This window comes from Cololabis saira, chromosome 21 (genome assembly GCF_033807715.1).
Source record: "Cololabis saira isolate AMF1-May2022 chromosome 21, fColSai1.1, whole genome shotgun sequence".
Taxonomy (NCBI): Eukaryota; Metazoa; Chordata; class Actinopteri; order Beloniformes; family Belonidae; genus Cololabis; species Cololabis saira.
Genome location: NC_084607.1, coordinates 1,929,346 through 2,001,434, shown reverse-complemented (window position 1 = coordinate 2,001,434; position 72,089 = coordinate 1,929,346). Strand labels below are relative to the sequence as shown.

Here is a 72,089-nt window from a genome sequence, read left to right as displayed (position 1 = left end):
CATCTTGATGTGCGCTCGGGCACGGCGCAGGGGGATCGGTGTCACGGCTGCCACACCGACGCCTTGCTCAGTCCGGTGCCATCCCCCACCACCAGGAAGCTGCCCACTGTCCCCCACCACCTCCAGGAAGCTGCCCACTGTCCCCCACCACCTCCAGGAAGCTCCCCACTGCGTAAAAACGCAGTGCAGGAACCAGTGTTGTGCATTAACGAGTTCAAATAAACGCGTTCATTGAACACGTTCATTTCTGTGAGAACGTTGAACTGAACGCAACATATTTACAAATAAAGAACTTAAACGTGAACTTGTTCATTCTGCAGATCATGAACTGGAATTTGAACTGTTCAGATTATGTGAGTTTCAGCTTCACTGTTTAGGTCCAATTATTACGGAATAATCTTTTTCATTTCACCAGCGGGCGGCGCGCACATTTAAAATACTCGACGAGCCCGTTGCAGCCTAACGAATGATGCCTGATTTATGGTTCTGCGTTAAATCGACGCAGTAGCCTACGCCGTAGGGTCTGCGTTGGTGTAACGCGGAACCATTAATCAGCCTTGACTGGTGAAGAGAGACGTTGCAGACGCAGCGTTAGCGAGCCGTCAGATGATCCGTTTATCATTATCTGCGGCAATTTTACACATCGTCTCCCAAGGAGTCCGACGGTAGAAAATTAACCTTTCTGTGCAAATTATGTCCACCTGCGCTGAGAAAACAAGTCTGAACATCTGCTTCGTCAACTTCAAATTTGAAACGTCATGTGGAGTTAAAGCATCCGTCCAGTGTGAGAAAATATCTGCAAGTCCTTAACAATCAAAAAAGTTCCCAGAAAGACCAAGAGGACCCAGCAGCCCCGAACGACCCCAGTCCCACTGCTGCTCCTTCAGGGGCCTGATTTCCCAGCAATAGGGAGACACATTGATAATGGACTACATTGTTGGAGATTTACAGCCTCTGAGTAAAGTTGAAAAGCCACTAGGACAATACATGATTGTTTACAGCAGGGTCTCCTACCCTGTCTTGCATGTTTTAGATGTTTCCTTGCATCGTCACACCTGATTCTAATTAATGTCCGTCATCAGCTTGTCATCCAGATCTGCAGGAGTCTGTTAATGACAGTCATTTTTATCAGGGTTCTGAGGGGAAATACGTATCTAAAACATGCAGGACAGGGGGTCCTGAGGACCAGGGCTGAAGACCACTTTGATGTGCCCTGAAGCATTTTTGAGTGTGGTACATTATCTCATATGTGCACGCAGATGTGGGATGTGTGCAGACAAATTATGATAAATGATAGTTATGATGATCGTTTTATTTGTGCGTAATGCATAAAGCATATACAGGAACACACTTGTTATTCCTTATTTTTCTTTTTTTTTCCCCCTTTGCTGTCACCAATGAATGCTAAACAATATAAATCTAAAGTATAAAATAGTTAAAAATTTGTGCGGGGTGCATTGTTTTAATATCTCATTGCTTGGTGTGATATTGATTTGCCTGACGCGCCTGGATCTGTGAGTCTTTGTTCACTAAGATGGTTGTAAAGACTGGGTCAGCAGCATCTTTCATTTCCTTCTTAATGAAAGAGATTATTAAGCTAAGAGCAACTCTGGGAAACGCGTTTTTCTTTCACAGGCTCCTTAAGAAGGTTTGAAAGAAGTCTTTTGCTGTTAAGAGCTACTTAACTGATCTGGGAAACCGGGCCAATAACTTTACACCTAGCTCATCAGTAGTAGTAACAATGAACATATTATTTTAAATGAACATGAAAACACCTTAAATTGGCTTCAAATCAGATAAAACCAAATAAACTTCACCTCAATAAATGAAACTTCAAAATGTACAAAATATCCATGCTGGGTTCACTGAGTTAGTCCACAAGCCCTGAACAAAGGATGCAACACTTAAAGGGGACCTATTATGAAAAACACGTTTTTTCTTGTTTTAACATATATAAAGTGGTCTCCCCTCACCCTGCCAGCACAGGGGAGACAAAATACCATGAAATTCTGCAAGCTCTCTGACCCCCGCCGGCCAGAGTCCCCCAGTGTCACGTGACCTTTTTTTGAGCCATTCTGAATCTGCGCCTAGGGTGACGTCACCATAGGCGCTCATCTCCATAGGTTCAGCCTCCGCTGCTGAAACCACGTCCACAACCAGCTCTCTGGCTCTGGCTGGAGCGGCGCTTCCTTCAGCCAGTCGGACGCGGCGCCGCGGATCCAGGTTAAATCATCCAGGTTCCCGGTTGGTTTGGGAGCTGGGTCCTCGGGGGTCTGTCCCAGGCTGGACCAGCTTCATTCTCCCACATTTCCAGCCAAATCTGTCGGTTCGATCCCCCGTAACGGGCGATGCGCAGCGGCTGCGCTCCGGAGCCGATCTGTGCGCCCGCCGTGGCGTTGCGGCGCCCGTCGCGCAGCATCCGCCGGGCAGATCCGGCTGAAATTCCGCTGGTCGATCCCCGAGAGTCCCTGCTACCAGTCCAGGCGGGTTCCTGCGGTCCCGGCCGGTCGGAACCGGTCAAATTCCCCGGTTAAAGCCGCGGTGATGCGCGCGGCTCCAGCCTACTTCCTGGTTCCCAAAGCGGGGTTTCCGACTAAATTGTCCAGGTTCCCGGCCGCTTTGGGAGCAGGGATTTCTGGGGTACGTCCCAGGCTGGACCAGCTTCACCCTCCGAGATTTTCAGAGAAATCTGTCGGTTTGATCCCCGGTAACGGGCGATGCGCCCCGGAGCCATGCTGGGCGCCCGGCATGGCTCCGGGGCCAGCGTTCAGCATCCGCCGGGCAGATCCGGCTGAAATAGTGCATAAATGTTATTTATATACAACTCATATTTTATTTTTTTAACAATAAAGTTGCCATTTGTGAAAATTCAGTGTTGTGATAATTTACAGGCTCGGGCTGCTCTGGCGGAGCGAGGTTTATCCTCCTCCCCTGCTACACGTCATTCAGGGAGCCAATCAGCACAGAGCCTCATTATCATACCCCCCCCCTTCCCTTAGAATGGAAAAAGGGGTTAGAAGCGGTAAAACTAGTGACAGGGCCCACAGGCTGGATTTATGATTTATGTAGAAAAAACAAGCTTTAGATTGTTTTTAAGACATTCAAGGCCTGTTTAAAATATACATTAAATGCCATAATAGGTCTCCTTTAAGACAGCCCAGTTTTCAGGCCGTGTCCTTGTGGTGCTGCAGTGGTTCCCAAACTTTTTTGCCAGGTCTTTTGTACATAACAGAATTTTCGAGCACACACACACACACACACACACACACACACACACACACACACACACACATCTGCAATTTACTTCATTTATTGAACATATGTGCTAAAAAATTGCCCATCTCTGTAAAAATAGATTTTCAACCTCTTTTGAGGATTCAGTATTGAGTGTGGATGGTTTTAGGTTATTTAGGAAGGATAGGGATAGATATGGTGGAGGTGTGGCTATCTATGTACAGAGTCATATCCCTGTTAAAGTAAGAAGCGATTTGATGTTGAATGAAATTGAGGCACTATGGATACAGGTTCATCTTCCACAGACTAAACCAATACTTGTTGGTTGCTGCTATAGGCCGCCTAGTGCGGATGTAAGATACTTAGACTCAATATGTGAAATGATAGACAAATCAAGTGATGAAAACAGAGATTTACTTTACAGGCGATAACAATATCGATTGGTTATGCATGAAAAGAAGCTCATTACTGTAACTAATGCATGTAACCTAACACAGACCATTACCCTACCAACTAGGTATAAGAATGGGTTAAAGTCATCTAAATGTATTGATCACCTATTCACAAATGTTCCTGAAAAATGTACCAAAACAGTATCAATAGCTCTTGGCTTCACAGATCACAATTTAATTGCAATTAAAAGAAAAACCAAGGTCCCAAAAGCACCTTGTTTGGTTCTACATAAAAGGTCATATAAACATTTTAATCAAGAAATGTTTATTGATGAAGTGAAAAATGTTAACTGGTCAACTGTGTGTCTTGAGGAGGATCCAGAAGTGGCTTTGAGTATGTTTATGAAATCATTCTTACAGATTGTAGACAAACATGCTCCTGTCAGAAAAACGACTGTCAGGGCTAACGGCGCCCCCTGGATTGACATTGATCTCAAATCAATGATGAGGCAACGTGACCAAGCTAAAAAGTTGTCTGATGCATCTGGGTTAATGTCTCACAGAATGTTATACTGTAACTTAAGAAATCATGTAACTAAAATAAATAGAGGCAAAAAGAAAGAATATTATAAGAATAAGTTACATGACGCCAAAAATAATGGAAAGCAATTATGGAAAATTTTAAATCAAATAATGGGAAGATCTTCTTATCAGACTAATTCATTTATAGAAGCCAATGGCGAATTTCTTACTAAACCAGCAGAAATTGCCACATACTTTAACAACTACTTCACAAACAAGGTTGAAACTCTTAGAGAAAATATGTCACCCTCTGATGTCTCTTCCTCATGCAAATTAATTGAAAATCATATTATGAATGGTAAAAACTGTCAGTTTGATTTCAAGAATGTAAGTTGCTTGGACATTGAGAACCTGCTGTCATCACTGCCATGTGACAAACCTGCTGGTACTGACATGTTAGACAGTAAACTGTTAAGAATTTCCTCATCATATATAGCCAACCCAATTAGTCAAATTTTTAATAAGTGTTTAACCTATGGAGTTTGCCCTAAGGCGTGGAAGGAGGCAAAGATCATTCCTTTACCTAAGGACAAAAAAAAAGAATTTACAGGCCCAAACAGTCGACCAATAAGTATACTTCCTGCCTTGAGTAAATTAATGGAAAAAGTAGTTTTTAAGCAAATTCAAGAATATTTTATCAATAATAAATTATTCACTAGTTCCCAGCATGCTTATAGGAAAGGTCATTCTACGTCAACCGCTTTAGCTCAATTGACTGATGAATGGCTGACTGAAATGGACATCAAGAAGATGGTTGGCACTGTCTTGCTTGATTTTAGTGCTGCATTTGATGTCATAGACCATGAAATATTGATATCCAAATTAAGAAAATATGGACTTAGTAGTATGGCACTTGATTGGATGGTGAACTACTTGTCAGATAGGTCACAGAGAGTGTTTTTTAATGGTAGCCTATCTCAAAGTAACTATAACCAATGTGGGGTTCCTCAAGGAAGCTGTTTAGGTCCCTTTCTTTTTATTATTTTTACTAATGATCTTCCTTATGCTACTATGAATACAAACATGGTAATGTATGCTGATGACACAACTCTGTATAGTACTGCCCCTTCATTAAATGAGTTAGTAACTACTTTAAATCTGGACCTAGAGAGGGTGTCCAACTGGGTGAATAATAACAAACTAGCACTGAATGTGGCCAAAACAAAAAGTTTTGTATTCGGCACCAGACATATGCTTATTGGTGAACCTCAGCTGCATCTATCAATGTCAGGTATACCTATAGAACAGGTTAAGAAAACTAAGCTGCTTGGTGTCCTATTGGACAGTGAATTGTCATGGTCGGACCATATTGATGGCATTGTAACTAAAATTGGCAGAGGCATAGCCATGGTCAGGAAGTGCTCCTCCTACTTGACATCCTCAAGCATGGGTCAAGTGATACAGTCCTTAGTTTTCTGTCACCTTTATTACTGTCCTGTAGTATGGTCAGCAACGACGCAAGGAGACCTGAACAAACTTCAGCTTGTTCAGAACAGAGCTGCCAGACTGGCACTTAACTGTTCTCTTTGCACAAACATAGAATATATGCATGCATGCCTGTCTTGGTTAACAGTTAAAAACAAACTTGAAATCAGTGTCCTCATGTTTGCCAGAAACATTATTTCAAATCAAGCACCGGAGTACTTTTTCAAACAGTTATTAAAGTCAAGTGACAGACATAATCATAACACCAGAATTGCCAGCCTTGGGCATCTGACACTCCCTGCTCCAAAAACAAACCTCCTCAAAAAAACAGCTATGTATCGATCAATAACTTATTGGAACAGGTTACCACCCCACATTAATATAGTACAAAGAGTGGATTATGATCATGTGTTCTTTGTAATTTAATACTGTATACCTTTGTATATTGTGTATTGTATATTGTATATTATGTATTGTATTTTCTTTTTATGTGTATGGACCCCAGGAAGAATAGCTGCTACTTAGGTAGTAGCTAATGGGGATCCTAATAAACAAATAAACAAACAACCTGACCTGACTGAGTTTGTTCCGAGGGTGGGTAGCTTTACCCCTTCACACTTTTTTTTGACATATTGAGATGTTTTATCTGAATGTTTCTGGCTGTCAAGAGCCATTGATAACAGAACATAACAGACAACACAGGATTTGTAAGGTCAACCAACAACAGGATCTAACTCTTTTTCTCTTTCCTTACAGAAACATAAAGCCAAAGAGAGAAAAAATAGGAGGGATAAAGTCCTCACCACTTCACCAGGTCTGAACGTCCGAAAGAGGATTCATACTGAAGAGAAGCCGTACACCTGTGATCAGTGTGGGGCATCATTTACCCGACAAGGTCATCTAAGGAGTCATCAGCATATTCACACTGGAGAAAAGCCGTACAAATGTGATCAGTGTGGGGCAGCTTTTACCCAAAAAGGTAATCTAAGGAGTCATCAGCGTATTCACACTGAAGAAAAGCCGTACAAATGTGATCAGTGTGGGGCAGCTTTTACCCAACAAGGTGGTCTAAGGAGTCATCAGCGTATTCACACTGGAGAAAAGCCTTACAGATGTGATCAGTGTGGGGCAGCTTTTACCATGTCAGGTAGTCTAAGGACTCATCAGCGTATTCACACTGGGGATAAGCCTTACAGATGTGATCAGTGTGGGGCAGCTTTTACCGAACAAGGTAGTCTAAGGAGTCATCAGCGTATTCATACTGGGGATAAGCCTTACAGATGTGATCAGTGTGGGGCGGCTTTTACCCTGTCAGGTCATCTAAGGCGTCATCAGCGTATTCACACTGGGGATAAGCCTTACAGATGTGATCAGTGTGGGGCAGCTTTTACCCGACAAGGTAATCTAAGGAGTCATCAGCGTATTCACACTGGATTTAAGCCTTACAGATGTGATCAGTGCGGGGCAGCTTTTACCATGTCAGGTAGTCTAAAGTGTCATCAGCGTATTCACACTAGATAAAAAATTATGTCTGTGATCAGTGTGGGGCAGCTTTTACTTGGAGAGCTCAGTTAAACCAATTTAGTACCAATTTAGACATGTTATGTTGTTCTGAAAAAAAGAACTTGAGTTTTGTTTTTGAGTTTCAACGAAAAATGTGTTTAAATTTGATAATTCACCAGTTATGTTCCATTGTTCCATCATTTAAATAAAAAAAAGTTTGTTTGCCTGCTTGATTTCAGCTTCCTGCTCACTGCAAACTCACAACAAGACATCAGTGCCAGAATATTAGAAAAGGGTCACACAGTAGTGCGTTTGTCATGTGGTTTTTATCACCATGTACTATTCATGCTGGATTTAAATTGCCTCTGGACTGCAATAATTCTAAAATGACCATGACATCTGTATTTTGTTCAGCTGATTCACACTAGATAAGTGAAGTCTGTGTTGTACTGCCCTCATTCTGTTGAACAATTCCCTTTATTTAACACTACATTTTAATATTGAGTCAAAAGCAACTGAGCAGACACTTAAGCATTAGATTTCAGTGACTACCATGTCACATTCTGAAAAGGGACCAAATTAAGAAAAAAGCGTTATTGGCATACAGTATGTTTTAAGTTGCTATGCTAACGTTAAACTTAATGGTAAATGTAATCAGAGCTTCCGATGAAGCCCTTTATGTTTTGCGCTGTTTTGACTTTGAAGAAAGATTTAAGAAAAGCTGTTTTTTTGTGGGGGTTTTTTTTACTGCATGATGCGGCCACATGTGTCCTCTCGTTATTCTGCTGATCTGGATTTCTTCAAAGACCCCGTGTGAAGCTTGATGTTGGTTAATTTCTGTATGATTATCATCTAAAAATACCAGATCACTACACTATATGGGGTGCATATAGACTAATGTGGTGTTCATCTGACATGTACATAACATGTAGATATGAAGATATGTGAATGATGTATGCACAATTTAAATGTAGCATGAGATATGAGTATGCGGGCATGACTGGTGTGACAGAATCATTTAATAAGGTCACTCGCATATCAGAAAATATATTTTTACTTATTCCATTCCACCCTTTCGATCATTATACTATCGCTCAAAAGAATAGACTAATCACACTGCAGCAATCACACCAGAATATCTGCAAATGGAAAATCATCAGTCTTCTCCACGGGGGGTTCAACAGGTAACTTCTTATGGTAAACTTTAGTCAGGGACATTTCAATCAAGCAGTGGAAGACAGGAATAGTGACATCATGTATGTTTTCCAATGTCCAAACCAAAAAAATCAACTTAAGGCAAGTTTATTTATACAGCATATTTTAGCATCAAAGCAGTTCAAGGTGCTTTACAGAATAAAAATATGAAAACATAGTGGCAGAATAAAGAAAAGACTTAAACAATAGTTACAATTTAGGACCAACATGAACATTGTTTAAAGATAAATGAAGTATAGTTTACAAAGGCAGTTGTAAATAAATTAGTTTTTACCATTGGATTTAAAGGAATTTAGGATTTCAGCGTTGCTACAGTTTTCTGGAAGTTTGTTCCAGATCTGTGGAGAATAGAAGCTGAGTGCTGCTTCTCTATGTTCAGTTCTGGTTCTGGGGACACAGAGCAGACCTGAACCAGAAGCCCTGAGAGGTGTGGATGGTTGATATGGCAGCAACAAGTATTTTATGTAAAACTAATAGAAGTAATCCATAAAGTCTGTTCTCTGAGCAGCCAGTGTAAAGATCCCAGAACTGGAGTGATGTGATCCACTTTTTTAGTTGAGAACCCGGGCAGCAGCATTCTGGATCAGCTGTAGTCGTCTGATTAACTTTTAGACAGACGTTTGTTGCAGTAATCAATTCAACTGAAGATAAACACATGGATGAGTTCTTCAAGGTCCTGCTGAGACATTAGTCCTTTGATCCTGTAGATGTTCTTCAGATGATAGAAGGCCGACTTTTTAATTGTTTTAATGTGTTTCTGAAGGTTCAGCTCTGAGTCCATGACTACACCCAGATTCCAGGTCTTATCCGGGGTTTGTATCTGTGTGCTGACTCTTGTTCAACTGAAGAAAATCATGGCACATCCCCTGATTGATTTGTTCCCTGCATCTACTCAACGCTTGTATAATGATGTTGAGGAGCTCTTGGGGGCCCAGACGCTTAGTTTGCTTCTGCCTTGGACCAGCTCTGGTTCCAACTGACATCCACGCTGACACAAGAGTGGATGAGAGTGTTTTTTACAAACACGGAGTTGCCTGACTTGTTATCTGGAGTCATGTTTAAACCCCAAATATTTTAAACAGAGTGAAAGCTGAACACTAAACACATTTCTGGTGTCATCATACTGGAGTACATCTGACACTTGGTGGAAATACCTGGATGATCAAATACGGGCCTGATGGAACTGAATTTCCTCTGTTTTGATCTGTGCTGTGTACAGGGCCGGCCCAAGCCTCCATGGGGCCCTCTATTACTGCCAATAATACTGATTATTGATCATTCACACACCCACTATAAACTTATTTATGTTCTTCCCTGTCATTACAAATACACTTGTAAAACTACATGTAATAACTTTTTGTTGTAGTTAGATTGTAATCCACAGTGATTAAGACCATGGAAGCTACAACAGATTAACAAAGTTGCAGAAAAATCTTTCAATTCATATTTATCAAAGTCAGCAACTGCAACACACAGAGAGGCAACAGGTCAAAGGTCAAAGAGCTGCACAGTTGCAGCAGTGTTGTTTCCATCATCCTATTGTCAGCCTGGCAGGTTTTTACCATCTATGGTTTTTAATCTGAAATGGAGCAAGTTGATTTACATTACTATTTAAAGTGATATAGTACTAAGTGTGATACTGAGTGTCATCTACAGTGTAGGCCTACTAAAACAAACAAAATAATCAAATATATCATGTATAAACCATTTACTGTAAACACGTTATCTACTTTATTTTTGCTTTTAAATAAATCGCAAAGGCAATGTGCAACAACAATTTGAAGTTTAAAGGAGCTTGAGGCAGGATTTATGAAAAAAATCCATTTACATTTTAAGTTTTCTAGTAATAATGTCAGATGAAGCGTTCCAAACCAAAAGAATGAGCCCTCTAGTGTATCTCTCCGTTGCCTTGAACAGGCTGTTGCTGCAAAATGTGCTGCAATTCTGGGGCCGAATTTCTCGCGCTGTCCTGCGGATGTGACGTCACATGACGCTGCATGTGCGTTCTCCCCGTTCTCCCGTGCCGGCTTCGCTGTTGGCTGCAGTACCCCCAACGGCCGTCGTGGCGAAGGGTGGCGCTAGAGAGTCTCATTTCTTAAAAGGAGCCTCATGCTCCTTTAACAACAACAATTAAGTGCAACAATAAAGTACTACAACAACTAGAACTATAATTAAAACCACTCAACTTAGATAAAAAGTACCTCGTCAATATGTTCTCCATATAAGAAATAGTATCTACTCTAGTCTGTTAACATAATATTGTTTACGTAGTAATATTAATTATTGTGTTTTTGTACAATAGCATACCGTTGATAATGTATGAATCATCACTCACACATAAAAAAATAATTGTATTTTTTATTTTTATTTTTTTAACTCTTGGGGGCCCCCTAGTGGTCACGGGGCCCTAAGCAGCTGCTTAGTTGGCTTATGCCTTGGGCCGGCTCTGGCTCTGGAGGACAAATATGGACTGTCCAGCAAGTTTTGATCTGGAGAAGCTCAATAACATTTGGACTTTTGTTTTCGTGTCATAAAAAACCCAACACAATCTTTCCCTCCACTGTTGCAAGGCTGTAGCGGTGATTTGTGGGTGGATAATATTAGACCAATTCTCAGAAGAGATTACAATTACCAGTTCAGTTTCCCATTTATATATTTATATAGTTTGCGGCGTGGCCCCGTAGGTCGACTATATACAAGTATAGTTCAACAATCATTTTTCAAGATAATTTCAAGTTATAGGCCCTGATGAATATCTGAGTTGCAAATTCCTATAGAAATAGTGTTGGTCAAGCGTCATATCTTTCCGACATAGTTTTAAAGGGGACCTATTATGAAAAACACGTTTTTTCTTGCTTTAACATGTATAAAGTTTTCTCCCCTCAGCCTGCCAACTCAGAGAAGGAGGAAAGCAACCAAATTCTGCAGTGTCTGTGCAGCCGCCCGGATGAGCTGTCCAGTGTCATGTGACTTTTACGAGCCGTTCAGATTCCGATATCCATAGGTCGGCCTCCGCTGCATGAAACCACGCCCACAACTAATTCCGCCGGGACAAAAACTCTGCCATTGTTTCGAAGTGGTGTATCGTGTGGCTGTTTCAACAATGAGGGACAGTAAAAATTAACTAACTAAAGGCTGATTTATGGTTCCACGTTAAACCAACGCAGAGCCTACGGCGTAGGGTACGCGTCGATTTAACGCAGAACCGTAATTCATGCTTTAAGATCCCAGGGCATCCGACTATCGCGTCGAGCTGCGTGACATCGGACGCACTCTGTCCACACTGAAACCGTTAAACTCGGAGCCAGTTAGGACAGTCCAATAGAAAATAAAGCAATGGAATTGATTTTGTCGCTGACGCTGGCTCGCATGGGACACTCTTTAATAGTGTACGGAGCCGCTGCTCTTCTGCCCGGAGCGAGGCTTTGTGCCCTCCCCTGCTACACCTCATTCAGGCAGCCAATCAGCACAGTGCCTCATTATCATAGCCCCGCCCCCTCAGAATCCACCATAGACGAGGTTTGAAGCGGTAAAAATGAAGACATGGCCCAGAGGCTGAATTTCTAATTTATGTAGAAAAAACAAGCTTTTGATTCTTTTTAAGACATTCAAGGCCTGTTTAAAATAAAAAATTAAATGCCATAATAGGTCCCCTTTAAATACAGTAATTTATATGTCCACTAGAGGGCAAATAAGTAATTTTAATGCAGTAATTTATTTGTCCACTAGAGGGCAAGTAAATGCATTTAAATGCAGTTGAATGCAGTTAAATACAGTAATTAATGTGTCCACTAGAGGGCTAATAAATGCATTTAAATGCAGTAATCGATATGTCCACTAGAGGGCAAATAAATGCATTTAAATGCAGTAATTTATGTGTCCTCTAGAGGGAAAATAAGTCATTTTAATGCAGTAATTTATATGTCCAGTAGAGGGAAAATAAGTAATTTCAATGCAGTAAATGTGTCAAGTAAAGGGCAGATAAATGCAGTTAATGCAGTAATTTATATGTCCACTAGAGAGCAAATAAATGCATTTAAATGCAGTAATTAATATGTCCACTAGAGGGAAAATAAATGCATTTAAATGCAGTAATTTATATGTCCACTAAGGGGGAAAATAAATGCATTTAAAGCAGCACAACGTAACTTTCAGCTTTGTTGAGTTTGGCGCCTCCTTTGGACAAAAATCGGTAGTGCTTTACCAGAAAGAACACTCCATTTCCCATGAGCACCAGCGCATACTGCCGGAAAACCCCCATCCCTGTTGCGTGCCTTTGTTTTGATGAGAGAAGATGGGACGGACTTTCAAAACTACTTTTCTGTTTTCAGCGATCGTTTGCAGGATGGATAGCGAAGAGGTAATGTATCTATTTTTGGTTAAACAATATAATATGACGATGTTGAAAAACACTAAGTTCAACTTGGTTTTATTAAGTTGTTTCAGCGAGATAATGCGCCCTACAAACTCATACGCTCTGCACCTTTTTCCTGTCACGTTTTTTAGAGAGACTTCGTCATAAATTAGTAGTCCAACATACTTACTGACAAAATGAAAAAATACTTTATAACCTGTGAATAACTGAATGCCCATTCCTTATATTTTGCAGATCAGCCCTGCACAATTTTACAGCTCTCAGGAAAAATACTAGAAATGTTCTATACATTTTCTTTGCATTGCATTATTTCCTCTAGTGCTGTAATTATATTCAATTGTATTATTTTATAAAGCTTCCTCATTGCGAATTACACATTTTTATGATCACTATTATTTTTCTGTGTCTGTTGTTGATATTGTCAGTAATTTTAGAATTACCAAAACCCAAGACAAATATGTGAATGTGAATATGTGAAAACATTCTAATTTTGATTCTTATTGAACATAGAACTCTACATTTACATTTGTATCATAACAATTCTGTCTCTTGTTTTATCAGGAATCTGCTGTTCCTGAGAACACCTCTACCTCTGCATCATCAGAGTTTGAACCCCCACAAAGACAGAACCGACACGCAGCATATATATCATATATATATGCATATATATACGTATCGCCAGTTTGTGCTCTGGCAGCATGATGTTTGGAAAATAAGAGACACCTTTCCAGACCCAATGGGACAGTACACTGGTTTCAGGGCTCGCCGTCTTCTGTAGAATGGAACCTTTATGAGGATTACTGCAAATATTTTGCTATTGTTTTTTTTTGTTCCATTTTTTCCTGTACAGTTGTTTTTGTGTGTTTAAAATAAAGACATTTGTGCAAAACAAGACAGACTTTTATTTACACACCTTTCAGAAAATAGAACATTCTTGAACTTTGTCATTTGCATAGTGACAGCAGTTATCCCATACATTATTATAAACAATAAGTAATCTGTATCACAGTAGCAGTAATGAACAACTGTATGACAGGATAAATTACTGTGAATAAAGTAAACAAGTGTAAATAGAGTAGTAGAAAAATAAACTAAAAATAATGAACTGATAATAAAAACTGAACTATGAAACAGTGTAAGAAGTTACTGTAAATAAATACAATGACTATAGTAGCAGTAGCATCTTGTGTCCATCCATGTTTCGATCCATGAGTCCGCGTGTGATTCACTGCTGGAGTAGGAGAACCTTCCCTGATTCACTGCTGGAGTAGGAGAACCTTCCCTGGTGATTCACTGCTGGAGTAGGAGAACCTTCCCTGATGATTCACTGCTGGAGTAGGAGAACCTTCCCTGATGATTCACTGCTGGAGTAGGAGAACCTTCCCTGATGATTCACTGCTGGAGTAGGAGAACCTTCCCTGATGATTCACCGCTGGAGTGTAGGAGAACCTTCCCTGATGATTCACTGCTGGAGTAGGAGAACCTTCCCTGCATGAGGATCTGATTCTGGAAGTTTTCCAGATCTGATGTAGTCCTGCAGAGTGTGAGAATAAAGATACAAAAACATTATGTCTTTCTGATAATTACTGACCTATAAATCATTCAACATATTTTGTTGATCACAAGTTTGAATTTTTTTCTTTGTTGAAGTCACTGTAATTATGCAGACAGTAAAAGCAATTAATGTATAGCTATAGAAAAAATAGAGAAATGTATATATTTATACACTCACAAGATAAAATGACACATTATAAACACCATATATGGTTTCTTTTACTACCCTTGTTATTATTTTAATATAATTCCAACAAAGTAGATTTATTTTATATGCTTATATGGTGTTTATATTGTATTCTTTTTATCTGGAAGTGTATACTTTGCCTATATATTTCATTTTTCTGGCTATATTTTACTATATCTACAAATGTGTTGCTTTTACCATCAGTGTATAAATATCTGTATATACAGACCTGCAGAGTCCCATTGTTTACATAGATATTGACATTTGCTACAGTAGCAACACTTACACCAGCTGTAGTAGTTTCAGGATACCGGTAATTGTTTTTGTAAAACACTGACATAGGTGTTGACAAAAGTGCATACCTGAAGGTGATGAACTTCTTTACATCCTTCAACCATCTCTTGTCCAAGACGACGGCTACAAGGGCTTGATGAGCTGCTGAACCTGTAATGACACATCTCATTGTGAGATGGACAAAAGTCCATTCAAAGCAACATACACTCATAAAAATAGATTGGAATAACCTTGTTTTATCCAAGGTTTTTCCTGGGCGTCATCATCCAGTGGTTCATGTTCACAGGCTCCAGTTGCCCATGTGTGCTGGTTGCGAACATGATGAATGACAGCATGCCACTTCATCTGCACAATTAGAAACCATGTATGAACTGAGTGAAAACAGAACCTAAAACATTTATATTTGCGGTTTGCAGTCATCGTTTACGACTGATAATCCTAACATTTGCTTTTGAAAATTACCATGTCAGCAATAAATAGCTACCAGCTTGATAATTCCGACCTCTACTGGGTTTATGAACATAAACGGAGGACTAGATGGCCTCAGTGATAATACAAGACACATTACAAACTCAAAAGAAGTGTATATAGATGACATAAATGTACTTACTAGTCCAACAATAACAGGGCTAAATCCCCATCGGTCGGACATCCCTCCTCGTCTTTCATCTCACGCCAGCGAGTGAACGCCGGGCCAATGTTGATTCTCGTCCGGGCATTTAGCTTGTTACTCTCCCGCTTTCTTTTTTTCGCCTCCTGCGATATAACTTTTATTCTCTTCGGATTCTTCGCTGCTTCAGCCATGATAACAACTCCACGTTTCTCTCACCACGAGTTCTCCTCAGCTCTGCGCTCCAAGCCCCGCCCATTTTCGTCTCGACTACGAATCAGGAAGGAGGGGGAAGTGACGTATGTGCCGTAAAGCAGTCAAAGCCGTAAAATGTGTAGTTTTTTAGTGTGGCAGGGTTCCTACCATGCTCCTCAAAGTTACATAGTGCCAGTGAAAGCGATACAGACCCCCCCAGACCATGACAGAGGTTCATTAAACCTGTTGGAAGTTGATGTACCATCACAATGACTCTGGAAATATGATATTAAGGTGGAAAAGTTACGTAGTGTCGCTTTAAATGCATTTAAAGTCAGTAATTTAAATATCCACTAGAGGGCAAATAAATGCATTTAAAGTCAGTAATTTAAATGTCCACTAGAGGGCAAATAAATGCATTTAAATGCATTTAAATGCCCACCCCCCCCACGCCCACCCTCCCACCAGGATCCTCCATCACTCCCCTCACTGTACAGGAGCATGACGTCAGACGGGTGCTCCTGACAGTGAACACCAAGAAAGCTGCCGGCCCAGACGGAGTTCCAGGCAAGGTGCTCAGCGCGTGCGCCCACCAGCTCACCCCCACCTTCACCAGGATCTTCAACACCTCCCTGGCCCAGGCAGTCGTCCCGTCCTGCCTGAAATCTGCTACCATCATCCCGGTGCTGAAAAAGTCTCCCGCCACCAGCCTTAATGATTACCGCCCAGTGGCCCTCACCCCGGTAATCACCAAGTGCCTCGAGAGACTAGTTCTTCACCACATTAAGAACCACCTCCCCCCGGACTTTGACCCATTCCAGTTCGCCTATCGAGCTAATAAATCCACAGAGGACGCCATCGCCGTAGCTCTACACTCTGCTCTGACCCGCCTGGAGCAACAGCAGAGCTACGTCCGGATGCTTTTCGTGGACTATAGCTCTGCATTCAACACTATAATCCCGGACATTCTCATCTCAAAAGTGACCACCATCGGCCTGCCCCCTCTCACATGCACCTGGATAAAAAACTTTCTCACCAACCGTCCCCAGAATGTGAGACTCGGCCCCCACTGGTCCTCCACCCGCCTGCTGAGCACCGGCTCTCCACAGGGCTGTGTGCTGATCCCCCTCCTGTACAGCCTCTACACCAATGACTGCAGTCCGACCCACAACAACAACCTGATAGTGAAGTTTGCTGACGACACTACGGTGGTCGGACTCATCTCAAAGGGGGACGGGGCAGCCTACAGAGAGGAGGTCCTGAAGTTGACAGCCTGGTGCTCAGAGAACAACCTTACTCTGAACACCGGGAAAACCAAGGAGATCATCGTCAACTTCAGGAAACAGAACACCGAGCCAGCCCCCCTCTACATCAACGGCCAGAGAGTGGAAAGGGTCCACTCCTTCCGGTTTCTTGGCCTCCTCATCTCCGACAGCATCTCCTGGTCTGAGAACATCACCGCCATCACCAAAAAGGCTCAGCAGCGGCTGCACTTCCTGAGAGTCCTCAGGAGATACAAGCTGGACTCCAACCTGCTGCTGACCTTCTACCTCTCATCCATCCAGAGCCTGCTGACGTACTGCATTACAGTCTGGTACGGCAGCTGCACTGCTGCAGACAGGGAAAGGCTCCAGAGGGTGGTGAAAGCAGCGCAGAGGATCATCGGCTGCCCCCCCCCGGACGGACATTTACACCTCCCGCTGCCTCAGCAGAGCCACTAACAACATCAAAGACAGCTAATCAAATGTCCACTAGAGGGCAAATAAATGCATTTACATGTATTAATTTACGTGACCACTAGAGGGCAAATAAGTGCATTTAAATGCAGTAATTAATATGTCCACTAGAGGGCAAATAAATGCATTTAAATGCATTTAAAGCAGTAATTTCTATGTCCACTAGAGGGCAAATGCATTCATTTAAATTCAGTATTTAAATGTACACTACAGGGCAAATAAATGCATTTAAATGCAGTTGAATGCAGTAATTGATATGTCCACTAGAGCAGGGGTTCCCAACCTTTTTTGTGCCAAGGACCAACAGAAGTATAAACAAAAAGCTCAGGGACCGGGTTGAGAATTTATGTCAATTTTAATTAACATTTTAGAAAAAAACAATGCATTTTAAAATGCAGGCTAGCGATGTTAGCTGATGTTGTGGCCTTTAAAACTTGCTTCTGCAAATCTAACTCACGTTTTTTCCTTTCGAAAAAATCCACTGGTTTGTCTTTGAGAGAAGGACGTTTTGTATTTAAGTGTCTTTGGAGCTTGGATGGCTTCATTGCTTCGTTGGCAGGCGTTTCTCCACATAAAATACATAGTGTGTTTGGCGCCTCCAAATCGCCCGTTGCAACAAATCCGTATTTTATATACATAATGTCGTACTTTCAATTAAAGCTTTTGCTTTTCTTTTTGGTAGGATTTTCCACTTGTTCATCACTATTTCTTTTACTCGAACAACCAGTAAAGAAACGGCTCATGGAGGTTTGCTGAGGTCCGCTCATCTCTGCAGCAGACTGAACCTAACCTGCATACAGCACCTGTGCATGGCGCTGTTCAGTCCGGTCAGGTACCAGAACTTATTGTCCGCCAAGCCATGACAGGGCTGCCACTCAAAGAAACACATTTCGATTTATACAAGTTTTGGATTAAATTATATGACAAAAAAAATGCAAAAATTGTTTTCTTAAATTTAGTATGAGATTGCTTTAATTATGTGGCAAATGATAATAAACACGAGAAAGATGGCTACTTCAATGAAAAATAGATATTTTATTCAACTTTGCTGCTGTTCATACAAATGTAAATAAAATGCATATTTTGTGTTGTAATGCTCCTTTAAAAGAGTTAAAAGATGTCCTGTGAGCTCTAGTATTTATATATGAAGCTCAAGGATGAGATCAAGTCATATTTAGGCAGAAACAACTTTCCATCAATTGTATTTGGCCTTCAATCAATTTTTTGACAGGTGAAAATGCCCATTTTTTGTTGTAATGCTCCTTTAAAAGAATTTCAAGTTGTCCTGTGAGCTCTAGTATTTATATATGAAGCTCAAGGATGAAATCAAGTCATATTTAGGCAGAAACAACTTTTCATCAACTGTATTTGGCGTTCAATCAATTTTTGGCAGTATTTGGCAATAGTAGGCATAAACAATAATATTAGATGTACAAAGCACATCCAAACATGGGAGGAAATACTACGTAGAGCCCAGATCAGATAAAAAAAAAATGCAGACATATTACAAAAGTGATCAATTCTTTATTGAAAACACACCCATAAATCACATTCATTATAGTCTAATTTCCAAAGACAGGGCTAAACAAAGGCATCAGACATACCAAGCACATAGAGACATGTCTATCACGTCATTGTCACGGCTGATTTCGCTACAAACTACACTTCTTTTGGGCACAGATGTGATAATTACGTAACAACAAACGTTACACTTTGTAAGACACATACCTTTGCTATAATTGCGGACGTACAGGTGTGTGTATCTGCATATTACGACCGTTTAATCCGCGCTCAATGGGCTGTTATCCCTCAACGGGCTGCTGTGCGCGCTCCCGCGGCCGCAATCAGATTCTGGCAGGCAATCACTTTTTGGCACAACACGGGAACACGTCTGCTTCTTTTGCAGAAAGGGGTCCATGGTGGCTCTTCATCGGTCTGCATGCATTTAATTTAAATACTTTTGTCAGGCACAGTCAGGCATAACGTTAAAGCTCTCTTTTAAAGCCAAAATACGCTTAATATCTTACCAAGGTGAGTCCGTTTCGTTCGAGGTGCTTTTTCTCTTCAAATGCTCATGCATTACAAACGTGCTCCGGCGATAAGCAAGGTCTGCTTTGCAAACCTTGCAAGTCTTCTTTTTATTCGCCGTATCCAGGCTAAAATGCTCCTGAACTTTTGAAGTTTTGTTTGTTTTGCGCTGAGACGCTGTGGTGCAGCGCGGCTCTCGGCAGAGATTGTATGAGTTAAAGTGAAGTGAGATGCCTCACTCCATTGGGAAAAAAACGTATGGTGACAATTGCCGACAATTTTGATTATCGCTTTTTGTCGACAACGTCGATGAATCGTTGCAGCCCTAATTATGATCGGAACACAAGCCATATCACGGCCCAGTAGTAACGGCTCTACGGCCCGGTACCGGTCCGGGGACCGGGGGTTGGGAATCACGGCACTAGAGGGCAAATAAATGCATTTAAATGCAGTAATTAATATGTCTATTAGAAGGCAAATAAAAGCATTTAAATGTAGTAATTTATGTGTCAACTAGAGGACAAATGAATGCATTTAAATGCAGTAAGCTATATGTCCACTAGGGGGCAAATAAATGCATTTAAATGCAGTAATTAATATGTCCACTAGAGGGCAAATAAATGCATTTACATCCATTAATTTACGTGACCACTAGAGGGCAAATAAGTCTATTTAAATGCAGTAATTTACGTGACCACTAGAGGACAAATAAATGCATTTAAATGCATTTAAAGCAGTAATTTCTATGTCCACTAGAGGGCAAATACATTCATTTAAATTCAGTATTTAAATGTCCACTAGAGGGCAAATAAATGCATTTAAATGCAGTAATTAATATGTCTATTAGAAGGTAAATAAAAGCATTTAAATGTAGTAATGTATGTGTCAACTAGAGGACAAATGAATGCATTAAGCTATATGTCCACTAGGGGGCAAATAAATGCATTTAAATGCAGTAATTAATATGTCCACTAGAGGGCAAATAAGTCATTTTAATGCAGTAATTAATGTGTCCACTAGAGGGCAAATAAATGCATTTAAATTCAGTAATTTAAATGTCCCCTAGAGGGCAAATAAATGCATTTAAATGCATTTAAATGCAAATAAATGCTGTAATTAATATGTCTACTAGAGGGCAAATAAATGCATTTAAAATCAGTAATTCAAATGTCCACTAGAGGGCAAATAAATGCATTTACATGAAGTAATTTACGTGACCACTAGAGGGCAAATACATGTATTTAAATGCATTTAAATGCAGTAAGCTATATGTCCACTAGGGGGAAAATAAATGCATTTAAATGCAGTAATTAATATGTCCACTAGAGGGCAAATATGTCATTTTAATGCAGTAATTAATGTGTCCAATAGAGGGAAAAAGAAATGCATTTAAATTCAGTAATTTAAATGTCCCCTAGAGGGCAAATAAATGAATTTAAATGCATTTAAGTGCAAATAAATGCTGTAATTAATATGTCGACTAGAGGGCAAATAAATGCATTTAAAATCAGTAATTCAAATGTCCACTAAAGGGCAAATAAATGCATTTACATGCAGTAATTTACGTGACCACTAGAGGGCAAATAAATACATTTAAATGCATTTAAATGCAGTAATTCAAATGTCCACTAGAGGGCAAAGAAATGCTTTTACATGCAGTAATTTACGTGACCACTAGAGGACAAATAAGTGCATGTAAATGCAGTAATTTATGTATCCACTACAGGGCAAACAAAATAATTGTAATGCAGTAACTTATATTTCCACTAGAATGCACATGAATGCATTTAAATGCAGTAATCGATATGTCCAATTGAGGGCAAATAAATGCATTTAAATGCAGTAATTGATATGTCCACTAGAGGGCAAATAAATGCATTTAAATGCAGTAATTAATATGTCCACTTGAGGGCAAATAAATGCATTTAAATGCAGTAATTGATATGTTCACTAGAGGGCAAAGAAATGCATTTAAATGCAGTAATTTACGTGACCACTAGAGGACAAATAAGTGCATGTAAATGCAGTAACTTATATGTCCACTAGAGGGCAAATAAGTAATTTTAATGCAGCAATAATGTGTCCACTAGAGGGCAAATAAATGCATTTAAATGCATTTAAATGCAGTAATTTCTATGTCCACTAGAGGGCAAATAAATGCATTTAAATTCAGTAATTTAAATGTCCACTAGAGGACAAATGAGTGCATTTAAATGCAGTAATTAATATGTCCACTAGAGGGCAAAGAAATGCATTTAAATGCAATAATCTACGTGACCACTAGAGGACAAATAAGTGCATGTAAATGCAGTAACTTATATGTCCACTTGAGGGCAAATACATGTTTTTAAATGCAGTAATTTAAATGTCCACTAGAGGGCAAATAAATGCATTTAAAGAGCATATTGCAGGTTGGAGACCCCTGTGAATCCATGTGTAGGAAAATAATGTAGGAACTGAATTTTCATTGAAATACGCATAAATATATACTACAGTGACCTCCGGAGTTGTTTTTGTGAGAGTATTTTACTTCCGCATCTGAAAAAGTTGAACCGGAAGTGACGTGACACCAGGGAGCGCGGTGAATTCAACAATAGGAAAAATAATGGATCTTAATGTTAGTTGTGACACTGAAGAGGTTGTGAATGTGTATTCACACCAATATGACGGGCCACAGCCTTATAATTACCAACCCGTTAGGCCCCCCACGTTCTTTTGATTGACAGCTGAAACTCGCTTTTTAAAAGGCTGATTTATGGGTCTGCGTTACACCAACGCAGACCCTACGGCGTAGGTTACGCAGCGACGCACCGAACGCTGCGTGCGACGCGTACCCTACACCTTAGGCTACGCCATCGACTTCAACCGGAACCATAAATCCGCCTTTATTCACTGCAGCACCACCCGCCCGTGCTCCTGAAAGAAACTCCGAAACTCCTTAAAAATGGGTGAGTACTTGTAATCTGTCTACGTTTGTACTTTCTAAACAGAAAACAGGCTTATTATCTTCTCTTTTTTCTGATTAAATGCATCCGAAATAGCCGGGTATTTTTAAAACGGAATATTTCCCCCCCTTCGTTTATAAAATAATGTGTATCCACATTACATCGTTGTTAAAAAAAACCACATTCATAAGCATTCCAAACCTGTAGATCATCTGGTCTTCCAGCCTTCAGGCCGCCTCTGCGGCGCAGTTTTCCCGGGAGCGGCGTCTCCTTCTCGGGTAACGAGCTCGAGTCCCCCCGTGTCCCGCCACAGAGCTGCCGTGTTAAATCGACGCAGCCGGGCTGCAGCCCTGCTGCGCGTCGCCGCGTACCCTACGGCGTAGGCTCTGCGTCGGTGTAACGCAGTAAGCGGCTGTCCAGAGCAGAGACCATTTATTTAATAAATAGCTTGGAGAACAGATGGTGGATCATCTGTAGTTCTGGGTCGCACGTTACACGTCAGACTCAGAGCAGATTTGTTGTTGTTTTGGAGCATAATGAGTTTTTTTTAAACATTTGTTTATTTGCATTTTCATGTGGATGAGGTCCAAACGTAGGACAATATCTTCAGTTTAGCAGATACCCGGCTACGTGTGTACGGGGTCTGCACAGTCAGATGGGGCAGAGCTGGGGCAGAGCTGTGGAGACGTCTCCCCAGTGCTGCATCATATGACGCGGTTTTCAAAAAAAAAAGCGTTTGTAGGAGCTTGGCTAAAATCAGCCACTTTTTCCTCTGAATACGTGCCCTTATGTCTTGTAAAACATATTAAATCCTACATTAACTTCTCACATAGTCATTTTTACATAAGGTCAGGTATAATTTTTGAAAAAATTATAACCTGCAATATGCTCTTTAAATGCAGTAATTAATAAGTCATCTAGATGGCAAATAAATGCATTTAAATTAAGTAACTAATATGTCCAGTAGAGGGCAAATATGTCATTTTAATGTAGTAATTAATATGTCCACTAGAGGGCAAATAGATGCATTTAAATGCAGTAATTTACGTGACCACTAGAGGGCAAATAAGTAATTTCAATGCAGTATTTTATATGTCCACTAGAGGGCAAATTAATGCATTTAAATGCAGTAATTTATATGTGCCCTAGAGGGGCAAATAAATGCTTTTTTTTTCTGCACACATATTAATGGTTAATATCATGCTGGTAAGAACCTAAGGCATATATGTGTGCATTGTTAATACAAAATATATATGATTATATATATGATGAGGCGCACATCGAGCACTGGAAATCTGCAAAAAAACAAAACAGACATGAAACAAGCACGGAACCGGTAGACACACGAGCAGCAACCGTCCCAGGTCCTGTGACCCAATCACAGCTAGGCTAGGCTACTGCGATTAACTAACCCCCAAAACTACAGAGCAAGCATGCAGGTGAACGGGCTGATGTAAATGTCTATGTGTGTGTGTGTGTGTGTGTGTGTGTGTGTGTGTGTGTGTGTGTCTGTGTGTCTGTGTGGCTATGTGTGTGTATATGTTTGTGTGGCTATGTGTGTGCGTGTGTATGTGTCTTTGTGGCAATGTGTGTGTAATAGTCCTATCACCTGAACTGTATCTATAGTGGAGGAGGGAGGGTGCAAAAGGAAGAACCCGGAACCCAACCCAACAACGGAGGGCCCCAGACCCAGGCGAACCCCAACCACCCGGCCCGGGCTGGACATGCGGCCAGGAGGCCCTCACCCCCCAGGCCAACAACCCCCACCCGGCGAGAGGCCAGCCTGCCCGGAGAGACAGAGCCGCCCCGGCCGCCAACGCGGGTAGGCGCTCCCGCCCCCACGAGAGTCAGGGTATCATATTGACAATGACATTGTGACTCTAGTTTAAGTCTTTTCTTTACTCTGCCACTATATTTTCTTTATTCTGGAAAGCACCTTGAACTGCTTTGATGCTAAAATATGCTGTATAAATAAACTTGGTTTAAGTTGATTCTTTTGGTTTGGACATTGGAAAACATACATGTCACTATTCCTGTCTTCCACTGCTTGATTGAAATGTCCCTGACTAAAGTTTACCATAAGAAGTTACCTGTTGAACCCCCCGTGGAGAAGACTGATGATTTTCCATTTGCAGATATTCTGGTGTGATTGTTGCAGTGTGATTAGTCTATTCTTTTGAGCGATAGTATAATGATCGAAAGGGTGGAATGGAATGAGGGAAAATATATTTTCTGATATGCGAGTGACCTTATTAAATGATTCTCTGTCACACCACAGTCATGCCCGCATACTCATGTCTCATGCTACATTTAAATTGTGCATACATACTCATATCTGCATACATCATTCACATATCTTCATATCTACATGTTATGTACATGTCAGATGAACACCACATTAGTCTATATGCACACCATATAGTGTAGTGATCTGATATTTTTAGATGATAATCATACAGAAACTAACCAACATCAAGCTTCACGCGGGGTCTTTGAAGAAATCCAGATCAGCAGAATAACGAGAGGACACATGTGGCCGCATCATGCAGTAAAAAAAAAAAAACCCACAAAAAAAACTGCTTTTTTTTAATCTTTCTTCAAAGTCAAAGCAGAGCAAAACATATAGGGCTTCATAGGAAGCTCTGATTACATTTACCATCAAGTTTACCGTTAGCATAGCAACTTAGAACATACTGTATGCCAATAACGCTTGTTTCTTAATTTGGTCCCTTTTCAGATTGTGACACGGTAGTCACTGAAATCTAATGCTTAAGTGTCTGCTCAGTTGCTTTTGACTCAATATTAAAATGTAGTGTTAAATAAAGGGAATTGTTCAACAGAATGAGGGCAGTACAACACAGACTTATCTAGTGTGAATCAGCTGAACGAAAAACAGATGTCATGGTGTCATTTTAGAATTATTGCAAGTCCAGAGGTAATTTAAATCCAGCACGAATAGTAAATATGGTCGTAAAAACCACATGAAAAATGCACTACTGTGTGACTCTTTTCTAATATTCTGACACTTATTTCTTGTTGTGAGTTTGCAGTGAGCAGGAAACTGAAATCCAGCAGGCAAACAAAGAACCTTTTTATTTAAATGATGGAACAATGGGTCAATGGGACATAAACTGGTGAAAAATCAAATTTAAACACATTTTTCAGTTGAAACTGAATACAAAACTCCAGATTTCTTTTTTTCTCAGAACAACATAACATGTCTAAATTGGCACCTTTAACTGAGCTCTCCAAGTAAAAGCTGCCCCACACTGATCACGGACAATTTTTTATCCAGTGTGAATACGCTGATGACGCCTTAGGTGACCTTGTTGGGTAAAAGCTGCCCCACACTGATCACATCTGTAAGGCTTATCTCCAGTGTGAATACGCTGATGACGCTTTAGACTACCTTGGTCGGTAAAAGCTGCCCCACACTGATCACATCTGTAAGGCTTAAATCCAGTGTGAATATGCTGATGACTCCTTAGATGACCTTGTCGGGTAAAAGCTGCCCCACACTGATCACATCTGTAAGGCCTATCCCCAGTGTGAACACGCTGATGACACCTTAGACTACCTTGTTCGGTAAAAGCAGCCTCACACTGATCACATCTGTAAGGCTTATCCCCAGTGTGAATACGCTGATGACTCCTTAGACTACCTTGTTCAGTAAAAGCTGCCCCACACTGATCACATCTGTAAGGCTTATCCCCAGTGTGAATACGCTGATGACTCCTTAGATGACATCGTTGGGTAAAAGCTGCCCCACACTGATCACATCTGTAAGGCTTTTCTCCAGTGTGAATACGCTGATGGCTCCTTAGATGACCTGACATGGTAAAAGCTGCCCCACACTGATCACATTTGTACGGCTTTTCTCCAGTGTGAATACGCTGATGACTCCTTAGACTACCTTGATTGGTAAAAGCTGCCCCACACTGATCACATTTGTACGGCTTTTCTCCAGTGTGAATACGCTGATGACGCCTTAGATGATCTTGTCGGGTAAAAGCTGCCCCACACTGATCACATTTGTACAGCTTTTTTCCAGTGTGAATACGCTGATGACTCCTTAGATGACCTTGTTCGGTAAAAGCTGCCCCATGCTGATCACATCTGTAAGGCTTATCCCCAGTGTGAATACGCTGATGACGCCTTAGATGATCTTGTCGGGTAAAAGCTGTCCCACACTGATCACATTTGTACGGCTTTTCTCCAGTGTGAATACGCTGATGACGCCTTAGATGACCTTGTTCGGTAAAAGATGTCCCACACTGATCACAGGTGTACAGCTTCTCTTCAGTATGAATCCTCTTTTGGACCTTCACACCTGGTGAAGGGGTGAGGACTTTATCCCTCCTATCACAGCAGTAACTTGTGTTTCCCTCTTTGGCTTTATGTTTCTGTAAGGAAAGAGAAAAAGACTTAGATCCTGTTGTTGGTTGACCTGACAAATCCTTTTTCAGTTCAAGTCAAGTGCTGTCTGTCATGATCGCAGTGAAACAATGAAGAGTTGTATGTCTGAGTGCTATGTTAAGCATGTTCTGTTATCAATGGCTCTTGACAGCCAGAAATATTCACATAAAACATCTCAATATGTCAAAACAGAAGTGTGAAGGGGTAAAGCTACCCACCCTCAGAACAAAATCATAATTTTTTTATAGAAATTCCTTGAGATGACTGATGGTGTGTTTAATGCTTTCTGTACAAACTCAAAACGTCATCAGTCAGCACTTCTTCTGCCCTGACCTTGTGTGTGCGGTACACAGTGTAGACAGCGAGCTAAACATACTCCAATAAAGACCCTGACGCAACAACGATACTTTAGATATCTATATTAAGTACTTTAGTGAAACTGCAACAGAAACAACAACACAGAAACAACAATAAATGTCAGCCACGGTAATTACATTAGATAGATTAGTCCACAAGTGCCTAAAAAAATCCCCAAGAACTTCAGGTGCACTATATGACAACTGTGATGTCCTCAATAAAAAAAAACTGTCATAAGAAATACAAGTTGAGTTGATCTACAGTTGAACCGTGGAAATTATGCAAACATAAACTAATGCGTTTCTAAAGCTTACACAAAATAATTTGCTCTACACACAACTGATTTCACATACACCAAAAAATAATTGCAATATTCAACATCTATTCAATTCTGCTGTCAATCTTGTGGCACCATCATGAGCGAAGTCAGCAAGAACACAATAGATCTCAATGGATAAGATGTGCATCCCAGAAAATCTGGGAACATGTTGAATAGTGGAGCTGCCTTGTGTGGCCTGGCACCATTGGCTGTTACCAACGAGAAAGGTGCCACGAAGGGAACATACTTCTACCGACACCAACAACCACCATTTCAAGCTTCTTCTCTGTCACTCCATTTCGCCGTGGTGCCGTACCGCCCGCAACCGCTAGTTCGCGATCTTTTCCTGAATGGTTTATCGGACTTTTCCGGTCACAGTGAATGAAAGAGATAAGGACAACTATATATATAACTAAAAAAAAAATAAAAAAATCACATATACACAAAGAAAAGAGCGCTGAAAGTTCACGACTGCTTCAAACCGGAAACCAGAAATGCGTTGCTACCAAGCGAACCAATCACAGCCCTCTCGGTCTGCATTGCCTCGACGCGTAGTTACAATTTGTGGGAGGTGCACGTCAGTGACGGCCGTCACTGACGGCGTGTGGTACACGTCGACGCGTACCACACGCCTAAGGCACGGCGTCATTTTGACACAGAACCATAACTCAGCCTTAAAGGAGCATGCGGCTCCTTTTAAGAAATGAGACTCTCGAGCGCCACCCTTCACCACGACGGCCGTCGGGGGTACTGCAGCCAACAGTGAAGCCGGCACGGGAGAACGGGGAGAATGTGCATGCAGCGTCACGTGACGTCACATCCACAGGACAGCGTGGGAAACTCGGCCCCAGCACTGCAGCACATTTTGCAGCACACAGCCTGTTCAAGGCAACAGAGAGATACACTAGAGCAGGGGTTCTTAACCTTTCTGACCTTGGGGCCCAATTTTTTCAGTACAGAGTGGCCCGGGGCCCATTAAATATAAACACTGTATAGCAGGGGTATTCAACTAAAACTTTAAGAGGTCCATTTGGAGAAAATTTACTCAAGCGAAGGTCCAGAACATCATAATATATATATATATATATATATACATATGTGTGTGTGTGTGTGTGTGTGTGTGTGTGTGTGTGTGTGTGTGTGTGTGTGTGTGTATATATATATTCAAGTAGCCTCATAGTTGTATCAACATCTGCATCTGACTGTTATATTAAAAAAAGTACATATTTGCCAATTAACATGTTTAACTTGAATTAAACATATTTTTTTCTCTTAAAAATAAAGTAGATTTTATTTTATTTTTCAAATGCTATCTTATTTTATTTCTCTACCAGCAGTTTGAATTTCCCCTTTTCTTTGTTAATTGTCTCAACACATTTTTATACTAAATTAATATAAACACATCTTAACAATTTAACAGTTTTGCAGTTTTTCTTTCTTCCCCTCTTATAATCTTATGCCCCCACTTTCTGTTGTTCAGTGAGAGAACTGAGCTCTAATTTCTCCTGTCAGGACTTTAAATCTGGGCTGGATGGTGTCAGGTTCTCATATGCATGTGGAGGTGCTCATTGATGAGCCTGAAACGATATTTAGTTTTAATTATGTTCATTGTGGAGAAAGCTGCTTCACAGCTGTATCTGGACCCAGACATGGGCAGGATGTTTTAAGATGGTCAGTTTATTTTTCTGTGACTTCAGTTCAGACTTGAGTGGATATGTTTGATGAAAAACTTTGTGTTTTGTTTCAGTTTCACTTTCGCACTTTGAACGCCACGGTCTCTGAACGTATGAGACACTGGTTTTGTCCCAGTGGGAAGACTGAACAGGATGAATTTGTCCATTCCGGGTTGCATATTTAAAAATACAGCGAGGACAAAACTTAGTTTGATTTTACTTTAAGTTATTTACATTAATAAGTTGTCAGGACTCAGTGTGTCGGGTTCATCCGAGCCTGATCAGCTGCGACGGGCACAGCCCGCACCGCAGCTCTCTGGGGGCGCTGCAGCAGTTACTTTCCGATGCTTTTTCGAAAGCCCGAACAGTCCAGTCCAGCAGACACGACAGCCCACGCATCTACATCTACCATCCTTCAGCAGTAACGACGGAGCTCACCGCCCGAGCGGCAGCCTCAGCCGACCTCCCCGGCCGCGGGGACGCGCCGGGATAAATGAGCACGCCGCGCTCGCTTGCTCTGGGCGCAGACCCAAGTAATCGATCCCTAATCCTGGCGGATCTAAACCTACTCTGTGCAAAATGAAGGATTTTCTCTGTAAAGACACACCATTTCTCTTACTATTACACGTACAGCTACCTGAGTGTCTTCTCCTCATTTGGTTGGGAGTTGCTATGCAGTCCCGCGGCCCTCGCGGCCCACAAGTACAAAACAGAATTTTTTTTGGCGGCCCACTAGATGGCGCTCGCGGCCCAAGTGTGGGCCGCGGCCCTATGGTTAAGAATCACTGCACTAGAGGGCTCATTCGCTTTGGTTTGGAACGCTTCATCTGACATTATTACTAGAAAACTTAAAACGTATACACATTTTTTTCATAAATCCTGCCTCAAGCTCCTTTAAGTTATTATTATTGTTCATTCCTTGACCATTAAAAGTATTGTGTTGCATTCAATACATTCACATAAGAATAAAGTTATTAATCTCCAAATGGAAATGTTTATTCAGAGGCTCTCTCATTACATGAATAAAAATACTTTTGAATTTGAATCCCATTCACTAATGCTCTGCCTACATTCTACATCTATATTATATATTCGGATGTAGACAAGTTTAAAAGTCTCTTGGGAAGGTCACATGTTTGTGTTTTCTGCAGGGCGCGCCTGCGCGTATCTCGTACATATTTGTTGCAAGTTGCTTGGCGACCGAAAAAAAGTTTTTCCGGTCTGGCGCCGTTTTCCCATTCGTTTGGACGTACAGTAGCTACAGCTCGGTTTGAAAAATGCATCTGTCCCTGCTTCAAAGAAAAGCCATGGCTTTAGTTCTTCTTCTGAGGAGGAGGAGAAGACGAGCAGCAGCAGCAGCAAGGAGGGGATGGGTCCATGAAATCCTCATGCGAAGACAGGATTTGGGAGAATACAGACTCGTTCGGGAGCTACAGATGGCCAGGTCTACTTCAGGCTGAATCATATTTTATTAAAAAAACCTTTTTGAACTATGTTGTTGTTTTTTAGCTCATGTCAGTCATCTAGATTTTTATACTGAGTGGACATGTAGTGCTTCAGTTTGCAAAAGTATTGACACGTGGTCTTTTCATAACCATATAGTTCTATAGTTCATAACCAAGATCATTCTTTCTTTCATCTTGATCTTCTCTGTTCTACAACAGTGGTCCTCATTCCTGGTCCTCGAGACCCGCTGTCCTGCATGTTTTTGATGTTTCCCTGCTCCAGTGAACCCTGATACAGATAACTGTGTCACCAACGGCAGCTGTCGCCGGCTTTCCTATTCATTGTGTATGTGCTGCCGCCGCGCAAAGGCGCAGGGCTTAGCGCCGAGGTCGGCAACACGAAACAGGGCGCATCCCGCCGGGTTGCGGCGGCAGCAAGGGCGCAAGACGGCGCAAGCTGCCGCTGCGAATTGAAATTTCACTGTGCGCCCTGTGACGGCATCTCGGCGGTGTCCAATAGGTGAGAAGGTGTTGGAGGGAGAAAAAAAACTTGCAGCTTGTAGATCAGAGACAATCAAGATGGAAGGAAGAATGATCTTGGCTGTGAGTCTGTGTGAGGAGCTGTGGGATGCGATACTGCAGGACTATCGGACATCAACAAAAAGGGACACAAGTGGAGAGAAATCTCTCAGAATTTGGACATACCTGGTGTGTTTAAAAGTAGGGGTGGGACGATACGGGTAACTCACGATTCGATACTGTGGCGATATGTGGCCCATGATATCGCTAATATCACAATATTTTCAATATTTCGATATTCGATATATATTGTAAGAAATTTCATCAACGATATATCACGATATATGTGACTGAAAAAGAAAAAATACCCATAAAAAAACGTCTGTAGTTATGTATTTATTGAATAGCAAAACTTGTAACAAACAAAACAATGCAAAAAAGCGCATTTGTGGACAAATTAAAGTGCATGAAATATAATATTACACTCTAACGTCAGTAACAATTTAAATTAAAGCGCTTTATGTTAACCTGGGCAGTGAACACACCAAGGCATATTCTTCTTGAGGAACACTAACTGATCCGCATGCTCAGACGTAACAGCACACCTCTGAGCAGAGATTATGTCACCAGCTGTAGAAAATATTCTTTCTGATGGCACACTAGTGCCTGGGAGACACAAGTACCTCTGGGCCAGCTTGGCAAGGTGTGGGTACTTGCATGCCTCAGATTTCCACCAAGACAACGGTTCATCTGACAGTGGAAGAAGTGGAGAATCTTGATATCGCTGGACCTCCTTTTCAGCCCTGGAGTTAGGTGACGATGGGGTCGGGGCAGATCTAGCGTGCTGGAATGTTTGTCCAAGGAGGTTAGCAAGTGCAGATCTCCTTTTTTTTTGGTGTGTGTGGTGGTCCGTCCTCATCACTGACATGATCAGTAGGACCACTCCCCTCAGTGCTTCCTCCCTCCTCAACATCACCATCAGACTTCATTCCCATGTCTGCATCCTCCTGTAAGACAAGAGAGCATTTGGCACACCTTCATTATTATTTTTATTAATAAAAACATGTTCATCACAACATCAAATCTTCAGCCACTAATAATTTTAAAATTTCCCAAATCATTGCAGATGGTTGTATGTGCAGATGACATTTATCTACCAGTAGTGTTAGGGTTGACACTTTAAAGATACAAATTCAACTAGAATTCAAATGACCTAACAACTGTTCAGTGTTTATAAGTTCTAATTACCATCAGCGCAGCAGCCTTGGACACCACCATGGCATACGTCTCCTGCACTTCTGAGGGCGACAAGAAGAGCATCGACTTGAACCTGGGGTCAAGAGCTGATGCAACATAGAGGAAGCTTTTCTCCTCTGCAGACATGTAGCGCTTTGACAGGTCCTCGTGGATGGCACGCTTTATGTCTTTGATGAGAGGGGGATCCTCAATTGTGCTGAGCGTGTCACTCAGGAGTTGAGCGTGAAGAGAAGCGATGTCAGAAACGGTTGGGCTTTTCTCCTCACACATGCTCTTTGTTGCTACCAGCACGGGATGGAGAGCTTTCACAACCTCTTCTGCATTCCTGATGTCTCCATCAGTCAGGGCAGAGATGTCAATGATATTCTTTCTGACCTTTTAAAGAAAGAAAAGAACAGAATGAAGGCTAATCAAAACCAAGTTAATATATATTATATTAACAAATTAATATACCATCAGAATTATATCATGTTAATGTAACACCATTTTTTATATTGTACAGGACTGTCTCAGAAAATTAGAATATTGTGATTTTCTGTAATGCAATTACAAAAACAAAAATGTCATACATTCTGGATTCATTACAAATCAACTGAAATATTGCAAGCCTTTTATTATTTTAATATTGCTGATCATGGCTTACAGCTTAAGAAAACTCAAATATCCTAAAAATTCTAAAAAATTTGAATATTCTGGGAATCTTAATCTTAAAGTGTAAGCCATAATCAGCAATATTAAAATAATAAAAGGCTTGCAATATTTCAGTTGATTTGTAATGAATCCAGAATTTATGACTTTTTTTTTTTTTTTTTTTTTTTTTTTTTTTTTTTTTTAAATTGCATTACAGAAAATAAAGAACTTTATCACAATATTCTAATTTTCTGAGACAGTCCTGTATATCATTCACAAATTTTCAAACACATCACACACACTACAGATTTTCCAGAGAATTCAGTAACAAGATATAATAAACACCTTACCTCTGGAGATAAGAGGGCAGCAGTAACAGCTGGCTGTTGCTCCAGAAAGCGGCTGATCATCTCATAGGCTGTTCCAGCGGACAACAACATCAGCTATCAGCTTGTGGTGCGGAAGGTTTAGCATCTTCTCATTCCTCTTCAGGGCCTCAGCTGCTGGGGTGCTCCTATGGAAGAACGTGCAAATTCTCCTAATTCTCCCGAGCAGTCGAGCTGGCAGTTTCAGGGTGTGCTGCACCGCGAGATTCAACACATGAGCGAAACAGCGAACCTGTATATATCCTGTAATCCAGTGCTTCTCAAAGTGTGGGGCGCGCCCCACTGGTGGGGAATGGAGACATGAAAGGTGGGGCGCGAGCCGCGCGACAAACGGGAGGAAGTTTTCAATTTCATGCCTATTTTACTATAAATGCTATTGACAATAAAGATAATTCATTCTAAACAAAACACACACAAACACACACACACACACACACACACACACACAAACATAGTAATAATTAATAGCTAAAATTATTAAAAAGCATTAGGAGACTGGAGAAAAATGTACCGGAACTAAAAAAATACAATGATTGACATCGGAATGTTAATTGGAGCGGGCCGATATTACTGTAGCTGATACATTGTAGCAGTACAACAAGGCAGCAGGTAACTGTGAGCAAGATGGATAGATTTGTGACACGGAAGACAAAAGAGCCAGCAACATCACACACACAAGACAAGACAGAAGGGCCAAGTCAACCAAAAATCCAACCGAAAAGAAAATATGACGAAAGCTATCTTGGTCTCGGATTTACGGTTTCAGTGGTCGGTGCAGAGGAGAGACCAATGTGTGTTCTGTGTCCGAAGCCGTTAGCAGCAGACACCATGAGACCAAACAAATTAAGAAGTCACCTGGAGACAACACACCCCAGTCACGCTACCAAACCACTGGATTTCTTTCAAAGAAAACTGGCAGAATATCAACAGCAGGAGCAACGCATGGCAAAGGCTGCGTCAGTTAACTGTCAAGCACAAACGGCCTCATACAGAGTTGCATACAGAATCGCCCAATGCAAAAAGCCACATACATCTGCTGAGGAGCTGATTTTGCCCGCTGCTCTTGACATGGTGACAGCAATGACGGATGAGAAAAGCGCAGCCAAATTGAAAACTATCCCGCTTTCAAATGACACAATTGCGAGGCGTATATGTGACATGTCAGATGATCTTGAAGATCAACTCATACAAAACATAAAAGACACTCGTTTTGCATTGCAAGTGGATGAGGCTACCGACAGCAATAAGGACACTTTGTTTATTTCATACGTCCGCTTCGTGAACGAGTCAATGTGCGAGGATTTGCTCTTTTGCAAATACGTAAAAAAGACAGCCACAGCTGATGAGCTATTTAAGATCATGGACAGTTATTTTAAAAGGAGCTTGAGGCTCCTTTTAAGAAATGAAACTCTCTAGCGCCACCCTTCACCACGACGGCCGTTGGGGGTACTGCAGCCAACAGTGAAGCCGGCACAGGAGAACGGGGAGAACGCACATGCAGCGTCATGTGACGTCACATCCACAGGACAGCGCGGGAAACTCGGGACCGAATTGCAGCACATTTTGCAGCAACAGCCTGTTCAAGACAAAGGAGAGATACGCTAGAGGGCTCATTCTTTTAGGTTTGGAACGCTTCATCTGACATTATTACTAGAAAACTTAAAATGTATACGGATTTTTTTCATAAATCCTGCCACAATCCGGCCTCAAGCTCCTTTAAAAGAACACGGTCTTAAATGGGAAAATTGTGTGGGTTTTTGCTCTGATGGCGCACAGACCATGGCAGGGAAAAGAAACGGACTGCAGGCACTGATAAAGAAGGTTGCTCCAGATGCGCACTGTGTCATTCACAGGGAAGCGCTCGCGTCGAACCAGCTCAGCCCCGAACTAAACGAGGTTTTAACAGAGGTTGTGGGCATTGTTAATTTCATTAAAACCCGACCCCTGAAAGCGCGACTGCTCTCTGCACTTTGCGAGGAGATGGGAGCTGATCACACATCCGTGCTGTTTCACAGCGAAGCGAGGTGGCTCTCCAGGGGCAACGTGTTGTCGCGCGTCTTTGAGCTGAGAGTGGAGATTCAGCTTTTTTTGGAGGAGGAGCGCATGTCCGAGGCTGCAAGCCAATTCAGAGATGAACAATTTCTGTTGAAGCTGGCCTATCTCAGCGATGTTTTTTGCAAGCTGAATGACTTAAATCTTCAGCTACAAGGCAAAGACAAGCACCTACCTCACCTGGCAGATAAGATCACTGCGTTCTCCCGAAAACTCGAGGCATGGGGCAGACGCCTCGATCAGCAAAATGTAGAGGTCTTTGAGAACCTGAGTGAAGTTGCTGAAACCATTCACACTGGAGCCACCACAGTGATCCCCTGTATAAAGCAGCACATCTCTTCTCTGAGAGAAATGTTTCAGAAATACTTCCCGAACAACAGTGCTCAGTATGCCTGGATTATGGATCCATTCAGTGCAGCAGGTTGGTATTTTAAGATTTTATTGATCATAATCAATCATATATTTGATTTATGTTGTATATACTTACTAACTGAAATATACAGATTTCTTCATGTTTATTATGCAATGAAAAATAAAGTAATCCAATTTTTTTATTCTATCTGCAGTGCCTGCTGATTTGAGCCAACCTGAAGAGGACCAATTCATTGACATGACCTCTGACTCCACCCTGAGGCTGAGGTTTACAGCTCACACTCTTAGTGAGTTCTGGATTGGAGTTGAAAGGGAATATCCCCTCATCGGACAGAAAGCTCTTAACATCCTTCTTCCCTTTGCAACTTCATATCTCTGCGAGATAGGCTTTTCAGCTGTAGCTTCTCTGAAAACAAAGCACAGATCCCAGCTCAACATTGAGCATGATTTGAGGGTGGCAGTTTCCAGCCTGCAACCCCGTTTTGAAAAGATGTGCAGGGCAAAACAGGCACACTGCAGCCACTAGTTCTGTGTTGCAGGGAAAGTTCACTTGTTTATGTTTTAGTTTTTTGCACAGATTGCAAATTAAGTTGACACAACTGCACTTTTAATTTCTCTTTTTGAACTTTGTGCAGTGCAAAACAGGCACACTGCAGCACTAATGCAGGTGTAACCCACATAAAGTTGAACAATGGGTTAAGTTCATTTTATTTTATTTTATTTTATCAACCTTCATACTTTGTTTATTCATCTCACATGAGTGAATCTATAAGATAACTGCGTTTTTCACAAGGATTGTGGTTTTACAAAATGACCGCTAGATGGCGCCTTGTGTATACGTTTTGATTTTGTGTACCGTTTTTGCGTACTGATGCACGCAGAAGAAGAGTCTAGCCTGAGTTAACAAGACTAGATAAAAAACGAACTTTGTCAGCTGTTAAATACTACTTTATTTCATTTGTAAAAGTTTTCTAAGACTCAGACACAGATTGCAAATTAAGTTGGCGCAACTGCACTTTTATTTTCTCTTTTTGAACTTTGTGCAGTGCAAAACAGGCACACTGCAGCATTAATTCAGGGATAGTTCTCTTGTTTATGTTTTTGCAAATAAAGTTATGAAATGAGCTGGGATAGGCTCCAGCAGACCCCCGTGACCCCGCAAGGGATAAAGTGGGTATAGATGATGGATGGATGGATTTTTTTTCCCACCACTATTTAAAAGTGGTAGAAATGTGATATTCTTTTGCTCTTTTAACAATAAAATGTTAATTTAAAATAAAATATAGCATTTCCATGCCTCATATCAGGATCAATTGAATCATTTATCAATATGAAAAGACCACGTGTCAATACTTTTGCAAACTGAAGCACTACAGGTCCACTCAGTATAAAAATCTAGATGACTGACATGAGCTAAAAAAACAACAACATAGTTCAGAAAGGTTTTTTAATAAAATATGATTCAGCCTGAAGTGGACCTGGCCATCATGGAGCTGTAGCTCCCCAACAAGCCTGTATTCCCCCAAATCCTGTCTTCTCATGAGGATTTCATGGACCCATCCCCTCCTTGCTGCTGCTGCTCGTCTCCTCCTCCTTAGAAGAACTAAAGCCAGGGCTTTTCTTTGAAGCAGGGACAGATGCATTTTGCAAACTGAGCTGTAGCTACTGTACGTCCAAACGAGTGGGAAAACGGCGCCAGACAAACTTTTTTTCGGTCGCCTAGCAACTTGCAACGAATATGCGTGCTGCTCTGCTCCGAGTCTGCGCCCACTCGACGCCGACTCTGCTCCCACCTGCGCCGTCTCTGCGCCGAGTCTGCGCCCACCCCGGCGGTGTGCCGCGTTCTATGTGAAAGTAGCTTTTTTCTGCTGAAAAAATGCATATGGAAAGTTCGGAAGAGTGTCTTTTAATTAAAAGTAATACGTGTTTACGAACAACAGCGCTACAGTGGCTTCATTAATACGCAGCATATCGCTCTTAATTTCAATTTCTAGTTTTTGCTGCAGATAAGATATTTACTCCAGCCTGTCTGTGTGCTTGGCGACGGACAAGTGCACTGTTTGTGTGTGAAGGTGAGGGCATCCGTGGCGTGTCTGTAGAGCGTTGTCAGGATGATCCATCCATGATTTTGCGGGGTTTAACATAAATACACAATTGAGCTTGAGTATTTTGTTGAGTAATAGTATGTGTTGTTAATTTCTTCATTTCTTATCCTTAGTTTAGAAAAAAGTTTAGTTCAGGATGTTTATGAAGTTGATCTGTTACTTTGAATTATCTTGGCTTGGTAATTAGTTTATGTTAAACAGTACCTGAGTTTATTTTATTTATTTTATTTAATAATAATAATTGTTGGATGGGTGGGGCCGGGACACACCCCTCATTATTGGGACCGGTGTGGTGTGTGGGTGTGTGTGAGTCAGTCAGGCGGAAATGTCAGACAGGAGGCAGCTGTGGTTAAATGCCAATTTTGACAATTTCACGCTGTTTTAGTTACTTTTCTAAATAGTTTTCGTTTCGTTGGATTTTTCCCTAATTGTGGAGCCGCATTGATTTATGTTTGCAAGCCCCTTTTTTGGAAATAAATATTGGAAAAAAGGAAAAAGTCGCAACAGTGGAGTGTGTAAAATCACCACGGTTTTGCTTCCCGTCAATGGCATCGTGTTCCTCGGATGCCAGGACAGTATGTTTTGAATGTTGAAAGTGATTCCATTCCTTTTTTAATAAATGTTGATTTCTTTAACTTTGTACCTTTGATTAAAACGTACTAAAAACAGAAGTAATCTCCAGGTTTGATAAATCACAGTGCAAATGCTATTTTAATCTATTTACATTTTCTTCCTCCCAGTATTGTGCAAAATAGTGTGTAAAGGCCATATCTTGCATATTCCTTGAGACAAACGTATTAACTAATAAGGGCTATTTTGCATATTTGAAAGACAGTCCTCATTGCAAATCTGTGAATAAATCGGGTTGTACATTTACAGTATTTGCGTGTCATTACTGTGCTATGAGGTTTGCACACACTACAGGACTGTCTCAGAAAACTGGAATATTGTGATAAAGTTCTTTGTTTTCTGTAATGCAATTAAAAAAACAAAAATGTCATACATTCCGGATTCTTCATTACAAATCAACTGAAATATTGCAAGCCTTTTATGATTTTAATATTGCTGATTATGGCTTACAGTTTAAGATTAAGATTCCCAGAATATTCAAATCTTTTGAGAAAGGATATTTGAGTTTTCTTAAGCTGTAAGCCATAATCAGCAATATTAAAATAATAAAAGGCTTTTTCAGTTGATTTGTAATGAATCCAGAATGTATGACGTTTTTGTTTTTGTAATTGCATTACAGAAAATCACAATATTCTAATTTTCAGAGACAGTCCTGTACATGCAATGCTTTAGTAGATCCAGCCCAAACACTGCATCCAAATGCTCCTGGCCCGGCCCGGACCCATTTTGCCTAAAGCTAAAGAAGTACATTTTAAAATTATGAATAAGGTCTATTCTGTGGCAAAATTTCTTAAAAAAAGATTTAAATTTGATGTAGATCAATGTTCCTTCTACAAAAAGGATGAAGAAACACTGGATCATTTGTTTTATGAATGTCCTTTGTCTCATTGTTTCTGGACAAACAAACACAATTGGATTTTCTCTTAAAATTAAAAATGTTCCACCTTTTGAATTAAACCATATTATTTTCTTCATGGGTGATTTGGAATTTTCTGTTTCTGATATTATTAATATAATTTTGTTACTGGGTAAGTACCATATTAATTGTGCCAAATGGAGAAATTGTAAACCCTCCTTTCTGGGTTTTATTGATGATTTTAAGATTTTTTTCTCATGTCTCAAAAGAGTAGAAAACAAAAATGCAAGTAAAATAAGTCTATACATTGCTCGTTATTTGTTATTCTAATTTAATATTTAATCTCCTTTTCTATGCTCCATTATGTGAATTTAAATTCTTAATTTATTTTGTTATTCATATGCACCTTTTAATTCTTAGAGCGACTTGTTTTTTTGTTTTTTGTATTCCTTACAAGAATCCCCATTTTTTAATTTTATTTTCCTTTCTTTTCATATTGCATTTAAATTGATATTTGTCCATTATCCTCTTTGAGAGTTTGTATATTTTCAATAAAGTTTTGTTCCAAAAAGAAAAGAAAGAAAAAGCTACTGACAATGAACTTAAGTGTTTGGATGATCAGCAGCAACAGAAAGAGCGAGGAGGAGCGGGAACGTGGACCTGAACACTGACCTGCAGACCAGCGGAGGAAGAGTCCGCTTTGGTCCTGCTGCTGGACTCCTGGTCCTGGTTCTGACCCCGGTCCTGGATCTGGTCCTGGATCTGGTCCTGGTCCTGGATCTGGTCCTGGATCTGGTCCTGGATCTGGTCCTGGATCTGGTCCTGGATCTGGTCCCGGTCCATCTCCTCCAAACACAAGTGTTTCCTGCTGGGAAAATATCAAAGTGCAAACTTCAAGCCATAATCAACAATATTAAAATAATAAAAGGTTTGCAATATTCTAGTTGAATTATAGAAATAAATTAACTTTTACACCATATTCTAGTTGAATTATTGAAATAGATTAACTTTTACACCATATTCTAGTTGAATTATAGAAATAAATTAACTTTTACACCATATTCTAGTTGAATTATTGAAATAAATTAACCTTTACACCATATTCTAGTTGAATTATTGAAATTATTAAAAACTTTTACACCATATTCTTCACCTGTATCTTTATTCTACATCTGGGCTGATTGGGACATACAAGAAGCAGCATAGGAGGATATTTCAGCTGCTAGTATGGTTGTCTGTCTGTACAGTCATGCAAGTTCAATGCTATTAAAGCACTTTAACTTTAAATAAAAGCATTTTGTTTTTTCATATAAAATAAACACATTTTTATTCAGTTGAGAAGTTTTGGGGCTTTTTTTGGCTCCTGCGCTGCTGAAATCAGGGCGTCCCTTATTTCTATTTCTGAAATGTGAAGAAGAGGTCCATAGTACCATAAAAATATACATATAAGGAGGTCCATAGTACCATAAAAATAAACATATAAGGAGGTCCATAGTACCATAAAAATAAACATATAAGAGGTCCATAGTACCATAAAAATAAACATATAAGAGGTCCATAGTACCATAAAAATAAACATATAAGACACAACTCGCACTAGCGGCTAACGGCTAGGCTAACGGCTAGGCTAACGCTAGGCTGGATCAAGCTGAGAGTTTTAGGCCGTAAGGTGAACCCCGTTATCGTTTCATCCCGCTCCCACCTTTGGAGACGACACAGTCTGTATGATCAAAAAGATTGATTCCTGCTCACCTTATCAGTAAAAGTCCAGAGCTCAAAACCCCCCAAGAGTCCCGTGATCGGGGCCGCAAAACGGGACTAGTTTCTTCTGAGCGGAGGAAGATTTTGGTCCGCGGATCGAGGCGCGGTCGTCACGTGATCCCGCTGCTCCAATAGGATGCGCGTTGCTAGACGAATGTGACACGGAAACCACATTTCCCAGCATGCCACAGTAGTCAGGAGCATGCGCAGTAGCCCCGCGGGAGGTTCTCTGACAAATGAATGTCGCTACCAAGAGGTGAGTTTGTGTTGGACTCTATTAGACACTAGAGTGAATCGAGTTTGGAGGAGATGGACCGGAACCAGAACCAGGACCAGGACCAGGAACAGGACCACGACCAGATCCAGGACCAGATCCAGGACGAGATCCAGGACCAGATCCAGGACCAGATCCAGGACCAGATCCAGGACCAGGACCAGATCCAGGACCAGGACCAGGACCAGATCCAGGACCAGATCCAGTACCAGATCCAGGACCAGATCCAGATCCAGGACCAGATCCAGGACCAGATCCAGGACCAGGACCAGATCCAGGACCAGAACCAGGACCAGATCCAGGACCAGATCCAGGACCAGATCCAGGACCAGATCCAGGACCGGGGTCAGAACCAGGACCGGGGTCAGAACCAGGACCAGGAGTCCAGCAGCAGGACCAAAGCGGACTCTTCCTCCGCTGGTCTGCAGGTCAGTGTTCAGGTCCACGTTCCCGCTCCTCCTCGCTCTTTCTGTTGCTGCTGATCATCCAAACACTTTAGTTCATTGTCAGTAGCTTTTTCTTTCTTCTCTTTTTGGAACAAAACTTTATTGAAAATATACAAACTCCCAAAGAGGATAATGGACAAATATCAATTTAAATGCAATATGAAAAGAAAGGAAAATAAAAATAAAAAATGGGGATTCTTGTAAGGAATACAAAAAACAAAAAAACAAGGCGCTCTAAGAATTAAAAGGTGCATATGAATAACAAAATAAATTAAGCATTTAAATTCACATAATGGAACATAGAAAAGGAGATGAAATATTAAATTAGAATAACAAATAACGAGCAATGTTTAAACTTATTTTACTTACATTTTTGTTTTCTACTCTTTTGAGACATGAGAAAAAAATCTTAAAATCATCAATAAAACCCCAAAAGGAGGGTTTACAATTTCTCCATTTGGCACAATTAATATGGTACTTACCCACTAACAAAATTATATTAATAATATCAGAAACAGAAAATTCCAAATCACCCATGAAGAAAATAATATGGCTTAATTCAAAAGGTGGAACATTTTTAATTTTAAGAGAAATCCAATTGTGTGTCTGTCCAGAAACAATGAGACAAAGGGCATTCATAAAACAAATGATCCAGTGTTTCTTCATCCTTTTTGCAGAAGGAACATTGATCTACCTCAAATTAAAAAAACGTTTTTTAAAGAAATTCTGCCACAGAATAGACCTTATTCATAATTTTAAAATGTACTTCTTTAACTTTAGGCAAAATAGGCCATTTAATAAATTGGAAATGCGCTTTGTTTAATGTGTTTATATTTACCATGCAAGAATCCTGTCGAATTATCCTTCTGCAAAAATCATGGAACAATCTGGATTTAAAAACATTAAAAATAAACTTGGTACCACACTTTTTATCAGTCAGAGTACATCCTTCCATTAATAGATTTGGTAATACATTTGAAGCTGTATTATACACCAAAAAGTTCTGAATTAGGTGAATTAATGGTAGAGGAAAAACGCTACATATTTAGTTGAATTCTCTATGAGAACAATTGAAATTATATATTTTTTGGAAATCTGTCTAATATAAAAGAATCCCTTTACTATCCATTAAGTCAGTTACATATATAATGCCTTTATCAAACCAATTACATTTAAATACTGATTTTCTACCAATTGTAATTACCGGTACTCTATTGTTCCATAAAGTTGACTTATGAGGAGAGAAGTTGTGGACAAATACCATTTTACAAAAGTGTTTGTTTGTGAAAATTAGACAACTTAATGGGGATCCTGTTCACATCAAAATCACATTTCAAAACCAAATCTGGACATCCTATCTTCTTAAACAAAGATCTTTGGATGTGAAACCACATGGAGTTTGGTTGTGACAGACAGACTTTTATCCAGTTCACTCTAAATGTGCCGATCATAGATTGGAATTCTGGAACTTTAATACCACCATTGACATACTCCTTAACCAGCTGGGATCTTTTCATGTAATGTGTTTTATTCCTCCACAAGAACTGGAAAATGACTGTGTTGGCTTTATTAACATTATTTGAGGAGATATATAATGAGTGACAAGGATAAATCAGTTTGGAAATACCTTCCGCTTTAGATAAATTGGTTCTGGCAAAAATAGTAAGGTCTCTAGTCCAGTGATTCTTAACCATAGGGCCGCGGCCCACACCTGGGCCGCGAGCGCCACCTAGTGGGCCGCAAAAAGAATTCAGTTTTGTACGTGTGGGCCGCGAGGGCCGCGGGACTGCATAGCAACTCCCGACCAAATGAGGAGAAGACACTCAGCTAGCTTTACGTGTAATAGTAAGAGAAATGGTGTATATTTACAGAGTAAATCCTTCATTTTGTACAGAGTAGGTTTAGATCCACCAGGATCAGGGATCGATTGCCCAGAGCGAGCGAGCGTGGCGTGATCATTTATCCCGACGCAACGGCGTGGCCGGGGAGGTCGGTGCCGCTCGGACTTGCGCGCTCCGTCGTTTACTGCTGAAGGATTGTACATGTAGATGCGTGGGCTGACGTGTCTGCTGGACTGGACTGTTCGGGGTTTCTCAAAAGCATCGGGAAGACTCGGCTGCTCCGCAGCCAGAGAGCTGCGGGCTCCTGCCCGTCTCAGCTGATCAGGCTCGGATGAAACCTGACGCGCTGAGTCCTCTGACAACTGATTAATGTAATATCTTAAATAAAGTACAATCAAACTAAGTTTTGTTCACGCTCTATTTTTAAATATGCACACTTGTATGCTTGTGTGTGTTGTTGTAAGGCGGCGCTCCGTGTGTGTTGACGGGGCCTTTCCACACGTGTTTTACAGAAATGACACACAAAACTGAGGGTGCGTCTTTCCACACGGCGCCCGTATGGTCGTCAAAATACGGTAATTAGCTTGGCTCTATACAGAGAGGAGAAGCCTAACAGGTGGAAAGGGAAGTTCAACCCGGAATGGACAGATTCATCCTTGTTCAGTCTTCACACTGGGACAAAATCAGTGTCTCATACGTTCAGAGACCGTGGCGTTCAAAGTGCAAAAGTGAAACGCCACTGAAACAAAACACAAAGTTTTTCATCAAACATATCCACTCAAGTCTGAACTGAAGTCACAGAAAATAAGCTGAGCATCTTAAAACATCCTGCCCATGTTTGGGTCCAGATACAGCTGTGAAGCAGCTTTCTCCACAATGAACAGAATTAAAACTAAATATGGTTCCAGGTTCACCAATGAGCACCTTCACATGTGCATGAGATCCTGACACCATCCTGCCCAAATTTAAGTTCTGGCAGGAGAAATTAGAGCTCAGTTCTCTCACTGAACAACAGAAAGTGGGGGCATAAGATTATTAGAGGGGAAGAAAGAGAAACTGTTAAGTTGTTAAGATGTGTTTATATTCATTTATTATAAAAATGTGTTGAGACAATTAACAAAGAAAAGGGGAAATTCAAACTGCTGGTAAAGAAATAAGATAAGATAGCATTTGAAAAATAAAATAAAATCTATTTTATTTTTAAGAGAAAAAATATGTGTAATTCAAGTTACACATGTTAAGTGGCAAATATGTACTTTTTTAATATAACAGTCAGATCCAGATGTTGATACAACTATGAGGCTACTTGAAATAAATATATATATATATATATATATATATATATATATATATATATATATATATATATATATATATATATATATATATATATATTTATTATGATGTTCTGGATGTTCTGAGTAAATTTTCTCTAAATGGACCTCTTAAAGTTTTAGTTGAATACCCCTGCTATACAGTGTTAATATTTAACGGGCCCCGGGCCACTCTGTACTGAAAAAATTGGGCCCCAAGGTCAGAAAGGTTGCTCTAGTCCCCTGCTCTAGTCAACCAGTGGCTGAGTGATTTCTTCATATCTAATATAGGGCTGGAGATATTAGTGTCTTCTCTTCTAATTACATTTTTAGATATTGTTAATCCTAGATATTTAATTTCAGATTTGACTTCAATTGTATCAATAGAGGATTCAGAGCTTGTATGTATAGGGAGAAGTTTGCATTCTTAATATTAAGAGATAAGCCGGATGCTTTGGAGAAGATTGAAATGGTATTGAGAGCCTCATTCACCATTGATTTATCTTTTAAAAACATAGACGTATCATCTGCAAAATGACTCATCCTAAATTCTTTGCTGAAGATTGTGACTCCTTGAATATCCTTAGAATTATTAATAAGTAATGTTAGTAGTTGTGTTGCCAGTATAAAAAGTTTTGGTGAAATCGGGCTGCCTTGGCGAATACCACGCAACACTGCAGATCTAGGAATCATTCCAGGGTTAAGAGAAACAGCTGCTGATGTCGGTGTATAGCATTCTAACAATATTACAGAAATTAATCCCAAAACCCAAAAAGTGCAGAGCTTTCAACAAAAAAGAATGTTCAACACTATCAAACGCTTTGAAAAAATCAAGAAACATCACATAACTGTCAGTTTCAATATAGTCACTGTAGTCTAACAAATCAAGAATCAGTGTAGTATGGTTAGTTAAGTTTCTACCCTTAACAAAAGCTGATTGACACTCATCCACTAAATTTGTTAAACCCATATCTAGTTTATCGGAGTACACACGTGCTAGCAATTTGTAATCATCGCATAACAAAGTTATCGGCCTCCAACTATCTAGTAAAAGTCTACCCTTGGGCTTTGGGATTAGGGTAATAATTCCCTGTTTCATGGTAGAAGACAGCCGTCCAGTTGAAATACATTCTAAAAATGCATTATAAAGTAATTCTCTGATATCTTCCCAGAAAAAGACATACAATTCCACAGTTAGACCGTCAAGCCCTGGAGACTTCCCTTTTGACATTCGTCTAATTGCTATATCCAGTTCTTCAATTTTAAGGTCATCCTCCATATTTTGCATAAAACTCTCATCAATTTATTTTCCACAACCCCTTATTTTTTCAAAAAACTGTTCACAATCCTCCCTTGAAATATTGACTTATACAAATTATTATAAAACATTCTTATTTCCTCATTCACTTGATTCTGGTTATCAATGCTGGTATTTTTAATCAACAGCTTATGATTTTTCTTTTTTGTCTGTCCGTGTTTTTCCAGACTAAAGAAGTGTTTTTTTCACCTTCCTCTAGCCAACGAGCTCTTGAGTGAATAAAGGCCCCTTTCGCTTTTTCCAAATAAAGATTATCTAGTTGGTTTTGTAGATCATGCAGTTTGACTTGTTCTTCTGTTAAATCTGATTTGTGACACAAATAGTTTATACTACTAATAATGCCTTGCTGTTTTGGTTTTTTCTCTTTAGAAATGCATTTACTTGTGCTAATGGCAATTTCCCTCATTTTAAATTTAAACCACTCCCATTTCATCAAAGGTGACATTTCCAAGTCATCAATTTCTTTTACCAGATTTTTAGTTTTATTACAAAATTCTTCATGTTCAAGAAGACTACTATTAAACTTCCATATAACATTAGAAAAAGACTCAAGCCCACCCAACCGAAGAGACTTTTCAGCAGTTCAGTCTGCGCATCCACTTTTTCAGTCAGAGCCATAACTGCATGGAGAATAGCAGCGCTGGTCGCCTCCTCTTCCTCACCGTCCTGTTTCCCCCAATTCATCTTCTTTGCATTTGGACTTTTATTAGGCGTATGACTCAAATTAAGTTTGCCTCTTTTAGAGGAGTTTACGTCGACCTCAATGTCCTCTTATCGCTTTCCCCACACGCCTCCTGGAGAGCAGTTAAAGAGTAGTCGTGTTCGGACATGTCTGCTCCAGATTCAATTCAATTGTATTTATACAGCGTCTAATACAACAAAGGTTGTCTCTAGGCGCTTTCCAGAGACCCAGAACAGATCTACTTGCAGACAGTCTTCTTAAGGTCCAGTCCCAATACTCCCCCTAGTCCTAGTTTTCAGCCCTACTCCTAAATTTTGCGCGTTCCCGTGAGGGTAGTGGTGTCCCAATTCCTCTTTTCACCTAGGGGTAGTGAAGAAAACGAGAGTAGTGGATATGAATCTGGCCCTTCAGAGCTAGGGTTTTCGGATGCACCCTAGTTGAACTAGGGCCAGAAAAATTTCCCAGAATGCTTTTCGTCGTCATTTGCGGACTGAATAAAAAAAAAGTGGCGGACATTTGTTATTTTTTAAGTGAATAAAATCAATATTTTGAGTTAGTTTCTGCATAAAAATACATTTCTAGCGAGAAATATATATTTTACTTTCATAATATTAATTCAGTGAATAATAATAATAATTCATTTTATTTAACGGCGCCTTTCATGTCACCCAAGGTCACCTTACAGAATAAAAACAAAACAATACAATAAAGGAAATACAATAATAATACAGTAGAAATTCTAATACATACACACATACACAATACATACAATTAGACAATCAAGGAGCAACAGTACAGATAACAAAACAGTATGGTGGGAGGTAGTGTGTGGTGACCGGTCAAAGTGAATGGGCAAGTTTGAACAGGTGAGTCTTGAGTTGCGTTTTGAAGGTGGTGATGGAGTGTATTTGTCTTATGTGTGGGGGGAGGGAGTTCCAGAGTCTGGGTGCCGTACAACTGAAAGCTCGGGCACCCATGCTGCTAAGGTGTGAGGTGGGAGTGAAAAGAAGTCCAGCAGAGGTTGAGCGGAGGGTGCGGGAGGGGGTGTATTCTTTCAGTAGGTCACAGAGGTAGGTGGGGGCTAGGTTGTGAAGGGCTTTGTGGGTGAGGAGGAAGTTTTTATAGATGATACGGTATTGGACTGGGAGCCAGTGGAGTTGGATAAGAACGGGGGTGATGTGGTCAGATGACTTGATGCGGGTGATGATCCAGGCGGCCGAGTTCTGAATGAGTTGTAGTTTGTTGGTGAGTTTGGTTGGGAGGCCAGTGAGGAGAGCATTACAGTAATCGATACGGGATGTGACGGATGAGTGGACCAGAATTTCTGTGCTGGATTGGGACAGTGCTGGACGAATTCTGGAGATGTTGCGGAGGTGGAAGAATGCAGTCCGGGTGATGTTGTGGATGTGAGGTGCAAATGAGAGTGTATTGTCCAGAATGACGCCGAGGCTCTTGACGTGGGGGGAAAAGGGTACCGGGAAGCCGTTGATGATGATGGGAGGGGCGGGAGAGGGTTGTGACTTGGTGAGGGTGGATTTGGAGCCGATGAGAAGAGCCTCAGTTTTATTGCCGTTGAGTTTTAGGAAGTTATTGCTCATCCAGGTATTGATGTCGTGTAGGCAGGTGGTGAGGGAAGCGGGAGGAATAGCAGCGGTGGGGTTTGAGGAGATATATATCTGAGTGTCATCGGCGTAAGTGTGAGAATGTACATAATCACTCGCTTGCTCGTTGTTGCAAAGATCACGCCAGAATAAAGACTGATTTATGGTTCCGCGTTACACCAACGCAGAGCCTACGGCGTAGGTTACACAGTGACGCGCGCCGTACGCCGTAACCTACGCCGTAGGCTCTGCATCGATTTAACGCGGAACCATAAATCAGCTCCTGAGCCGGCAGCCGGCTGTACTCATCTCAAAATTTTCGGAGCAAATTTCTTAACAGGCGTAACTACAACTGTTAGATTTCATCTATTAAACCAACATTTATTTTCCTAAATGATTTATTTCAGCCAGCGGTAATTCTCCACAGAGCTGCAAGTTTCTCCCTGGTACGACGGCAAAGGTCGACCCGGCCGTGAGCTGCTGCTGCTCCGAGCCGGCGGCTCTTATCATCTCCGAAAACATCAGATCAAATTTCTTAACAGGCATTATTTGGATGAACTGAGCCCAGGTTGGGGATCTTAACGGTTACTTTTACGCCTGAACATTTTTTTAAACTTAATAAAGTGGCATATTAACTATGGAGGATTTTTTGTGCCAAAATTAAATAAATAAATACATCATTATTTAATTAAATTGGGAATGAAATATATCATTAATTAATTAAATGTGTCATTAATTAATTAAAATTTGAATGAAATATGTCATTAATTAATTAAAATACAATTCATTTTAAGTAAATATATATATTTATTGTTTCAGCATTTAATTAATTAATGACACATTTAATTAATGATTTCGTGTTGCGTGTGAATCATGAAATGTAAAACTGCATTTAATTAATTAATGACACATTTAATTAATGATTTCGTGTTGCTGAATCATGAAATGTAAATGTAAAACTGTCAGTTTCACTCGTCAAACTCAGTGGGCGGATTCCAAACACCTGATTGGTTCCCCTGCACATCAAGTCAAGGCAAATCAAATCCACATAATGGATTGTTGCAGGGCTTCGGGACACATTCCGATAAACTAGGGCCGCGTTCAGACTGCAGGCAAATCTGATTCATATCTGATTCCTGCTCATATCCGATTTTCAGGGCTGACTGTCCACACTGTTTTTAGCAAGTGTCCAAATCGCATCTGGCTCTGTTCAGACTGGGCCACATCATTGACTGATCTGACGGGTTGCCGTAGCAACGACGTCGGAGCGGAGTCGTCACCCAGCGCGTGTATTGTGTGAAGTCATGTATTTCTTTTATATATATAAAAAAATCCCAAAATATCTGTACCGTTCCTGATTTGGTCGGCACTGCGCATCATTTTTAGACATAACAATGAACGCATACCGCAAGTTGTGTCTCGGCGGAGGGACCCGACGTCCCAGCAAAATGAGAAACAGAGAAAAAGAACAAAACCACCAGCAAACTAACAAACCAACCAACAAAGCTCAGAGTTAACAAAACGAACCAGAAATATTACAACTATAATAATATATAATAACTATATAATATATACTATACTATATATATATATAATAACTATAATACAACTCTATTAAAATAGAAAATAGAAAACATGTTATTATTGCAGGTTTAACATAGGCTTTTGAGCATATGGGTATTATATTTCCATCATTAGGGAGAACCCCCTATTTCTAATGACAGAATCATCATCACTGTCTTAGGCAGTGATAATTCTGTCAGTCTGTCTAATGTTCTGTCTAATGACAGAATTATCACTGTTTCAGCAGGTCTCTTAGGTTTATAATTCAGATTAATTTTCGTTTACATATAACATTGTTTGTAGTCATTTTAGTGCAATTTAAAGCTTATTTCTACAAATAAAATCAGCACTGTAGGCAGCGATCTTGGACCAGCGGCCACTCTGATTGGTCCAGCACGCTCACGTGACAATGTCGAAGCACTTTGTGTCAACTCCGCCGCTGGAAATAGTTCCACTTTTAAAACGTCGTTTGTGAAGCCAGTTTCCCGAGATCGGACTTCGACGACTAGATAAATGCTTGGCATCAATAGCTGTATATGTTGAAGTGAATGGCATGAGATAATAAGTCGTGCGCACGAGATACAGTAAGTCGCACGCGCGAGATAACAATAATAATTTCCATGTCACCTCCAGGGCTCCGTACAGACCAAAGCAGTGGATTCCACTAGATTTGCGTTAGCTCCGCCCACTGAGTTTGACGAGTGAAACTGACAGTTTTACATTTACATTTCATGATTCAGCAACACGAAATCATTAATTAAATGTGTCATTAATTAATTAAATGCAGTTTTACATTTCATGATTCACACGCAACACGAAATCATTAATTAAATGTGTCATTAATTAATTAAATGCTGAAACAATAAATATATATTTTTACTTAAAATGAATTGTATTTTAATTAATTAATGACATATTTCATTCTAATTTTAATTAATGACACATTTAATTAATTAATGATATATTTAATTCCCAATTTAATTAATTAATGATGTATTTATTTATTTAATTTTGGCACAAAAAATCCTCCATAATTAACAGCGCTACAGCTGAAATTAAAACAGCTTTTGGCTCTGTTTCCTGATTTTAGGGGTGGTGCTGAAAGTAGGAGTAGGGGGAGTATTGGGACAGGCCCCTGGGAAGATTTTAAGTGCCCTAAAATCTTTCCCTTCTTTTTTAGGGGTAGTGGTAGAAAGTAGGGGGTGTCCAAAGAGAATGCTTTAAGAAGTGTGCTTTTTTTTTGGTAAATTTAAGTGATTAACAATGTCCAAGTGAAAAAGTTTGGGTTTTTGCCAAAAAAGAAAAAATATTTTCAAGGACTAATTAGTGCCTCTTAACGGAGCCTGCAAAAATGCTGCCACTCACTCCGCCATCTTAGATCCTCTTCATTGTCAGTAGTTTGAACTGAGCAGCAGAAAACACAAACACGTGACCTTCCCAAGAGACTTTTAAACTTGTTTATGTCTGAATATATAATATAGATGTAGACTGTAGGCAGGGCATTAGTGAATGGGATTCAAATTCAAAAGTATTTTTATTCATGTAATGAGAGAACCTCTGAATAAACGTTTCCATTTGGAGATTAATAACTTTATTCTTATGTTAATGTATTGAATGCAACACAATACTTTTAACGGTCAAGGAATGAACAATAATAATAACTTAGGCTCATCAGTAGTAGTGACAATGAACATATAATTTTAAATGAACATGAAACACCTTAAATTGGCTTCAAATCAGATAAAACCAAATAAACTTCACCTCAATAAATGAAAGTTCAAAATGTACAAATTATCCATGCTGGGTTCACTGAGTTACTCCACAAGCCCTGAACAAAGGATGCAACACTTAAGACAGCCCAGTTTTCAGGCCGTGTCCTTGTGGTGCTGCAGTGGTTCCCCAACTTTTTTGCCAGGTCTTTTGTACATAACAGAATTTTCGAGCACCCACGCACGCACGCACGCACGCACGCACGCACGCACGCACGCACGCACGCACGCACGCACGCACGCACGCACGCACGCACGCACGCACGCACAATTGCAATTGCAAATCTGCAATTTATTTCATATATTGAACATATGTGCTAAAAAATTGTCCATCTCTTTAAAACTAGATTTTCAACCTGACCAGCTCACAGAGATTGAAACAACAACAATACAAACAACGGCCAAAATCTGAACATTTTCTCTACAAAAATTACACCATTAAGCTCCACATCTTTTCAGTGGAAGTTCTATAAACAATTTCTATAAACGATATTGTTCTGAGGGTGGGTAGCTTTACCCCTTCACACTTTTTTTTTTTGACATATGGAAATGTTTTATCTGAATTTTTCTGGCTGTCAAGAGCCATTGATAACAGAACAAGCTTAACATAGCCCTCAGACATAAAACTCTTCATTGTTTCACTGCGAACATGACGGACAGCACTTGACTTGAACTGAAAAAGGATTTGTCAGGTCAACCAACAACAGGATCTAAGTCTTTTTCTCTTTCCTTACAGAAACATAAAGCCAAACAGAGAAAAAATAGGAGGGATAAAGTCCTCACCACTTCACCAGGCCTGAAGGTCCGAAAGAGGATTCATACTGAAGAGAAGCCGTACACCTGTGATCAGTGTGGGCGAGCTTTTACCACGTCAAGTATTTTAAGGCATCATCAGCGTATCCACACTGGAGAAAAGCCGTACAAATGTGATCAGTGTGGGGCAGCTTTTACCCAACAAGGTGATCTAAGGAGTCATCAGCGTATCCACACTGGAGATAAGCCTTACAGATGTGATCAGTGTGGGGCAGCTTTTACCTTGTCAGGTGATCTAAGGCGTCATCAGCGTATTCACACTGGGGATAAGCCTTACAGATGTGATCAGTGTGGGGCAGCTTTTACCCAACAAGGCAATCTAAGGAGTCATCAGCGTATTCACACTGGGGATAAGCCTTACAGATGTGATCAGTGTGGGGCAGCTTTTACCCAACAAGGTCATCTAAGGAATCATCAGCGTATTCACACTGGATAAAAAATTGTCTGTGATCAGTGTGGGGCAGCTTTTACTTGGAGAGCTCAGTTAAAGGTACCAATTTAGACATGTTATGTTGTTCTGAAAAAAAAAACCTGGAGTTTTGTTTTCAGTTTCAACTGAAAAATTAAAATTTGATTTTTCACCAGTTTATGTTCCATTGATCCATTGTTCCATCATTTAAATAAAAAAAGTTCTTTGTTGGATTTCAGTTTCCTTCTCACTGCAAACTCACAAGACATTAGTGTCAGAATATTAGAAAAGAGTCACACAGTAGTGTGTTTTTCATGTGGTTTTTACGACCATATTTACTATTCATGCTGGATTTAAATTACCTCTGGACCTGCAATAATTCTAAAATGACACCATGACATCTATATTTCGTTCAGCTGATTAGATAACTACTAGATAAGTGAAGTCTGTGTTGTACTGCCCTCATTCTGTTGAACAATTCCCTTTATTTAACACTTCATTTTAATATTGAGTCAAAAGCAACTGAGCAGACACTTAAGCATTAGATTTCAGTGACTACCATGTCACATTCTGAAAAGGGACCAAATTAAGAAAAAAGCGTTATTGGCAAACAGTATGTTTTAAGTTGCTATGCTAACGGTAAACTTGATGGTAAATGTAATCAGAGCTTCTGATGAAGCCCTATACGTTTTGCGCCGCTTTGACTTTGAAGAAAGATTTAAAAGCTGGGGGTTTTTTGTGTTTTTTTTACTACATGATGCGGCCACATGTGTCCCCTCGTTATTCTGCTGATCTGGATTTCTTCAAAGACCCCGTGTGAAGTTTGATGTTGGTTTAGTTTCTGTATGATTATCACCTAAAAATATCAGATCACTACACTATATGGGGTGCATATAGACAAATGTGGTGTTGCTGCATCATGCATTGACTTTTTATTTCAGTATGAAACTGAGTAAAGCGTAACTGTTCAGGTGACAGGTGAACAGGTCGGGGGCAGGTGAACAGATCGGGGACAGGGGGACAGGTCGGGGAAAGGTGAACAGGTCAGGTGAACAGGTCGGGGACAGGTGAACAGGTCGGGGACAGGTGGACAGGTGAACAGGTCGGGGACAGGTGAACAGGTCGGGGACAGGTAAACAGGTCGGGGACAGATGAACAGGTCGGGGACAGGTGAACAGGTCGGGGACAGGTGAACAGGTCGGAGACAGGTGAACAGGTCGGATACAGGTGAACAGGTCGGGGACAGGTGAACAGGTCGGAGACAGGTGAACAGGTCGGGGACAGGTGAACAGGTCGGGGACAGGTGAACAGGTCGGGGACAGAGGGACAGGTCAGAGATGGGTGAACAGGTCGGGGACAGGTGAACAGGTCAGAGACAGGTGAACAGGTCGGGGACAGGTGGATAGGTCCCTGCTGGGAGTGGAGTGCTTAAGTAGAAGTCCTGGGCTGATTGCAGATGCGTGGTGAGTGAGTGAGGCAGGTTCCCTCTTTGTTAAAGACTTGGCAGTAACCCTGATGGGTTTGGTGGCGTTAAGGGGAAGAAGTGTGTCTGGAAATGAATGCCCAAACAAAGCCTCCCTTGACTCCCTCAAAAGTATGGTGATCATCTCCCTATAACGATAGTCATCTAAAAATGAGAAATTCAAAACTGCATCAATCCAATCCACTTTATTTATATAGCACATTTTAAAAACAACAAGGTTACCAAAGTGCTGCTCAATGAGTAAAGGAAGACATAATAAAATAGTAAGAACTAAAAACAGAGTAAAATAGACAAGCGCACATAAAAGAACGAAATAAAAACACACCAGATGGACAACCAGTGATTCATAAACATAAAAGACAGGACAGAGACCGCACAACTCTCATGCTGGATTAAAAGCCATAGAATAAAAATAAGTTTTAAAACGAGATTTTAAATTTTCGAGTGTGGGGGCCATTTTGATGTGGGGAGGTAGCTCGTTCCAAAGTTTAGGGCCTATTGCTGAAAAAGCACGGTCGCCCCTGGTTTTTTGCCTAGTTTTGGGAACGACAAGGCGCGACTGAGTAGAGGACCTCAAAGATCTCAAGGGTGTCAGGATTGGTTAGATGAGGACCCAAATGCAGGAGAGAGAGTGGGAGGTCGGAGGCAGGAGTCCTCAAAAAAGCAGGATTTGTTAAAAAAAAAAAAAAAAAAAAAGCGCTGCTGGCAGGATCAAGAAACTGAACAAAAACAGGAATCCAAAAAAACAGAGACATAGAGGGAACAAACAGTACGGACCGACAGGGAGAAGGGGAATGACAAGACCAGATATACACAGGGGATAACCAGACACAGGTGCAGACAATCAGGGCAGATGGGAAACAGGAGGGACAGAACTGAAACTCAAAAAACTGGGGGGAAGTGTCCCGACAGAGGGAGTGTAAACATGTAGGAGGTCTGAGATGTATTTTGGTGCCAACCCATTTAGTGACTTAAAAACAATCAATAGTATTTTAAAATTAATTCTAAAAGAGACGGAGCCAGTGAAGGGAGACCAGAACGGGGGTGATGTGATCATGCTTGCGGGTTCCTGTTAAAAGACGAGCAGCCGCGTTTTTGACTAACTGTAAGCGTGCATCAAAAACATTGAAGGAAGACAGATAAGGAAGGCTGCCTGTGACTTTGCAGACTTTTGCCATGTATTTGGGAACCGTGCTTCCACTGCTGTGAAAATCATTTTGAAAGATTTTGTGTTGTGTTTTGTTGCAGAGAAAATAAACAACAGTCAGGTGTCACCATGGCACCTTTCTGCTCCAACAGAGCTGTTTAACTGACCTCACTATCAAATTGCAGCAACAGCTTCCAGCTCCACGGTTCCTAAACATATTTGGGGCGTCCTCCAGTTTACGGCTGCTTCTGTTTCCTTTGGCCTGATTCATAGCAACTAGTAAAACGTTTCAGAAAATGCAGTATGTAGAATTAGAAATCCTATTTCCAAAAAGACTACCCATGAATTAGAAGGGATACAAAAAACATTTGAACATTTTTATCAGTCTCTTAGCCCACACCATTTGATTCCAGTAAGGTCAAATCATTTTGGAACCATTTGGACTTTGAACTGAAATTACATAAAGACAAATGAATAAAAGAAATATCGACTGCAGAAATAGATAAGGCTGAAATGCTGCGAAAATCTCCAGGGACTGACGGGTTCCATTGAGAATGGTATAAATCAATGATGGAACTACTACCTATGCTGCATAAGAGCTTCAACTGTACATTTAGGGAGGGAATCCTGCAGCAAGTCCAGACTAATGGACGTGCTGCAGATGTATGGTGCCATGTCAGGCTACACCCATAACACTGACACAACGCAAGCTTTAATGTTTAATGTTACCCCAATACCAGACCTTAAAAATAAATACACATTTTACTAGGACTCAACAATGATTAAATACTTCTGCTGACACTAACTAATGACATATCCTAACTATACACTAATAATTATAAACGTATTACTGGAAAGATAAAAGAGGATCTGGATAGATGGGCTTCCCTGCCCCTGATTTTGCCCTGATTACTGTACTTATTTCAGACTTTATCTATTCCAATCCCTGATAACAAGTTTTGCTATTGGGATAAGTCAATATCCCTATTAAAATAGAGTGGCAAGCGCCACCCTTCACAACGATGGCCGTCGGGGGTACTGCAGCCAACAGCGAAGCCGGCACGGGAGAACGGGGAGAAAGCGCATGCAGCTTCATGTGACGTCACATCCGCAGCCCAGCGCGGGGAATTTGGGCCCGGATTGCAGCACATTTTGCAGAACACAGCCTGTTCAAGGCAACGGAGAGATACACTAGAGTGCTCATTCTTTTGGGTTTGGAACGCTTCATCTGACATTATTACTAGAAAACTTAAAACGTATACGAATTTTTTCATAAATCCTGCCTCAAGCTCCTTTAAAGTTCAAAAAGAAACTCAAATACTATTATGGCCAGCCTACGATCCAAACGTTGAGCCAGCTGTGAATGACAGCAGCTTCACCCAGTGGGTGAGTAAAGGAATTACAGTGTTCTGTCTGATGGTTGATAACCAGGAATTTATAGACTTTAAAACTATGTGGGAAAGATATGAAGCTTGACCGAAACTATTTCTATAGGAATTTGCCACTCAGATATTCATCAGGGCCTATAGATCGAAATTATCTTGAAAAATGATTGTTGAACTATACGGGTATATAGTCGACCTACGGGGCCACGCCGCAAACTATATAAATATATAAATGGGAAACTGAACTGGTAATTGTAATCTCTTCTGAGAATTGGTCTAATATTATCCACCCACAAATCACCGCTACAGCCTTGCAACAGTGGAGGGAAAGATTGTGTTGGGTTTTTTATGACACCAAAACAAAAGTCCAAATGCTATTGAGCTTCTCCAGATCAAAACTTGCTGGACAGTCCATATTTGTCCTCCACAGTCAGAGCCGGCCCAAGGCATAAGCCAACTACGCAGCTGCTTAGGGCCCCGTGACCACTAGGGGGTCCCCAAGAGTTAAAAAAAAACAATTATTTTTTTTAATTATTTTTTTTCACTTAGTACTATATGTCTTTATATATTAAGTGTGATTCAACCCCAGGCCGCTGTTGTAGCTGAATTTGGTCCCATTTCAGATTAAAAACCATAGATGGGTAAAAACATGCCAGGCAATGCATTTAAATGCAGTAACTTATATGTCCACAAGAGGGCAAATACGTAATTTTAATACAGTAATTAATATGTCCACTAGAGCAAGGGTTCTTAACCTTTCTGACCTTGGGGCCCAATTCGTTCAGTACAGAGTGGCCCGGGGCCCATTAAATATTGACACTGTATAGCAGGGGTATTCAACTAAAACTTAAGAAGTCCATTTAGAGAAAATGTACTCAAGCGAAGGTCCAGAACATCATAATATATATATATATATATATATATATATATATATATATATATATACATATATATACATATATATATATATATATATATATATATATATATATACATATATATACATATATATATATATATATATATATATATATATATATATATATATATACATATATATATATATATATATATTCAAGTAGCCTCATAGTTGTATCCACATCTGCATCTGACTGTTATATTAAAAAAGTACATATTTGCCACTTAACATGTGTAACTTGATTTAAACATATTTTTTCTCTTAAAAATAAAATAGATTTTATTTGATTTTTCAAATGCTATCTTATTTTATTTCTAAACCAGCAGTTTGAATTTCCCCTTTACTTTGTTAATTGTCTCAACACATTTTTATAATAAATTAATATAAACACATCTTAACAATTGAACAGTTTTGCAGTTTCTCTTTCTTCCCCTCTTATAATCGTATGCCCCCACTTTCTGTCGTTCAGTGAGAGAACTGAGCTCTAATTTATCCTGCCAGGACTTTAAATCTGGGCTGGATGGTGTCAGGTTCTCATATGAATGTAAAGGTGCTCATTGATGACCCTGGAAAGATTATGTTCATTGTTGAGCCTGGAACGATATTCAGTTTAAATTCTGTTCATTGTGGAGAAAGCTGCTTCACAGCTGTATCTGGACCCAAACATGTTTTAAGATGGTCAATTTATTTTCTGTGACTTCAGTTCAGACTTGAGTGGATATGTTTGATGAAAAACTTTGTGTTTTGTTTCAGTGGCGTTTCACTTTCGCACTTTGAACGCCACAGTCTCTGAACGTATGAGACACTGGTTTTGTCCCAGTGTGAAGACTGAATCAGGATGAAACACACACACAGCGCGCCGTGTGGAAAGGCGCCGTCTACACCACAGAGCGCCGCCTTACAACACACACACACAAGCATACAAGTGTGCATATTTAAAAATAGAGCGGGGACAAAACTTAATTTGATTTTACTTTAAGTTATTTACATTAATAAGTTGTCAGGACTGCGCGTGTCGGGTTTCATCCGAGCCTGATCAGCTGCGATGGCCAGAGCCCGCAGCTGCAGGCGAGTCACTTTCCGATGCTTTTTCGAAAGCCCGAACAGTCCAGTCCAGCAGACACGACAGCCCACGCATCTATCTACAATCCTTCAGCAGTAACGACGGAGCCCACCGGCCGAGCAGCACCGACCTCCCCGGCCACAGGGACGCGTCGGGGTGAATGATCACGCCGCGCTCACTCGCTCTGGGCGCAGACCCAAGTAATCGATCCCTGATCCTGGCGGATCTAAACCTACTCTGTGCAAAATGAAGGATTTTCTCTGTAAATACACACTATTTCTCTTACTATTACACATACAGCTAGCTGAGTGTCTTCTTCTCCTCATTTGGTCGGGAGTTGCTATGCAGTCCGGCGGCCCACGCGTACAAAACAGAATTCTTTTTGCGGCCCACTAGGTGGCGCTCACACTTGGGCCGCGGCCCTATGGTTGATGCAGTAACTTCTATGTCCAATAGAGGGCATAAGATGCATTTAAATGTAGTAACTTTTATGTCCACTAGAGGGAAAAATAAGTCATTCTAATGCAGTAATTAATATGTCCACTAGAGGGCAAATAAATGCATTTAGATGCAGTAAATAATATGTCCACTAGAGGGCGAATAAATGCATTAAAATGCAGTGATGTATATGTCAACTAGAGGGCTAATGAATGCATTTAAATCGCAGCAATTTCTGTCCACTAGAGGGCAAATAAATGCATTTAAATGCAGTGACTTATATGTCCACTAGAGGGCAAATATGTAATTTTAATACAGTAATTAATATGTCCACTTGAGGACAAATACATGCATTAAAATGCAGTAATTTATATGTCCACTAGAAGGCAAATAAATGCATTTAAATGCAGTAATTATAATGTCCACTAGAGGGCAAAAAATGCATTTAAATGTAGTAAGTTTTACGTCCACTAGAGGGCAGATTAGTCATTCTAATGCAGTCATTAATTTGTCCACTAGAGGGCAAATAAATGCATTTAAATGCAGTAATTAATATGTCCAATAGAGGGCAAATAAATAAATTTAAAAGCAGTAATTAAAATGTCCACTAGAGGGCAAATAAATGCATTAAATTCAGTAATGTAAATGTCCACTAACGGGCTAATAAATGCATTTAAATGAAGCAATTAATATTTCCACTAGAGGGCAAATAAATGCATTAAAATGCAGTAATTAATGTGTCCACTAGAGGGCAAATAAATGCATTTAAATGCAGTATGTCCACTAGAGGGCAAATAAATGCATTAAAATGCAGTAATGTATATTCCACTAGAGGGCTAATAAATGCATTTAAATGCAGTAATGTATATTCCACTAGAGGGCAAAAAAATAAATTTAAATGCAGTAATTAATATTTCCACTAGAGGGCAAATAAATGCACTTCATACAGTAACTTACATGTCCACAAGAGGGCAAATAGGCTAAGTAATTTTAATACAGTAATTAATATGTCCACTACAGGGCAAATAGATGCATTAAAAATGCAATAATTAATATGTCCACTAAAGGGCAAATTAATGCATTTAAAGGTATTCTATGCAACTTCTGAGAGCTAGCAAGATTTGAAAGTGGCGCCTCCTCTTAGCCCCGCCCCCCCCGCCCCCACCCACGCCACGAGCGCTCCGTCCAAAGCCACGCCCCCACAAACACGAACACGCATTTGCAGGATGTGAGGTTAATCAACTCTTTTGAATTAAGATTGTCATTATGAAAAATAAAAAACTATCAGAATAGGAACAGAAGTCACCAGACAGGCCATTCCCTGATGGTATTTAGGTATTTATGGCTTTGTTAACAGCTGAGCAGTGTCTTTAGACACATCTGTGCAAAGCCTCACAGAGTTCTTGTTTGTCCAGAAGGAGCTCATTTATTGACCCTTCATGTTGTTTCAAGACTTTAAGCTGACTTAAAGGTTAGCTAGGTTTAGTTGGACCATCTGATAACACGAGACCCCCATGAAGGTTGGCCTGGTGACTTCTGGTTTGTAAATAACCCAGTGTCTTTAAAAACCATCTGTTCAAACCTCCAACAGAGGGTCCTGTTTTAGTTGACCCCTTGACCCTTTGTGTTTTAAGGATGTCTGTTTGTTTCTTCATACCAAGCCTCTTCAACTGAAAAGTCATGTGTGTGACCATCTGTTTTTGTCAATTGTCCATCTATACATTCACTGTTCCAAATATGGTCATTCCTGTCATCCTTTGCTGAATAAAAGCGCCAGCTCTGCAGAGAGCCAGTTGAGAGAAGTTCTGACGAGCTAAGAGGAGGGCCGTGTTGCCTAAAGCTTCTCAGGATTTCTCTCCAAACTTCTGCAGAAGGCCATTGAAAATCATTTCTGACAGTTTCCGGTGTCTTTTTCTAAAGTTATTAATATTGTGATGACTTTTTAACCTAACAAGGATTCAATATGTACATTAATATGGCATAAAATTTGCAAAGAAAACAAATCCTTATCAGAAGGTGCTTTTTGTGTCAGTTGGGCACCACTTTAGCATTCCTGACACTAGTTTAGTCTTTCAGACACACTTTCTACTGCCGTTAAACTTTTACCATTAAAGTCCGAAGCTCCGGATGTTTACAAGGTCTCTCGGCGAGATGCCTTCAAAATAAAAGCACTAAATATCGGTCTCCTTAATAAATAAAATAAAAGCCTGGCTTTAAATAACGTTAATGAGAGATACAAACATAAAAACACATTTATAGAAATACTCATATTAAAGGTAATTTACAATTTCCATTATTTTATTTTATTTTTTCGAAAATTATGTTTTATTATTATTCATTATTATTATTTCTATAGAGAAAATATCACAGTATTTAATGCCGATCTTGTCATTTTATCTAGTTTTTATCAACTACACCTTTAGATTGGGCCGTGAAAATATTGTCAGACATTAAACCAGTCCGCGGTGCAGAAAAGGTTGGGGACCACTGCACTAGAGGGCAAATGAATGCATTCCAATGCAGTAACTTATATGTCCACTAGAGGGCAAATAAGTCATTTTAATGCAGTCATTTATGTTTCCACTAGAGGGCAAATAAATGCATTTAAATGCAGTAATTATTATGTCGACTAGAGAGCAAATAAATGCATTTAAATGCAGTAATTTATATGTCCACTAGAGGGAAAATAAGTAATTTTTATACAGTATTTAATATGTCCGCTACAGGGCAAATACATGCATTAAAATACAGTAATTGATATGTCCAGTAGAGGGCAAATAAATGCATTTAAAAACAGTAACTTATATTTCCACTAGAGAGAAAATTAGTAATCTTTATACAGTAATCAATATGTCCACTACAGGGAAAATACATGCATTAAAAATGCAGTAATTAATATGTCCACTAGAGGGCAAATAAATGCATTTAAATGCAGTACTTAATATGTCCACTAGAGGGCAAATGAATGCATTCCAATGCAGTAACTTATATGTCCACTAGAGGGCAAATAAGTCATTTTAATGCAGTAATTTATGTTTCCACTAGAGGGCAAATAAATACATTTAATTACAGTAACTTATATGTCCACTAGAGGGAAAATAAATGCATTTAAATGCAGTAATGTATATGTCCACTAGTGGGCAAATAAATGCATTTAAATACAGTAACTTATATGTCCACTAAAGGGAAAATAGGTCATTTTAATACAGTAATTAATATGTCCACTACAGGGCAAATACATGCATTAAAATGCAGTAATTAATATGTCCACTACAGGGCAAATAAGTCATTCTAATGCAGTAATTAATATGTCCACTAAAGGGCAACCAGATGCATTTAAATGCAGAAGTTATTATGTCGACTAGAGAGCAAATAAATGCATTTAAATGCAGTGGTTTATGTCCACTAGAGAGCAAATCAATGCATTTAAATGCAGTAATTTATATGTCCCGCTAGAGAGCAAATAAATGCATTTAATTACAGTAACCTATATGTCCACTAGAGGGAAAATAAATGCATTTAAATGTAGTAACTAATATGTCAACTAGAGGGCAAATACGTCATCCTAATGCAGTAATTAATATGTCCACTAAAGGGCAACCAGATGCATTTAAATGCAGTAATTATTATGTCGACTAGAGAGCAAATAAGTCATTTTAATGCAGTAATTTAATTTTCCACTAGAGGGCAAATACATGCATTAAAATGCAGTAATTAATATGTCCACTAGAGGGCAAATAAGTCCTTCTAATGCAGTAACTTATATGACCACTAGAGAGCAAATGAATGCATTTCAATGCAGTAACTTATATGTCCACTAGAGAGCAAATGAAAGCATTTCAAACAGTAATTATTATGGCCATTAGAGGGTAAGTCATTTTAATGCAGTAATTCATGTGTTTACTAGATGGCATATAAATGCATTAATTTATATGTCCACTAGAGGGCAAATAATTCATTTTAATATAGTAATGTATATGTCCACTAGAGGGCAAATAAATGCATTTAAATGCAGTAATGTATATGTCCACTAGAGGGCAAATAAATGCATTTAATTACAGTAACTTATATGTCCACTAGAGAGCAAATGAATGCATTTAAATGCAGTAATTATTATGTCCATTAGAGGGCAAATAAGTCATCCTAATGCATTAATTAATATGTCCACTAGAGGGCAACCAGATGCATTTAAATGCAGTAATTATTATGTCCACTAGAGAGCAAATAAATGCATTTAAATGTAGTGGTTTATATGTCCACTAGAGAGCAAATCAATGCATTTAAATGCAGTAATTCATGTCCCGCTAGAGGGCAAATAAATGCATTTAATTACAGTAACTTATATGTCCACTAGAGGGAAAATAAATGCATTTAAATGCAGTAATTTATATGTCCACTAGAGAGCAAATGAATGCATTTAAATGCAGTAATTATTATGTCCATTAGAGGGTAAATAAGTCCTTTTAATGCAGTAATTTATGTGTCCAGTAGAGGGCAAATAAATGCATTTAAATGCAGTAACTAATATGTCCACTATAGGGCAAATAAATGCATTTAAATGCAGTAATTTTTACGTCCACTACAGGGCAAATAAATGCATTTAAATGAAGTAACTAATATATCCACTAGAGGGCAAATAAGTCATCCTAATGCAGTAATTAATATGTCCACTAAAGGGCTATGGAGGATTATTTTGTGCCAAAATTAAATAAATAAATACATCATTAATTAATTAAAATGGGAATGAGATATATCATTAATTAATTAAATGTGTCATTATTTAATTAAAATTAGAATGAAATATGTCATTAATTAATTAAAATACAATTCATTTTAAGTAAAAATATATATTTATTATTTCAGCATTTAATTAATTAATGACACATTTAATTAATGATTTCGTGTTGCGTGAGAATCATGAAATGTAAAACTGCATTTAATTAATTAATGACACATTTAATTAATGATTTCGTGTTGCTGAATCATGAAATGTAAATGTAAAACTGTCAGTTTCACTCGTCAAACTCAGTGGGCGGGGCTAACGCAAATCTAGTGGAATCCACTGCTTTGGACTTTCTAAATATGACAGCTGAGTTTGGAATGATTTTCGTGAACTTTGTAGAGAGTTGGTGAGCGATATCTTCGACCTTGCAGAATATGTGGAAGCAGGATCTGCTGACCCCGAGCATGTAGCATGTAAAGCAGAGGAACTGCTCGGAGTCGCACTTTCCCATCTTGACTTGATGTGCAGGGGAACCAATGAGGTGTTTGGAATCCGCCCACTGAGTTTGACGAGTGAAACTGACAGTTTTACATTTACATTTCATGATTCAGCAACACGAAATCATTAATTAAATGTGTCATTAATTAATTAAATGCTGAAATAATAAATATATATTTTTACTTAAAATGAATTGTATTTTAATTAATTAATGACATATTTAATTCTAATTTTATTTAATTAATGACACATTTAATTAATTAATGATATATTTCATTCCCATTTTAATTAATTAATGATGTATTTATTTATTTAATTTTGGCACAAAAAATCCTCCATAAAGGGCAACCAGATGCATTTAAATGCAGTAATTATTATGTCGACTAGAGAGCAAATAAGTCATTTCAATGCAGTCATTTATTTTTCCAAAAGAGGGCAAATACATGCATTAAAATGCAGTAATTAATATGTCCACTAGAGGGCAAATAAGTCCTTCTAATGAAGTAACTTATATGTCCACTAGAGAGCAAATGAATGCATTTCAATGCAGTAATTATTATGGCCAATAGAGGGTAAGTCATTTTAATGCAGTAATTTATGTGTCCACTAGATGGCATATAAATGCATTAATTTATATGTCCACTAGGGGGCAAATAATTCATTTTAATACAGTAATTAATATGTCCACTAGAGGGCAAATACATGCGTTAAAATGCAGTATTTAATATGTCCACTAGAGGGCAAATAAATGCTTTTAATTACAGTAACTTATATGTCCACTAGAGAGCAAATGAATGCATTTAAATGCAGTAATTATTATGTCCATTAGAGGGCAAATAAGTCATCCTAATGCAGTAATTAATATGTCCACTAGAGGGCAACCAGGTGCATTTAAATGCAGTAATTATTATGTCGACTAGAGAGCAAATAAATGCATTTAAATGCAGTGATTTATATGTCCACTAGAGAGCAAATCAATGCATTTAAATGCAGTAATTTATATGTCCCAATAGAGGGCAAATAAATGCATTTAATTACAGTAACTTATATGTCCACTAGAGGGAAAATAAATGCATTTAAATGCAGTAATGTATATGTCCACTAGAGGGCAAATAAATGCATTCAAATGCAGTAATTAATATGTCCACTAGAGAGCAAATTAATGCATTTAAATGCAGTAATTATTATGTCCATTATAGGGTAAATAAGTCATTTTAATGCAGTAATGTATGTGTCCACTGGAGGGCAAATAAATGCATTTAAATGCAGTAATTTTTTACGTCCACTAGAGGGCAAATAAATGCATTTAAATGTAGTAACTAATATGTCAACTAGAGGGCAAATAAGTCATCCTAATGCAGTAATTAATATGTCCACTAAAGGGCAACCAGATGCATTTCAATGCAGTAATTATTATGGCCATTAGAGGGTAAGTCATTTTAATGCAGTAATTCATGTGTTTACTAGATGGCATATAAATGCATTAATTTATATGTCCCGCTAGAGGGCAAATAAATGCATTTAATTACAGTAACTTGTATGTCCACTAGAGAGCAAATTAATGCATTTAAATGCAGTAATTATTATGTCCATTAGAGGGTAAATAAGTCATTTAAATGCAGTAATTTATGTGTCCACTAGAGGGCAAATAAATTCATTTAAAGGGAAAGTTCGGTTTTTTACAACCTGGACCTTATTTCTGGCATTTTTTATGGTTGTATACTCACCCAGAGGTGTTTGGTGTCATTTGGAGTCCTTCGGAAGATATTAGGAGTTTTTTGCGAGCCGCTTCTCCATATAACGGTAGTGAATGAGGGCACCGCCGGACACAGACGATGCAGTCATTTTAATGCAGTAATTTATGTTTCCACTAGAGGGCAAATAAATGCATTTAAATGCAGTAATTTATGTGTCCACTAGATGGCATACAAATGCATTCATTTATACGTCCACTAGGGGGCAAATAATTATTTTTAATACAGTAATTAATATGTCCACTAGAGGGCAAATAAATGCATTTAATTACAGTAACTTATATGTCCACTAGAGAGCAAATGAATGCATTTAAATGCAGTAATTATTGTGTCCATTAGAGGGTAAATAAGTCATTTAAATGCAGTAATTTATGTGTACAACTCCCGCTCTTCCACAGGAAGCTGTATAAAATCCCTAGGATTAATACAGAACTTGGCAAAGCAGCCTTCTCCTGCGCTGCTCCCTGGTCCTGGAACCACATTCAGAACTCTCTTAAACTTTCTGGACTCATCTCCTTGGGTGAATTCAAGGTTCTTCTTCAACAGAATCTAACAGAAATGTGCACCTGCTATTTTTAATGTAACGAATTGTAATGTTGTTTGCACTGTGTTGTTGTTGTTGTTGTTAAATTGATTTTATTGTTGTTGCACCAGTTAAGCCTCTTGGCCAGGTCTCCCTCGTAAAAGAGATTCAGTCTCAAGGGATTTTCCTGGTAAAATAAAGATTAATAAAAAATAATAAATTTTGCAATGTTCAGTTTCCACTTTTCTGGAATGTACTTGAAAGTGTTTTTTTAATTTTACTAAACAAAAACACATGTGTTTAAGACATAGAAAGTTTACAAAAAGTCCTGAAAAAGCGTGAATATAGCTAACTTGAATCTAAGTTTGTGCCTTGTGGACAATGCAGTCATATTCCTATTATTCATATTGCACTTTATGTTAACACTGTTATCAAAATAAACACACATTTGTTGTTTAAGCTAATTTATGTGTCAATTTAAGGATTCAGTCATATACCAAAATCCATTTATATTGAAAAATGTTGCTTCTCCTGTCAAATATTGATATTTGATTAATTCTGATTAAATAATTACAAAGCCTTTAATTAATTAGATACATTTTTTTAATAGAGTCCCACCATGACAAAAAACATAAAATACTTATTGCTGCCATATCAACCATCCACACCTCTCAGGGCTTCTGGTTCAGGTCTGCTCTGTGTCCCCAGAACCAGAACTGAACATAGAGAAGCAGCATTCAGCTTCTATTCTCCACAGATCTGGAACAAACTTCCAGAAAACTGCAGGAACGCTGAAATCCTAAATTCCTTTAAATCAATGGTAAAAACGAATTTGTTTACAACTGCCTTTGTAAACTATACTTCATTTATCTTTAAACAATGTTCATTTTGGTCCTAAATTGTAACTCTAGTTTAAAGGGGACCTATTATGAAAAACAAGTTTTATCTTGTTTTAACATATACAAAGTGGTCTCCCCTCACCCTGCCAACTCAGAAAAGATGAAATACCATGAAAATCTGCAGGGTCTGTACACCCCGCCCGGCTGAATCTTCCAGTGTCATGTGACTTCTACGAGCCGTTCAGAATCAGCTCCCGTCGTGAGTCACGACGGGAGCAGATTTCCATAGGTCGGCCTCCGCTGCTGAAACCACGCCCACAACTAACTCCACCGGCTGGAGCGTCCACCATTGTTTAGAAGCCGTGACTGTTTTCACAGGGAGGGACAGTTTTTACATCGACATTTACCCTCATAAAAGGATCAGTTCCCACAGCCCGGACCCGGCAACTGCACACGAGTCAGCGGTAAGTGACGTTATTTTTGTATTTTATTTATATTTGTTTACAAGTATGATCTTTGAATGGGCTAAGTATTTAGCTTAGCTCCGGAGCACCGGAGCCTCTCACCGGACCGGACCGGTGAGTGGCCCCGGTGGCTCCAGTGTTTCCTAACGGAGTGTTAAGTAAAACCGGAGCTCTATTAGTAATACATTTTTCTTCTGTTCATGGTTTCAGATCTTCCAAGCACCTGAAGTTGTTCAACGACACCTTCAGAAGATGCACGGTCTTTCCTTGAGCCAGGAATAGTGCATAAATGTTATTTATATACAACTTATGTTCTTCTTTTTTTAACAATAAAGTTGCCATTTGTGAAAATTCAGTGTTGTGATTTCTTTACAGTTAACATGATTCATTTGTCTTGTAACATAAATGAAATGATGAGGAATCGGAGTAAATAACTGTGGTGTACCTGTTTAGAATTCAATTAAATCTTCCTGTGTGAATTAGTGTGAAGACGAGGTGACCTGTTCCCTCTTCAGGTAACTAAAGGCTGATTTATGGTTCCGCGTTTCACCAACGCAGAGCCTACGGCGTAGGGTACGCGTCAATTTAATGCAGAACCGTCATTCAGGTTTAAGATCCGTTTCCACCATGTAACTGAATGAGAGCGTCCGACTATCGCGTCGAGCTGCGTGACATCGGACGCTCTCTGTCCACACTGAAACCATTAAACGGCCAGTTAGGACAGTCCAATACAAAAAAATAAAGCAATGGAATTGATTTTGTCGCTGACGCTCCCTCGCATGGGACACGCTTTGTGTACGCAGCCGGCTGCTCTGGCCAGAGCGAGGCTTTGTTTCCTCCCCTGCTACACGTCATTAAAGCAGCCAATCAGCACAGAGTTTCATTATCATAGCCCCGCCCCCTCAAAATCCCTCATAGAGAAGGAGGTTAGAAGCGGTAAAACTAGAGACATGGCCCACAGGCTGGATTTCTGTTTTATGTAGAAGAAACAAGCTTTAGATTGTTTTTAAGACATTCAAGGCCTGTTTAAAATATACATTAAAATGCCATAATAGGTCCCCTTTACTGTAAGTCTTTTCTTTATTCTGCCACTATTTTTTCATATTTTTATTCTGTAAAGCACCTTGAACTGCTTTGATGCTAAAATGTGCTGTATAAATAAATGTGCCTTGCCTTAAGTTGATTATTTTGGTTTGGACATTGGAAATCATACATGATGTCACTATTCCTGTCTTCCACTGCTTGATTGAAATGTCCCTGACTATAGTTTACCATAAGACGTTACCTGTTGAACCCCCCGTGGAGAAGACAGATATTCTGGTGTGATTGCTGCAGTGTGATTAGTCTATTCTTTTAAGCGATAGTATAATCATTGAAAGGGTGGAAGGGATGAGGGAAAATATATTTTGACCGTATTAAATGATTCTCTGTCACACCAGTCATGCCCACATACTCATATCTCACGCTACATTAAAATCATGCATACATACTCATATCTGCATACATCATTCACATATCTTCATATCTACATGTTATGTACATGTCAGATGAACACCACATTAGTCTATATGCACCCCATATAGTGTAGTGATCTGATATTTTTAGATGATAATCATACAGAAATGAACCAACATCAAGCTTCACACGAGGTCTTTGAAGAAATCCAGATCTGCAGAATAACAAGAGGACACATGTGGCCGCATCATGCAGTAAAAAAAATCTAATGCTTAAGCGTCTGCTCAGTTGCTTTTGACTCAATATTAAAATGTAGTGTTAAATAAAGGGAATTGTTCAACAGAATGATGGCAGTACAACACAGACTTCACTTATTTAGTGTGAGATTAATTAATCTTCTGAATTAGTTTGTCATGTGGCGGCAGTAGCTCAGGTGGTAGAGCGGGTCGTCCAATGATCCGAAGGTCGGCGGTTCGAATCCCGCTCTGTCCCAGTTTGCTGTCGTAGTGTCCTTGGGCAAGACACCTTACCCACCTTGCTGATGAATGTGGATGAATAATCATCTCTGTAAAGCGCTCTGGGTGCCTAGAAGGGCGCTATATAAATCCAAGTCGTTATTATTATTATTGTCCTTATTGTCCTATCAGAATCAAGTCAGCTTGGAGAACTGCTGTTTTTCGCATGCTTATCACATGTTAACAGACGACAGGGCAGCACTTCCTGAGTTCTGTCACGGGGGGTCGGCTGTTCCACAACTGAACCATTGTTTGTTGGACCATCTGTTCAAAACCACCAACAGAGTTCCTGTTTTTAGTTGACCCCTTGACCCTTTGTGTTTTTCAAGGATGTCTGTTTGTTTCTGCATACCACAGATGAGTTGCTCTTTAACTGAAAAGTCACATGTGTGACCTTTTTAACCATCCTCTGCTACCATGTATGTTTTATCCATCTGTTTCCTCCCATTGTCCATTCACTGATCCTTATATGGTAATTTCCTGTCACAGTTTTCTCAATAAAAAACTTCATGCAAGGGGAGGGTCTTGGGGGAAGCATTTGCTGTCAGGGGCTCTGCCTCTGTCAGTGTGCTCGCCCCCTCCTGCAGGAGCGCCTTAAAGATCATTCTACATTCTCTGTGTCTTTCCTAAGTTATGAATTTATGTTATGTTGATTTAGGAACCCAACACTAGTGTTAATCAGCTGAACTAAATACAGATGTCATGGTGTCATTTTAGAATTATTGCAGGTCCAGAGGTATTTTAAATCCAGTACGAATAGTACATGTTGATAAAAACCACATGAAAAACGCACTACTGTGTGTCTCTTTTCTAATATTCTGACACTGATGTCTTGTTGTGAGTTTGCAGTGAGCAGGAAACTGAAATCCAGCAGGCAAACAAATAACTTTTTTATTTAAATGATGGAACAATGGAACATAAACTGGTGAAAAATCAAATTTAAACACATTTTTCAGTTGAAACTGAAAACAAAACAGCTCTCCAAGTAAAAGCTGCCCCCACACTGATCACAGACTATTTTTTATCCAGTGTGAATACGCTGATGATGCCTAAAATCACCTTGTTGGGTAAAAGCTGCCCCACACTGATCACATCTGTAAGGCTTAAATCCAGTGTGAATACGTTGATGACACCTTAGATTACCTTGTTCGGTAAAAGCTGCACCACACTGATCACATTTGTACGGCTTTTCTCCAGTGTGAATATGCTGATGACTCCTTAGATGACCTTGTTGGGTAAAAGCTGCCCCACACTGATCACATTTGTACGGCTTAAATCCAGTGTAAATACGCTGATGACTCCTTAGATTACCTGAATTGGTAAAAGCTGCCCCACACTGATCACATCTGTAAGGCTTATCTCCAGTGTGAATATGCTGATGACTCCTTAGATCACCTTGTTCGGTAAAAGCTGCCCCACACTGATCACATCTGTAAGGCTTATTCCCAGTGTGAATACGCTGATGACGCCTTAGATTACCTTGGTGGGTAAAAGCTGCCCCACACTGATCACATCTGTAAGGCTTATCCCCAGTGTGAATACGCTGATGAAGCCTTAGATTACCTTGGTGGGTAAAAGCTGCCCCACACTGATCACATCTGTAAGCCTTAAATCCAGTGTGAATACGCTGATGACTCCTTAGATGACCTTGTTGGGTAAAAGCTGCCCAACACTGATCACATTTGTGCGGCTTTTCTCCAGTGTGGATACGCTGATGACTCCTTAGATGACCTTGTTGGGTAAAAGCTGCCCCACACTGATCACATTTGTATGGCTTATCCCCAGCGTGAATACGCTGATG

General features: G+C 39.8%; 2 protein-coding genes across 2 annotated transcripts in view; both read right to left on the bottom strand.

Annotated features, from left to right (window-relative positions):
- Positions 1 to 25,385: 25,385 nt before the first annotated feature.
- LOC133422531 (zinc finger protein 501-like) lies at positions 25,386 to 64,751 on the bottom strand. The gene is made up of 3 exons (XM_061712555.1): positions 64,698 to 64,751; positions 39,965 to 40,096; positions 25,386 to 26,678 (listed from the first exon to the last, which is right to left on the bottom strand). The coding sequence occupies exons 1-3, from the start codon at positions 64,749 to 64,751 to the stop codon at positions 25,563 to 25,565; spliced, it is 1,302 nt and encodes a 433-aa protein (XP_061568539.1). The 3' UTR covers positions 25,386 to 25,562.
- Positions 64,752 to 71,291: 6,540 nt separating this feature from the next.
- The window catches only part of LOC133421860 (zinc finger protein 678-like), a gene marked incomplete at its 5' end in the record, with an annotated part of 990 nt that continues 192 nt past the window's right edge, over positions 71,292 to 72,089 (bottom strand). Inside the window, 2 exons of the mRNA XM_061711648.1 lie at positions 71,292 to 71,851; positions 72,020 to 72,089. The exon at positions 72,020 to 72,089 is cut by the window's right edge and continues 192 nt beyond it. Of these exons, the coding sequence (XP_061567632.1) occupies positions 71,310 to 71,851; positions 72,020 to 72,089 (612 nt within the window). The remainder of the gene's footprint in view (positions 71,852 to 72,019) is intronic.

Excerpts from the sequence above, each read along its gene's own strand:
- LOC133422531 (XM_061712555.1), bottom strand. The coding sequence starts at position 64,751 with ATGGGAAAGTGCGACTCCGAGCAGTTCCTCTGCTTTACATGCTACATG. Across the intron at positions 40,097-64,697 it reads TTACATGCTACATGCTCGGG|ATCCAGGACCAGATCCAGGA; the intron begins GTCAGCAGATCC and ends ATCCAGGACCAG. Across the intron at positions 26,679-39,964 it reads CTTCCTCCGCTGGTCTGCAG|AAACATAAAGCCAAAGAGGG; the intron begins GTCAGTGTTCAG and ends CTTTCCTTACAG.